Below are 72,089 nucleotides of genomic sequence, written 5' to 3'. Positions count from 1 at the left end.
GAAGGAATATTTATGAAGGTGGCACGGTAGTATTTGCATTCCAGAATTTAGGTTGCTCTTTTGTGTACCCTACTTAGGTTAATGTATCTAAACAGTGTGATTGGACAAAAAATACAGTATCAACTGAACATACTTTCCCAAACTGAGGGATGAATCAGGTGTAGAAAAATATGAAATAATTTTACATACAGATGAAAATGAATTTTTGAGAATTTTTGAGAGTTTTTTATTCACTGCACCATAAAAGACCTAAAAGTACTAGTGGCCTTAGGTTTTCAAAAATAGCAAAAAAAGTAAACGGTCATGATACATATTCAAATTCATTTCTGAATAGTAAAATGAAAGTACTTCAGTTAACTGTGAATGTAGAATTTTTTGCAGTGTTAGAAAATGTTGAAAATGCTAAAAGGCTATCATTATCCCTATGGGCCAGGAAATACTACCGTGTCACCTGAAGAGCCTGTCAAAAATGGGGAACGAAGCAACGTTAAAAATGATGTTGATAACCCATGATATAAAAATAATGTTCCTATCGTGGATAACCTCTTTATACGGCTTCTACTTAAAACAAAATCATTTCTTTTAATTTATGATAGCTGCAAGTGATAACAAGTGTCCAATCTTATAGCCATTGTTCACTATAAATAAGAATATGAAAAAATGAAATAATTACTTTAATAAACACATTAAAAACAAATCGTATTCTTATCTATAATATATATATAGTCTACCGGGTATAGTAATTTGCTACTCTGGAAAAATATTAATTAAGCCTGATTATTATTATTGTTTATGTTTACAATCCGAAAAAATAAAATAAAAAGAACTTCGATTTCCACCAATGAAATGTCGTACACCATTCATTCACACCATTCCTGATTGCACGTTACACGATCACACCATTCCTCATACACCATTACACCATTCCTCTTACACCATACACCATAGCACCATACACCTTACACCATTGCACCATACACCTTACACCATTACACCATACACGTTTTTTTTGGAAGTTTACACCATCCAAGGGCTGTACACAATGTTGACTTGTGTACCCCTATATTTGACATTTTTACCTGTTGTCTGTTTTTGTTCACACATTGTTGTCAATATAATGGAATTGTATGCGACTCTTATACAAGTGAGGGGTTGATCTTGGTATTAATTCAGGTTATATCCACATTTTCTACATATGAAAATGCCTGTACAAAGTCAGGAATATTACAGTTGTTATCCATTTTTTTTTTATGTGTTTTAGCTTTTGAATTTGCAATTTGCTTAGGGACCTTAGAATTTTCATCAGAGTTAGGTATTTTTATTATTTTACTTTTTGTTAATTTATATTGGTCATTGTCATGCTTAGATTATTTTGTTACCTAGTTCTAACATTTGACTTGGACTTCTTTTTAACTGATTTTTACTGTACGTATTACTGTGTGTACTATTCCACATTGGCTAGAAGTATTAGGGGAACCGTTGAGATCTATCAAATGAAAGGTAAGCAAGTCCTGCTTCACTAGTGACATCTGTCATGTTACTCATGCAATAACTGTTTAACAATAACTGAACCATGAAAATGAGGTCAAGGACAATTGAAATATTAAAGACAAAAACATCATAACATAAGGCCTCTATATACAAAATATGACGGTCTTCTACCTTATAAAATGTCAAGCTTTTTAAGTATTTAGTTATCACTGCCTCTGGATCACTATTCCTTTTTTCAGCTTAGTGTGACAAAAGTTGCAGGCTTGACAAAAACTACTGACTAGAATGAGGTATCTTTTTTATTTGCAGGGTAAAATGCAGTTTCATAAATACATATTAAACTATAAATATCAATACAGCTTGAAATACCAGACATGAGTAATAAATGTATGCTTTCAAAATTTGAGTAGGTAAGAAGGTGAAAGTTTGAAAAAATGTATGGCATTTATAAAAAAAATATCAGACAAAAAGACGTAATTGTGAGGTAATGCCAACTTAGTAGTTTTAACAGTCATAGTTCAGATATTTTCACACTAAGAGAGTATTGTCAGAAGTTTTCTGATATATGTACATTTACGATAAAAATATGCATGGCAAATTTTAGTAAAAATATCTGTTAAAAATGTCCATGAAATTTACATTATTATAGCATTTTCAAAGCAACTTGAGAAATCTATATATAGATTTGAAAAATTCAAAACAAAATGAAACCAGTGGGCCAAAACAAAAATGTATGTTTGGTTGACATTGATGGTAAACTGTTTAAAAAGACCAACTGGAAATATTTACTCATAGGATAGTTATTGATTCAGATTTGGGTATTTTTGTTACTTTACTTTTACTCATTATTTTACAAACCCTGCCCGAACAATTTTGATCTTAAAAATTATTCTAGTCTAAACTTCTTATTAAAGTTCTGCGGCAGTCTGAAAAGACCATTTTATCAGTCATAAGCTTAAAAAAACTGAGAAAAACCATGTCAAGTTTTCCATTAACAGAAGAACTGAGAAATAACATGCATAGTTCACCATTAGCATGATTACCACAACAGGTTAATATAGGCACTTATAATGGCGATCAGATGTGAGAAATGAAAATATATAAAGATTTGTTAACAGATATACATTTAATTTGGTCCTACAAAGGATATTGCACATTAAAATATATATGGTTTTAATGGTGTAAACTATTATCATATAATAAGATTTTTTATAACCAAAGAAGTATATGTATTAACCAATATCTGTGCAACTGGTAAACTTAATTGTATATAGAGCTATACTGTTGTTGATTGTCAAAAGTAATATTGCCCAGATGAAAAAACTGCCTCCAGGTGATCTCAAATAAAACTTATCCTAGTTCCACATATTAAATCTCTTTTTAAATGTTTGACATTTACTTTTTTAAACAACTTCTTGATGACCAGTTGCAAAAAAATTGGTAACACATTTAAAGTATAATAAGAAATGATATTAATTACAATCATAAAAACTATTAGACTTTTTAAAAATTTACAAGTATACATTATTAAATAGAAAGATAAATTTTCAACCTTTTAAATGTAAAAAATAAATACAGCATGTACAAAATCTAAAATTCAGAAAAGACCATTCGATAAAATGTTTATTTCATATACACAATAATTTTGTTCATATCTACACAACTTTAAATTCAATTTGTCATAAGTGGTTCATCTGCAATGTTAAGATTGTTTACAAAACAAAATATACAAAAACATGAATAAAATGTCATGATAAATCAATAATTTCTGATGTATAAAATCCACACCAAAATACATTTTCAATGGAAAAAAATAGTAAATTTATATCTTAAAACTCAATGTCTTAATGATTTATCTCTCAATTATTAGTATTACAAATGCATAACAATCCTACCTTTAAGAAGTACTTAAACTTTTATAAATATTTTAAATGCCTATGTAAAATATGATACAAAGGCCGAATGACATTTGGTTACATCTACACCTGTTTTGAACACTTCATCCTATGAGTAGAAATATGAGTATCTTCATGGTCATATGCAAAAATTATTTGACATATTAATTCATCCAATATGTTGTAGAATGTAGAAGTCCCAGCATTAGGGTAATTTTTGTTTCTTGTTTTACAACAGAAACTTTGCATGTGCTACCCAATTTCTTTCAACAATAAAGTTTAAAATAATCTAAAATCAAGATCTGCAGAAATGAGCTGAAAAGACTTAAAGACATAAAAAAAAAATATGAATGGATATATATACTGGAAAAGTTATGGTATTTTATAAATGCTATTTTGTACCAAGGGGAAATAATCCAGCACACTCAATGACTGTCTAATACCTAATAGTCCTTTGCCTGGAAACAGATATAAATAACATGTAATATGAAAAGACACTCAGTGTGAGGCTCCAAGGCAATTATTCAAGTTATATGTCAAGAATGAAGACTTTCAAAAAGGTTTAAAAATTGGGGCATTTATGCATTTAATCTAAATAAAAATCAAATATGAACAACAAATTGCATTGCATACTAAGGAACAATTCTATAAGAGTTGCGTACATAAAACTGAATCAATTTCAAGAACAACCAAAAAAATGCACTAATTTTATGTATTTTTTCTCATTTTTAAAAGTATCAGTTCTAGAGGCTACCCATTTCTAATTGCAATGAAAATGGTCATTATCTAAACTAAAAGCAAAATAGCAAATAAAGTTTCTCTAATATGACAAAAAGACAAGGACAAATTTATACATAAAAAGAAATAAGAGAAATACAAACTAGTACTTAACTTATAAACAAATACTACATTGCTAAAGCTATATTTATAAACAAACACATTAACTAGTTCAGATGCAACATGGTCCAGTATACAAGTCTTTTTATCCGTACAAGTTGCTTTTGCTAGAGTATTTATGCTTACATTATAAAAATGACAAAATTTAAATGAGTCAAGAATTTGAAAAAAAATGACAACCTCTGCTGTATGAAATTTTTTAAATGATTTGCCTTGAAAATTGCATATATACAGGTATTAGCAGCTTTCAGGATGAACCCTAATCCCTAAGGCCCAGACCAAAACTGTTTTCTGGGCGTTAACATTTTGCACAAGCTAATATTTAAAAATTCACTAAAAACTATGTTAGCATGCTTTCTATGTCAATATTTTTGTATAGACTATTTAATCTAAAATATTAACGGAGAAACCTACACTGTAAATAATCATATCTTAAAAAAATATATATTATTAGAAATAAATACTCTATGAAAACATAAACAAAAAATCTGGCAACATTTCCACTTATACAACCTTTAAATCAATTCATTTTTTTTTTCAAATTAAATGTTCAACCTTTATCATGATGTCTACCTTAAATGCAGGATTGATTGATTGATTGTTGGTTGCTTAACCTCCAGTGTTACAACCTTTATCATGATGTCAACCTTAAATGCAGGATTGATTGATTGATTGTTGGTTGCTTAACCTCCAGTGTTACAACCTTTATCATGATGTCTACCTTAAATGCAGGATTGATTGATTGATTGATTGTTGGTTGCTTAACCTCCAGTGTTACAACCTTTATCATTATGTCAACCTAAAATGCAGGATTGATTGATTGATTGTTGGTTGCTTAACCTCCAGTGTTACAACCTTTATCATGATGTCAACCTTAAATGCAGGATTGATTGATTGATTGTTGGTTGCTTAACCTCCAGTGTTACAACCTTTATCATTATGTCAACCTTAAATGCAGGATTGATTGATTGATTGTTGGTTGCTTAACCTCCAGTGTTACAACCTTTATCATTATGTCAACCTTAAATGCAGGATTGATTGATTGATTGTTGGTTGCTTAACCTCCAGTGTTACAACCTTTATCATTATGTCAACCTTAAATGCAGGATTGATTGATTGATTGTTGGTTGCTTAACCTCCAGTGTTACAACCTTTATCATTATGTCTACCTTAAATGCAGGATTGATTGATTGATTGTTGGTTGCTTAACCTCCAGTGTTACAACCTTTATCATTATGTCAACCTTAAATGCAGGATTGATTGATTGATTGTTGGTTGCTTAACCTCCAGTGTTACAACCTTTATCATGATGTCAACCTTAAATGCAGGATTGATTGATTGATTGTTGGTTGCTTAACCTCCAGTGTTACAACCTTTATCATTATGTCAACCTTAAATGCAGGATTGATTGATTGATTGTTGTTTGCTTAACCTCCAGTGTTACAACCTTTATCATTATGTCAACCTTAAATGCAGGATTGATTGATTGATTGTTGGTTGCTTAACCTCCAGTGTTACAACCTTTATCATGATGTCAACCTTAAATGCAGGAAAAAATTATTCTAACAAAGGAGGATCACACCCCGAAAGTCTGAATAATAACCTTTTTATTTGGATATCTCCTGTATCAATGCCCCGACAAATGTTAACAATTCACTATACAATGTTAACCATGCATGTGTAAACCAATTTGATGGTCAAATTTATTTTAATTGCATTATTTCTGTTGACCCTCTTGCTGTCTAGATTTTTATAAACCAAAGTATTTCTTATTATAACATAAGAAATTTGAAAGAACTGTTCCATTGTGAAACTTCTATGTTACAGCATCATTAAGAGGCTGAGAAACTTTCAATACAAAAATAACAAAGCACATATGTAATGCCCATTTCAATTGTGGTACATTTTCTGTACCAAGATATCAATAATTATGTTAGATGCAGAAATCGAAACTGCTCGGGTGAAACTTTGGAGATCCAATATGACACTTAGATCTATTCCATTAAAATTTAGGGTAGAAAGGAACTTAATGAATCCCCTTATAACCAACATACTTGACTTGAGCAATTTTGTAAACAACAAATGATCCATGACCAATTTTCTCTTCCTTCCCTCCCCCATTCACTTTAATAGAATAGTCCTTAACTGACTCAATCTGTATATTTTCAAAGTAATCTGAATATCAACATTTTTCAATGAAAAGAAAAATAACAATTTCTGAAATAAGTTATAACAAGAATGTGTCCATAGTACACGGATGCCCCACTCGCACTATCATTTTCTATGTTCAGTGGACCGTGAAATTGGGGTCAAAATTATAATTTGGAATTATAATTAGAAAGATCATATCATAGGGAACATGTGTACTAAGTTTCAAGTTGATGTAACTTTAACTTCATCAAAAACTACCTTGACCAAAAACTTTAACCTGAACTTCACACTATCATTTTTTATGTTCAGTGGACCATGAAATTGGGGTCACAACTATAATTTGGAATTACAATTAGAAAGATCATATCATGGGGAACATGTGTACTAAGTTTCAAGTTGATTGGACTTCAACTTCTTCAAAAACTACCTTGACCAAAAACTTTAACCTGAAGCGAAAGGACGGACGGACGGACGCACAAACGGACGCACGGACGAACGGAGCCACATACCAGAAAACATAATGCCCCTCTACTATCGTAGGTGGGGCACAAAAAGAAATTTATATTTTGTCAAAATATTACTACATAACTTATACGAAGCACATGAATGCTCACTTAAAAAATCAGCATTATGGCTAAGAATTTTGGGTAGCTTAAAGCACCTATACTTCAAGAAACAAGTACATTTTTTTATATATGAATTATTAAAACAATCAGAATATATCACAAAAACTAGGAATGGAAAGAAAGAAACTGCTACATCACTAGCTATTATAAAATGAGAATTTCAACAGATCTGTGCCTTGTATTTCATTATTCATGACAAAAATAGAAATAACAAAATATTACAAAAAGCATAGCTAAATTTTTCACAAATAAGTAAAAAATAATATTTATGAACCTATACTCTGTTCATATAGTAGATCTTTAAAGACTTTTAGTACTAAAAATAACTCTTTCTGTCATATTTTATCAAACTTTTGCAAGTAAATATCAGGTAATCTCATTAGTAAATATATATGGGTTCACGACTCAACAATCCAGATCTTTTGTGAGCTATTTTTTAAGATCTGCTTTTGGAAAAAATTTCAGAAACAAATCTTATACAATATTTTCTTCCTCCCTTTCAGGAGAGTTCCCAGGAGACTTCCTGTCCATTAATTTAGCACTTCCTGTATCATCAAGCTGATACTGAGGTCCAACATCAGATATTGCTTCAATGGCTGCTTCTCCTTCCTCGGGAGACTTTCCTTGAGCGCGGAGTAGTTCTGTCTTTATAATAATCTCATTGCTAATATAAGCCTCTCTTCTGATTTGAACTTTCAACTGTGCAGGGACATCTGGGATTAACCAAGCAATCAAACCAGTGATGAAAACGATTACATTCTAAAAAAAATATACAAGTTTAGATTATATTTAACCTGATCACTGTACAATCATCTAAAATCAAGATTGTAAGCACTGACTGGTAAAGATTGCTTTAATTTTTCAGTGGGTAATACAATTAATAAATATTGCATTGAATAAAGCATTGGTTATAGTTCATTCAACTACAATTCTGGACAATGAGAGATAATTCTAATATTTAAAGATTGCTTTAATAATGACATCATTTTTTTATAATTTTAGAACAGATATTAGATTTTTGCTTCTTGCAAAAGTTATGTAAATTTCTTGCTAGGCGTAGCATTATTTTGTGACAGGAATATCTGACCATATATTTATACAGTGATAAGTTTCTGAAAATGTTCATGGATAGGATGTATAGAATGTTATGATCAATGCACTATATTTTGTGTAAAAAGGTAGTGATAAGCCTTGGAAGATTCAGATATCAAGTCAGTAACATAGGGTTTTGATTGCATTTCATGCAATCTTTACCCAAAAATATTTGAAATTTAAAGATTGTTTGCTTGTTAGAGCTTAGGAATGGCAGTTGGTCCTTGACAGTTTTATTGGCTATAAAAAGTCGACTGGTATTAACATTTTGTTCTTAGTTTGTACTGTCACACACCTGTCCATAGCTAGGTTCTGATGTAGTGCTCACAAACATGTTTAAACTACATTCCCCTGTTCCCAAGTCAGGATCATTGGGTGTGGTTTTATTACAAATCAGGCAATTGTTTTTGTCATTTCACATTTTGTCAAGTTTAGGCCTTTTCTAATGGACTATACAGTATGGATAGGGACTTAGAAGACAAATGTGGTCCTAAATTTTTTTAAGTTGTAATTTCTGTCCTGCCTTTTTATTTATCCCTCTATTCTGTCCTGCTTTTTTATTTATCCCTCTATTCTGTCCTGCTTTTTTATTTATCCCTCTATTCTGTCCTACTTTTTTTTGCCAAGTTGCTCATCCTCCTTTCTTTTTTCTTTTTTGCTAAGTTACTCATCCAGCCTTTTTATTTTAATCAAAACTCCTACCCTGCCTTTTTTCAAATTAAATGGTAGCCCCCCCCCCCCCCTAAAATCAAATGGTAGCTCCCTTAAAATAAAAGATATAAGAAGATGTGGTATATAAACTTTTTTGTAACCTTACCTGAAATACTACAACAAATAAAAATCTAGCAGCCAGTATATGCCAGTATAATTGTGAAAATTCATAGGCATTCTCTGACCATGTTGGGTTTCTAAAATTTCGGTATCTGTAAATAGAAGAAAATATTAAATATTGAGGAAAAAAATCATTTTACAATATTCATGTCCACTCATTTAAGGGCATATGATAGTTACATGAAAGTTAATGATTTGCCTATAATCCTGAAACTTTGTTAAAAATTAATAATTTTCAAAGAAATACTATGCATATCACAAGCATATTTATGTAAAGAAGATTTGCATATTATTTTTACAGAAATCTGCTTGTATCACAAGTATCTATTTGTTGAAATAAACAAAAGTTAGGTGTGGGTATCCAAAGGACAGAAATGTAAAAAAAAAGCACGAAATTTCAACCAACTTTTCTCTTAAAGTAGCACATGAAGGTATATTTCTTTGTTATATTTTTTAATTGCATAGGTGAAAAATAGCTTGTTTGCAAATTTTTGTAAAAACATCATTATGGGATTGAAACTGTATGGTATGCTCTTAATATAAAATGTATCATCAAAAATGTCAAGGCATTCAAATGTGTACTCAGGGTGTCGACTTTAGTAAGATGAAAAACAGGGGGAAAGCATCAACAAGATATCAATATAACAAATATGAAGCAGACAAAAATGAACAACTATTTTGGGGTAAATGCAGTCCTTAATATTCATTGAATCATAAGCTAATGCATTCTGGGTTTTAATACACTCAAAGCTTACAACAAAATGCATCGATTGTGTAGGTAAGTTGATATATTTGGCTAGCTTGCTTGTTAGCTGAACTGTGAAGTCATTATGAGGTTAACTATACTACCCTCCTTTCCGAGTAGTCTAGTCCTACAGACAGAAAATTGGTTGTATGTCGGACTAGTCTCCTCTAAAAGTAGGGTAGTATACCTAACCTGATAATGATGATAATGTGTTCCTTTCCAACTTGTCATAGTATCTAGAGAAAGTGTATCATTTCATGAGATGCTAAATCATTTATGAAAAAAAAAGCTTTTCATTAACCAGAATTCTTTTGGAACAGTTTCAGTCTTCAATATCAGATACAATAGTTGCATGAAAATTAGGATATACCTCTGCAGGTTGGTATTTTCAGAAATTCTAATTTTATTTAGCTCTATTTAATGTTTTTTTTTAGTATTAATATGTCATAGTATAAGATTTGTTATTTTAAAAATTTTATTACTTCTAAAATGTAAAGTATTAGTGAAGAAAATATCAAAAGACAGAAAGATTAGTCCTACACTGAAGGGCGACCTGCAACTGATGAGAAAAAAATATTTTTATATAACAATTATCAGTAAACTGTTAGTTTAGTATGACCTCCATAATCACTGAACTGGTACACATTTTTGTTTAGGGGCCAGCTGAAGCACGCCTTTGGATGCAGGAGTTTCTCGCTGCATTGAAGAACAATTGGTGGTCTTTGGCTGTTTTCTGCTCTTTGGTCGAGTTGTTGTCTCTTTGACACATTCCCCATTTCCATTTTCAGTAAACTTTTTCTTTTATTGGATAAATTCAAGACAATACCTGCAAATCTGTATGTCTTCACTTCCAGCATACGTAGGCCTATGGTCTCCCTCAAAATCAGATGTGTTGAAATATGACATTGTATGATTGAGGTATCCCTTCAGGCTATCATCTTTACTGTAGGAATTCAGATATACCATTCTATGTATATAATCTGATGTCAGAGCAATTATAAAGGCCTGGAAAATACATATGGCATATCATTAGAGACACTAAACCTGCCTTTCACTATATTAACAATTTAATCAGATTTTTAACAAATTGGTACACAAGCTTACAATCTGCAGGATTGATTGATTGTTGGTGTTTTAACACCACTTTTGATGGAGATTTATTTCCCCGAGGGTATCACAAGCCCAGTAGTCAGCACTTTTTGTGCTGACATGAGTTGTCATTGATTTGGTTATATTTATAAATTTACTGTTTACAAATTTTTGAAATTTTTGAAATACTAAGGCTTTTCTACCTCAGGCATAGATCACCTTAGCTGTATATGGCAAAACTTTTAGGAATTTTGGTTCTCAATGCTCTTCAACTTCGTACTTTATTTGGCCTTTTTAACTTTTTTGGATTCGAGCGTCACTGATGTCTTTTGTAAAGGAAACGCGCGTCTGGCGTATATACTAAAGGAGTAGGTTCACTAAGACCCCTTTTTTGGCCCCAAAATATAGCAGTTTTAGAAAATTGTGAAAATGTAATCTTTAAGCTATATTTTGGAAAGTAAAATGCTTCTGCTACATAAATATGAGCTGTTCTTGACGATACATTGCACAAATATCGCGTGTTAGCATCATTAAGTCATGCTAAATTACTGAAATCTTCAAAATTTTACCATTTTGGTCATTTTTTAGACGGTTTCTGTCTAAAATGAAAGTGGCCGCATTCGTGTTCATTCATAATATTGAAATATAAGTTGTATTTGATGATAATACAAAACATATATAAAGGTTGAGGATGAACACGGATGCGGCCACATTCATTTTTGACAAAAACCATCTGAAAAATGACGTTTTTTGGCATATTTGATAGATTTTTCATATTTAAGCTTGAATCAGAGCGTTTTTAATGACTAAATTAGTTAAAATCTTTCACATAAACTAATCGAATCAATTGAAATAAACACTTAAGTGTTTAAAAAAAACTTTAAAATCAAAATGTATTAACCCATAGGGTCTTTGCATCGGAAATACACATAATTACACACTGCATATAGTGTTACACTACTGATTTTGGAATAATTATGTGTATTTTTTTTTTTTTTACACATAATTATTCCAAAATCAGTAGTGTAACACTATATGCAGTGATTATAATATAACTTTACAGTTCAATATAATGTTCATATACAAATGGACAGTAATTTTAAAATAACAAATGTCTCTGGTTTAACTCAACGAAAAATCTATTGTTATTCTAGAAAGTGATTATGTGCGTACATATTTTTGCTGAAGGGAAGCTCATACTTTTGACAGATGGTCATCGTGTATAGTGGTCAGTTAATTTGCTTTTAAAGTTCTGTATTAAATCAACTTTGACCACTGTTTGTGACATATGTATATACCGCTTTTGGCTTTCTAGAAGTAAGTATCCTCAAAGATTGAATCAAACAACATGCTTTCTAAATTAAAGTCACGTTTGTGGAACAGCTTACCCTTCCGGAGCACCTGAGATCACCCCTAGTTTTTGATGGGGTTCATGTTGCTTATTCTCTAGTTGTCTATGTTGTGTCATGTGTCCTATTGTTTGTCTGTTTGTCTTTTTTCATTTTTAACCATGACGTTGTCAGTTTATTTTCGATTAATGAGTTTGACTGTCGCTCTGGTATCTTGTGTCCCCCTTTTAAAGAGATATCTCGGACGGACTGTTCAGATTATAATTTGGTCAGCTTGTTCAGCCATTGATTATCTTGTACCTGTGCATTTGGGGCAATATGCGCAATTGTTTCTCCATAGGCCGTAATGGTAACGTTTTCTTCTGTTGCTCAGTCCATATCGTAAACTTGTATATGTATGATGGCGTGTTTCGAAGCTGAGACATTTTTACATATGTGGTTAAATTTTCGGGGTACGAAGTGTGATTCATTTTTCCGTAATTTAGCAAACCCCGAGTTTCCTTTTGCGATGTGGCTCCTCATGGTAAAAAATCCCATTTTTAACACAATAAGTTCTTTGAAATTTTAATACTTTGAACACATTTAATAGCTCCATTGTTTTTACACATTTATTCTGTGTTCCCTTACTTTCTAAATTAACACTAATGGTTCAGCTCAGTCATTTGTTTATCATAGAAATGTGTCAGATATCACTACACAGAGATTTTTTGTTTACACGTGACTTTTGTGTTCCTCATTTCAAGGCGCATTAGGGGTATTGTCCCATTTGGTTTATTGTTGATGTTCTGTCTTACTAGACGTATCTAAAGTCTTGTAGTATGTCTGCATGATACGAGCATGTTCTTCTCGTATAATTTATGATAGCACGATATTAAACCCCTAAAGGGAGGGATTGTTCTTGATTTCAGATGATGAACTCATAATCTTTGGATCCGTTTGATTTAGGTCTGCATTCACTGCAGTAACTGCAAACTTTTCTGAAAAGTTCATCGAAAAATACCAAGACCAGTTAGTAAATATTCCAAATTAACATCACAAATAATACACGATGGTCTTGATGTTTAGATTCTAGGTACTGACGTTGTTTATCATCTGAATAACGTGTTATAGCATTCTTTCATTTAGTCTTCGTAAATTTTTACTTTTATTGTTTATTTTTTGTAATATCCATTAGAGGTGGCTAGGGACTTATACATCCATAATTGTGCTATGGTAAATTTGAATTCTTGTATTTTTTTTTCTAATGTGTTTTTTCTAATGTGCTTTTTCTTTGTGCATTTTTTTAATAGTGATTAAGATTATTACACAATGTTGACTTGTGTACCCCTATATTTGACATTTCTACCTGTTGTCTGTTTTTGTTCACACATTGTTGTCAATATAATGGAATTGTATGCGACTCTTATACAAGTGAGTGGTTGATCTAGCTATTAATTCAGGTTATATCAACATTTTCTACATATGAAAATGCCTGTACAAAGTCAGGAATATTACAGTTGTTATCCATTTTTTTTATGTGTTTTAGCTTTTGAATTTGAAATTTGCTTAGGGACCTTAGAATTTTCATCAGAGTTAGGTATTTTTATTATTTTACTTTTTGTTAATTTATATTGGTCATTGTCATGCTTAGATTATTTTGTTACCTAGTTCTAACATTTGACTTGGACTTCTTTTTAACTGATTTTTACTGTACGTATTACTGTGTGTACTATTCCACATTGGCTAGAAGTATTAGGGGAACCGTTGAGATCTATCAAATGAAAGGTAAGCAAGTCCTGCTTCACTAGTGACATCTGTCATGTTACTCATGCAATAACTGTTTAACAATAACTGAACCATGAAAATGAGGTCAAGGACAGTTGAAATATTAAAGACAAAAACATCATAACATAAGGCCTCTATATACAAAATATGACGGTCTTCTACCTTATAAAATGTCAAGCTTTTTAAGTATTTAGTTATCACTGCCTCTGGATCACTATTCCTTTTTTCAGCTTAGTGTGACAAAAGTTGCAGGCTTGACAAAAACTACTGACTAGAATGAGGTATCTTTTTTATTTGCAGGGTAAAATGCAGTTTCATAAATACATAACTATACATATCAATACAGCTTGAAATAACAGACATGAGTAATAAATGTATGCTGTCAAAATTTGAGTAGGTAAGAAGGTGAAAGTTTGAAAAAATGTATGGCATTTATAAAAAAATATCAGACAAAAAGACGTAATTGTGAGGTAATGCCAACTTAGTAGTTTTAACAGTCATAGTTCAGATATTTTCACACTAAGAGAGTATTGTCAGAAGTTTTCTGATATATGTACATTTACGATAAAAATATGCATGGTAAATTTTAGTAAAAATATCTGTTAAAAATTTCCATGAAATTTACATTATTATAGCATTTTCAAAGCAACTTGAGAAATCTATATATAGATTTGAAAAATTCAAAACAAAATGAAACCAGTGGGCCAAAACAAAAATGTATGTTTGGTTGACATTGATGGTAAACTGTTTAAAAAGACCAACTGGAAATATTTACTCATAGGATAGTTATTGATTCAGATTTGGGTATTTTTGTTACTTTACTTTTACTCATTATTTTACAAACCCTGCCCGAACAATTTTGATCTTAAAAATTATTCTAGTCTAAACTTCTTATTAAAGTTCTGCGGCAGTCTGAAAAGACCATTTTATCAGTCATAAGCTTAAGAAAACTGAGAAAAACCATGCCAATTTTACCATTAACAAAAGAACTGAGAAATAACATGCATAGTTCACCATTAGCATGATTATCACAACAGCATAATATAGGCACTTATAATGGCGATCAGATATGAGAAATAAAATATAAAGATTTTTTAACAGATATACATTTAATTTGGTCCTACAAAGGATATTGCACATTAAAATATATATGGTTTTAATGGTGTAAACTATTATCATATAATAAGATTTTTTATAACCAAACAAGTATATGTATTAACCAATATCTGTGCAACTGGTAAGCTTAATTGTATATAGGGCTATACTGTTGTTGATTGTCAAAAGTAATATTGCCCAGATGAAAAAACTGCCTCCAGGTGATCTCAAATAAAACTTATCCTAGTTCCACATATTAAATCTCTTTTTAAATGTTTGACATTTTTTTTTTAAACAACTTCTTGATGACCAGTTGCAAAAAAATTGGTAACACATTTAAAGTATAATAAGAAATGATATTAATTACAATCATAAAAACTATTAGACTTTTTAAAAATTTACAAGTATACATTATTAAATAGAAAGATAAATTTTCAACCTTTTAAATGTAAAAAATAAATACAGCATGTACAAAATCTAAAATTCAGAAAAGACCATTCGATAAAATGTTTATTTCATATACACAATAATTTTGTTCATATCTACACAACTTTAAATTCAATTTGTCATAAGTGGTTCATCTGCAATGTTAAGATTGTTTTCAAAACAAAATATACAAAAACATGAATAAAATGTCATGATAAATCAATAATTTCTGATGTATAAAATCCACACCAAAATACATTTTCAATGGAAAAAATTAGTAAATTTATATCTTAAAACGCAATGTCTTAATGATTTATCTCTCAATTATTAGTATTACAAATGCATAACAATCCTACCTTTAAGAAGTACTTAAACTTTTATAAATATTTTAAATGCCTATGTAAAATGTGATACAAAGGCCGAATGACATTTGGTTACATCTACACTTGTTTTGAACACTTCATCCTATGAGTAGAAATATGAGTATCTTCATGGTCATATGCAAAAATTATTTGACATATTAATTCATCCAATATGTTGTAGAATGTGCTAAGTCCCAGCATTAGGGTAATTTTTGTTTCTTGTTTTACAACAGAAACTTTGCATGTGCTACCCAATTTCTTTCAACAATAAAGTTTAAAATAATCTAAAATCAAGATCTGCAACAGAAATGAGCTGAAAAGACTTAAAGACATAAAAAAAATATGAATGGATATATATACTGGAAAAGTTATGGTATTTTATAAATGCTATTTTGTACCAAGGGGAAATAATCCAGCACACTCAATGACTGTCTAATACCTAATAGTCCTTTGCCTGGAAACAGATATAAATAACATGTAATATGAAAAGACACTCAGCATGAGGCTCCAAGGCAATTATTCAAGTTATATGTCAAGAATGAAGACTTTCAAAAAGGTTTAATAATTGGGGCACTTATGCATTTAATCTAAATAAAAATCAAATATATACAACAAATTGCATTGCATACTAAGGAACAATTCTATAAGAGTTGCGTACATAAAACTGAATCAATTTCAAGAACAACCAAAAAAATGCACTAATTTTATGTATTTTTTCTCATTTTTAAAAGTATCAGTTCTAGAGGCTACCCATTTTCTAATTGCAATGAAAATGGTCATTATCTAAACTAAAAGCAAAATAGCAAATAAAATTTCTCTAATACTGACAAAAAGACAAGGACAAATTTATACATGAAAAGAAATAAGAGAAATACAAACTAGTACTTCACTTATAAACAAATACTACATTGCTAAAGCTATATATTCATAAACAAACAAATACACCAATTCAGATGTGCAACATGGTTTGAGTATACACGTCTTTAACAGTAAAAATCGCTTTTGCTAGAGTATTTTTGCTTATATTATTAAAACGACAAAATTTAAATGAGTCAATAATTTGAAAACAAATGACAACCTTTGCTGTATGAAATTTTTAAAATGATTTGCCTTGAAAATTGCATATATACAGGTATAAGCAGCTTTCAGGATGAACCCTAATCCCTAAGGCCCAGACCAAAACTCTTTTCTGGACGTTAACATTTTCCACAAGCTATTAATTGAAAATTCACTAAAAAATTATGTTAGCCTGATTTCTATGTCAATGTTTTCGAGTAGACTATTTAATCTAAAATATAAAAAGAGAAACCTACTCTATAAATAATATCTTAAAAAAATATATATAAATAGAAATAAATTCTCTATAAAAACATGAACAAAAATCTGACCACATTTCCACTTATACAACCTTTAAATCAATTCAATTTGTTCAAATTAAATGTTCAACCTTTATCATGATGTTAACCTTAAATTCAGGAAAAAATTATCCTAACAAAGATGGATCACACTCCGAAAGTCTGAATAATAATAATACCTGCCAACTGTCACTATTTGCAGGGAATTTCCCACATGGAGGTTCACAAATGGAAATTTTGAAAGAGCAATTTTTTCCATAATTTTAAACAAAACAATTAATTTTACAATGGCTATAGGCTTGTAAAAGTATAAAGAAGCCCCAAAACAACATCAAAATGTATTTGAAGGCCCCCTTGCAGGTTTTGTGGGAATATAAGAGCCATCTTGCAAGTAAAACCCCCATGGACATTTTGAAAAGTTGACAGGTATGATTTATAACCTTTTCATTTGGATATCTCCATTATCAATGCCCCACAAATGTTAACAAGTCACTATACAATGTTCACCATGCATGTATAAACCTATTTGATGGTCAAATACCGAACGTACAAGGGCTGTATGGCCAGTCAAGGTCATTAAAAACTTCCATTTGTTGATGGTCAAATCTATTTTAATTGCATAATTTCTGTTGACTCTCTTGCTGTCTAGATTTTATAAACCAAATCATTTCTTATTATAGCATAAGAAATTTGAAAGAACTGTTCCATTGTGAAACTCCTATGTTACAGCATCATTAAGAGGCTGAGAAACTTTCAACACAAAAATAACAAAGCACATATGTAATGCCCATTTCAATTGTGGTACATTTTCTGTACCAAGATATCAATAATTATGTTAGATGCAGAAATTGAAACTGCTCAGGTGGAACTTTGGCGATCCAATATAACACTTAAGCCTATTCCATTAAAATTGAGGGTAGAAAGAAACTTAATGAATCCCCTTATAACCAACATACTTGACTTGAGCAATTTTGTAAACAACAAATGGTCCATGATCCATGACCCATTTTCCCTTCCTTCCCTCCCCCATTCACTTTAATAGAATAGTCCTTAACTGACTCAATCTGTATCTTTTCAAAGTAATCTGAATATCAACATTTTTCAATTAAAAAAATAACAATTTCTGAAATAAGTTATAATAAGACTTAAAAATTGCATTAAAATTGGTTAAATTACCAATAGTTAATGGTGTACAACAACCATACATTACGACAAGATATTTCAAATATTCTTGCCAATCAGATTATATGGCGTTAATAAGAACCCAAGTCTACAACAAACAAACAATTTTTGTGACCCTGAGTGTACAAAAAAAAATTATACTTAAAGGCAAGAAATTTATATTTTGTCAAAATATTACTACATAACTTATACGAAGCACATGAATGCTCACTTAAAAATTCAGCATTATGGCTAAGAATTTTGGGTAGCTTAAAGCACCTATACTTCAAGAAACAAGTACATTTTATTATATATGAATTATTAAAACAATCATAATATATCACAAAAACTAGGAATAGAAAGAAAGAAAACTGCTACATCACTAGCTATTATAAAATGAGAATTTCAACAGATCTGTGCCTTGTATTTCATTATTCATGACAAAAATAGAAATAACAAAATATTACAAAAAGCATAGCTAAATTTTTCACAAATAAGTAAAAAATAATATTTATGAACCTCTACTCTGTTCATATAGTAGATCTGTAAAGACTTTTAGTACTAAAAATAACTCTTTCTGTCATATTTTATCAAACTTTTGCAACTAAATATCAAGTAATCTCATTAGTAAATATATATGGGTTCACGACGCAACAATCCAGATCTTTTGTGAGCTATTTTTAAGATCTGCTTTTGGAAAAAATTTCAGAAACAAATCTTATACAATATTTTCTTCCTCCCTTTCAGGAGAGTTCCCAGGAGACTTCCTGAACTTTAATTTAGCACTTCCTGTATCATCAAGCTGATACTGAGGTCCAACATCAGATATTGCTTCAATGGCTGCTTCTCCTTCCTCGGGAGACTTTCCTTGAGCTCGAAGTAGTTCTGTCTTTATAATAATCTCATTGCTAATATAAGCCTCTCTTCTGATTTGAACTTTCAACTGTGCAGGGACATCTGGGATTAACCAAGCAATCAAACCAGTGATGAAAACGATTACATTCTAAAAAATATATACAAGTTTAGATTATATTTTACCTGATTACTGTACAATCATCTAAAATCTAAAGTTTGTAAGCACTGACTGGTAAAGATTGCTTTAATCTATCAGTGGGTAATACAATTAATAAATATTGCATTGAATAAAGCATTGGTTATAGTTCATTCAACTACAATTCTGGACAATGGGAGATAATTCTAATTTTTAAAGATTGCTTTATAATGACATCATTTATAATTTTAGAACAGATATTAAATTCTTGCTTCTGGCAAAAGTTATGTAAATTTCTTGCTAGGCGTAGCATTATTTTGTGACAGGAATATCTGAGCATATATTTATACAGTGATAAGTTTCTGAAAATGTTCATGGATAGGATGTATAGAATGTTATATTCAATGCAATATATTTTGTGTATCTAAAAGATAGTGATAAGCCTTGGAAGATTCAGATATCAAGTCAGTAACATAGGGTTTTGATTGCATTTTATGCAATATTTACTCAAAAATATTTGAAATTTAAAGAGACTGTTTACTTGTTAGAGCTAAGGAATGACAGTTGGTCCTTGACAGTTTTATTGGCTGTAAAAGTCAACTGGTATTAACATTTTGTTATTAGTTTGTGCTGTTACACACCTGTCCATGGCTACGTCATGGTGTAGTGCTCACAAACATGTTTAAACCCACTACATTCAGCATGTGCCTGTTCCCAAGTCAGGATCATTGGGTGTGGTTTTATTACAAATCAGGCAATTGTTTTTCTCATTTTCACAAGTTTAGGCCTTTTCTAGCGCACTATACAGTCTCAATAGGGACTTAGATGACAAATGTGGTCCTAAATTTTTTCAAGTTGTAATTTCTATCCCCTCTTTTTATTTATCTCTATTCTGTCCTGCTTTTTTTTCCAAGTTGCTCATCCTCCTTCCCTTTTTTTTTTGTCAAAAGCCCTACCCTGCCTTTTTTCAAATTAAATGGTAGCCCACCTAAAAATCAAATGGTAGCTCCCTTAAAATAAAAGATATAAGAAGATGTGGTATATAAACTTTTTTGTAACCTTACCTGAAATACTACAACAAATACAAATCTAGCAGCCAGTATATGCCAGTATAATTGTGAAAATTCATAGGCATTCTCTGACCATGGTGGGTTTCTAAAATCTCGGTATCTGTAAATAGAAGAAAATATCAAATATTGAGGAAAAAAATCTTTTCACAATATTTATGTCCACTCATTTAAGGGCATATGATACAGTTACAGGGAAGTTAATGATTTGCCAGCGTCAAATTTTATTTTCCCCGACGTCAAACTGTGAAATATCGAGAAAAGATGCATTTCTTTTACTTTGACAAATATACCACAAAACATGCTGTTTTTTCCTAAAATCCTGAAACTTTGTTAAAAATTAATAATTTTCAAAGAAATGCTTTACATATTACAAGCATATTTATGTAACGAAGATTTGCATAATATTTTTACAGAAATCTGCTTGTATCATGTGTATCTATTTGTTGAAATAAACAAAAGTTAGGTGTGTCTATCCAAAGGACAGAAATGTTAAAAAAAAAAGCAATTAAGAGTAATTATCAAAAATTTCAACCAACTTATCTCTTAAAGTAGCACATGAAGGTATATTTCTTTATTATATTTTTAAATTGCATAGGTGAAAAATAGCATATTTGCAAATTTTTGTAAAAACATCATTATGGGATTGAAACTGTATGGTATGCTCTTAATATAAAATGTATCATCAAAAATGCCAAGGCATTCAAATGTGCACTCAAGGGTGTCGACTTTAGTAAGACGACAAACAGGGGAAAACATCAACAAGATATCAATATAACAAATATGAAGCAGACAAAAATGAACAACTTTTTTGGGGTAAATGCAGTCCTAAATATTCATTGAATCATAAGCTAATACATTATGGGTTCTAATACACTCAAAGCTTACAACAAAATGCATCAAGTGTGTAGGTAAGGTAATATCTTTGGCTAGCTTGCTTGTTAGCTGAACCGTTAAGTCATTATGAGGTTAACTATACTACCCTACTTCCCGAGTAGTCTAGTCCTACAGATAGAAAAATTGGTTATATGTCGGACTAGTCTCCTCTAAAAGTTGAGTAGAATACCTAACCTGATAATGATGATAATGTATTCCTTTCCAACTTGTCATAGTATCTAGAGAAAGTGTATCATTTCATGTGATGCTAAAATCATTTAGGAAAAATAAAAAAGCTTTATATTAACCAGAATTCTTTTGGAACAGTTTCAGTCTTCAATATCAGATATAATAGTTGCACAAAAATTAGGATATGCCTCTGCAGGTTGGTATTTTCAGAAATTCTTATTTTAATTAGCTCCATTTAATGTTTTTTTTTAGTATTTACATGCCTTAGTGTATAATTTGTTACTTTATAAATTTGATATCTTTTGAAATTGAAAAAAAATATTGAAAAAAAAGATTAGTCCTACACTGAAGGGCGACTGATGAGAAAAATGAATTTTTATATAACAATAATCAGTTAACTGTTAGTTTAGTAAGACATCCATAATCACTGAACTAGTACACATTTTTTTTTAGGGGCCAGTTGAAGCACGCTTTTTGGTGTGGGATTTTTCTGCTGTGTTGATGACCCATTGGTGCCCTTTCGGCTGTTTTCTGCTCTTTGGTCGTGTTTTTGTCTCTTTGACACATTCCTTGTTTCCATTCTCAGTAAACTTCTTCTTTTATTAGATAAATTCACAACCATACCTGCAAATCTGTATGTGTTCACTTCCAGCATACGTAGGCCTATGATCTGCCTCAAAATCAGATGTGTTAAAATATGACATTGTATGATTGAGGTATCCCTTCAGGCTATCATCTTTACTGTAGGAATTCAAGTATACCATTCTAGGTATATAATCTGATGTCAGAGCAATTATAAAGGCCTGGAAAATATAAATGGCATAACATTAGAGACACTTACCCTGCCTTTTACTATACCAACAATAGACCATTTTATAATATCAAATTTTGACTATGTAATTTATATTTTTCAACAGATTACTTTCTCTGTGGTTGGACATCCTGGTACTTGGTCAAGCAAGAGCAATGTAAATAAGTAAGTTCAAGATTTAAATCAGTACAGTTTGGAGAGAAAGTTTGCTGTTAAATGCTTTCTATACATGACTAAATCATCAGAAAGCAGTAAAAGTGGGGATGTCTCCAAATTGTGACATGGAAGAAGATTTTACAAAAAAATAATTTTTCTTCCCATTGTTTCTGTTAAAATAACAATTAAGGTGGTACCTAACACTACAGGGAGATAACTCTGTAAAGTCAGCTTAATGTTTTAATTACGTTGTGTTGTAAAAGGAATATTAAGCTTCTCAATGATCAAAATTGGTGTTTGTCAAATTGCTATATAACTAGTGTAATTTTTCTGACAGAACGGTTGGTTCAATTTTTTTTAAATTTTTATATTTTTGTTAAAGTGTCAAAGTAAATACTTTGACAAAATTTTATGAAAATTAAACGAGCCAAATTAATTTTAGTGAAAGTGTTGGGTACCACCTTAAATATAATATGCCATTTACTTAAATGATTGCTTAGAACCAATTGTATGTTATCAAGGGTTTATCATAATTAAATTATACAGAAATAAGAAATTTAGAGATAACATTACAATTACAGTGGAAAATGAGTAAATGCTCGACACTGAATGCCATTGTTACTCCTCATTTATATATATTATTGTAACGATATAAAGAAAGTTATGCCCTTTTTTTATAGGACTTACATTAGAGATTATAGCTATTCTTGAGATTCCATACAAAACACTGTACCAGATGCCTGAAATTAAAAATCAAAGCACTGTAAGCGATATAGGCAGTTAATCAAAAACCAAGACAAAAGTGTTGATGCTTGAAATTCAAAAAAAAAATAAATATTGTAAAATTAAAAAAATATTTATGGACACTCTATATCAAAGTCTGACAAACAAAGCACATTTGGTAAAGACAAAATTAACAGACAAAATTGAATTTTAAAAACATTGCACAGAAAATGATGAATCAAGTATGTTTGAGGCTGCAAATCAAAGCAAAACATTTTACATGCTCATTAATGTTTTACAATTGATTATTCCTTGTATCAATCTTAATTAAAATTCAAACAATATGTTAACAGCCATACTAGGTATAAAGTAATTCTTTTAATTTTACTTCTATGAAAACTGTTTTCAAATTTTGCAATGTCAAACTTCTATGATACTCAAAAAGAAATATAAATCATTTGTTGTCTACGCAACAGGTAAAGCTGTCATTTTCATATATCTAGAAAAGCTATGAATAAACAGACTTTGAAGTATGACACACTGGTAAACAGAATTCAGATTTGCTTATTGTTAAAGGCTGTACAGTGACCTACAGTGGTTAATTTCTGTGTCATTTGGTCTCTTGTGAATGGTTGTCTCATTTGCAACCATACCACATAGATCTCCTTTTTTTTATAAACACCCTTTCAAAAAATAAAGTTATTTTTATTTCAATAATAAACTTTTGTCCTCATATATTGTGTGATGTCATAGTCCTCAAAATGATGTTTGGGCTAATCACAATATCCAAAACAGTGAATTACCCATAATGCAACACTATTTCTGAATTGTTCTAATTTCTGACCCTTACCTATATCAGGACTTCTATCAGCCAGTGGTCTCCTCAGATGTGTGATCATTTTGGATGAGTCCATCCTGATCTCTATGATGTTGTTTATGAGAGAAAAGAGAGGTCCCAGTGGGAAAGCTGCCACAAATATTGTCAAAAAGCCAAACTGTAGCACTATAAAAAAAAAAATACATCAATATATTTCAATCCACAAAGTAGCAAAAGTTAATTTACAAAATAATAATGAAATAGAATGATAAAAATTTTTGAAATACAACAGATATGTAATTTTCATCAAGTTTTCAAAGTTTAGCTACTACAGTTTACTCTGTTTGAAATTGAAAAATTATTCAAGTTATTTTTAAACATCAATACAGAGTTCAAAAATATATTTTCACACTGAAATCAGATACAAAAAAAAATATTTCCAAAATTTCTGATCTAATGCAATTAATTATGATTATCATAAAAAAACTAAATAAAAATAAGAAGCCTTTGCAATGAAACCTTTAATATGAAGCTAATACATTTTTGTAATATTTCTCACAAAAAACTCTAAATACTAACCCATTTCTAAATACTCATAAAACAAAGAGGTTGTCTGAGCAGCCTCTAACTTGTAATCTTTCTCATAGGAGGCTCTAGAAGCTTTTTCTGCCTTTGTCTCCTTGGAAAGACATCTTTTTATCATCTTTATTAGTTTTCTGTTGAATAAACGAACATGAAAAATAAATAATAAGAGTTACTTTATGTATAAAAGCCAGCTTTCCCAAAATAATATAGAAAAATAGCAGAGTCAAGAGTTTTGGCATAGGAACCCTGAAAATCACTTAAAAATTTGTAAGTTTGAGACCAATTAACAGGGACTGATCCTGTGTTGCTGCATGCCATATTGGAGCCTTAAACTGATCATTTCCTTCTATTTAAGCTAAGAATACTTTGACCTAATTTTCAATTTCTGATGAGTATTGTAAAATCTCAAAATAAAAGTACCTGGAAATTGCTGTAAGATGGATGTAGGATTGCTTACTCACTTCAAACCACCATGACCAAGTGTCATCCGGAGAATAAAATCAATCCCTTACTCGCTTCAAACCACCATGACCAAGTGTCATCCGAAGAATAAAATCAATCCCTTACTCGCTTCAAACCACCATGACCAAGTGTCATCCTAAGAATAAAATCAATCCCTTCAATAGGAGCCATGAAAAGTTTGACCAAAATTTTCTTTGTAAAATGAGTGCATTATTAGCAAACAAGAAGTGAATTTACTGTGGATGTTCAGTTAACTCTGGTAATGAAAGTCTTTAGAGAGATGGTTTTAATATTACTCACGGCAGAACAAGTTCTGTGAAGTTATTAACAAATAACTGTTTTCCTGTCATGATAATGGCAAGCTGTATACACAATTCTATCAAGCACCCTCCTGCAGCACACTACAAACAAAAACAGAAAATAAAAATGCATTAAAACTTAAATTCTATGTAAACAATGTATGTTCAACACAAACTAAAATAAAAAGCACATCATTTAACAAGTTAGGGTACTGTAGATTCATTTATTTTCGTGAGGAAAACGTGTGTTTTTTTGTGGATATTTCATTTCATGGTTTTTGCCAATCACATCAAACAAAGCCTAATGAAATTTTTTATTATTTGAATGTTTGAATTTGTGGTTCATCTGTTCCCACGAAACCCAGGAAAATTGGTATCCAGCGAATAATAATGAATCAAAAGTAAAATAATTTTCATGGAAGGCTTACCAGCAAAAGTAATCTTTAAATACAAAATAAAATGTCCCTTGGAGGTATAGAATGTAAAATGGGTTATAATTTGGTTATGATGACCTGGAAAGCCTCCATTTTACTTTCTGCTTCTTTACACTTTTTCTAGATTCAGATCCTTAGGGTTGCAATTATTATCAATGAATAAAGTAAAACAGTTCTTTCTTAGGGGGTAGGGACACATGATCTGTTTTTTGCAATACGATTGAAAGAAGAGGTTCTTCTACGATAAATTTGGCACATGACAACATAAGTTTGTTGTTAATAGATATGAAAATACAGTAAAATCTGTATAAACCGGCCAGCTACGGGACTATGAAAGAGGGCCTGTTTGGACAGTGAGCCGGTTTATTCAGGTTTTCCCTCTCCGACTTGTCAATTGAACTTTCACTTCGTTTTTCATTGTTTTCATTTGCATCAAAATACTCGTGTTGTTTCGATTGTGAGACGAAAGTTTTAATTTAATTTAAAACATTGGTATGACCGATTAAAAAGCAAGAATATTATCAAACAAAATTTCGTCACTATTGAAACATGGTCGTACAGTGCACAATACCCATTGATTGTTGTCATCTGGGTGTTCTTCATTATCAGGGTCATTGGTTTAATGGTACACAACAGGGAACCCAGGATTTCGAAAATACGATGTAAATATCAAACTCTTTTTTTTTTTTTTTATCCAAGTTTCAATGTACTAAGTTCAATTCGAAATATATTCTGTGTGTCTTTTCGTTTAATTTACACATGTATAATGTGTCAATAAACAGCTCACTACTGTACGATTGTAAGTTCACAGATTAACACCTGGCTAATTGTTTACCTTGAAAAGCCATATTGTATAAACAAATTTGTTTTGATTGCATATCGATCATTAGAAATTAATTATACAAACCGGTTTTGACAGGTCGAGTCCGGTTTACAAAGGGTATTTTAACAAAGACTTTGAAGGAAAAAAAATGGACTTTAATTTTCGGACGAAATGGACAGGAAACTGGTTTATTCAGGGTCCGGTTGAGTCAGGTTTGATTGTATAATTTTAAGTTGGAAATTATCAATAGCTTCAAGTAACAATCATAGAAATATAAAATAGTCTGTTTACTTCTTCCTGTCTGGCTCCAAACATAGTGGTGTATTTTCCAGGCCTTCCTATTATTCTGAAAAAGAAAAGGTAATATGTTAAAAGATCATAGGAAACCCATTGCAACGTGATTTGTTGTGTCAAAAAAAAAAAAAAAAAAAAAAAAAAAAATAATAATTTTAGGAAATATAGTGTTATAATATTCTAATAATTTTTAGATATTTCATGGAGATTGATTGATTGATTGTTGCTGTTTTAATGCCACTTTTAAGTGTCTTTTTTGGGATATTTCATGGAAGTAAGTTTTTATGGGTGAAGGAAGCCGGAGTGCTCTGAGAAAACCACCAACCTTTTATATAAAAGATGTAGTCGTGAAATTTGGAAAGGCAATTATAATCAAGACCAAAACTTAGAATAACAAATTTACATCAAATATCAAATGTAAAATTACAAACATTATGATCTCAACTAACCTTCCTTTGAAGAAAGCTATGTATATAATGGAGGAGTAGTAGTTGACGAACTGTAAGGCAAACAATTTCAATGTGATACTGTCGTCATATTCCTTCTGTGTCCTCAAACATTCTAAGTCTGTTAACCAGAAAGCAAGACGACTGTAGATCTGTAAATATATATTGAATAAAGAATCATTATTGTTAGAAAAGACAAGCTTCCAATTTGCAATTTTTAGTTTTGATTTTATGATTTTATGGAGGTACATTTGGTTTAATTGGTGGAAAATGTTTCTTTGGACATTATGTTCTGAACATGTCTGTGTAAAGAAATTACTAACACATATAGTGGTTTGTGTAGCTCACAAAAAAGCCAGATGGACTATAAAATATTCAGTAAAATTTAATTGCACATTTCAATTACTAGAGACAAACAACTATTACAGAATATGTTATGACTAATATAACAAATTTACCATGTTAAGTGTAATAAAACAAATTTACCATGTTAAGTGTAATATAACAAATTTACCATGTTAAGTGTAATAAAACAAATTTACCATGTTAAGTGTAATATAACAAATTTACCATGTTAAGAATAATAATTATCAACAGATTGATACAAGCAGCAGTTACAGTTGTCACCAGACTGGCATTCTCATAGATTGTCGCTGTTGTCGTGGCAACCAATGTAGAATTAGTTGATGTTGGTCGGTCTTTCGTTAAAACTTGCAGAGCAGCCAACACCGATACACGATAGGCTATCACACCAAATACAGCAGCTATGGCTAGGAAACCCTAAAGATAAATAAATATACTTAAGTAATGTAAGATGCATGTAGTGAACCAACACTTTCTAACGGTACAAGCTGGTAGAGTAATCAGGATGGATACCAGGAAGTATGCTGTGGTTGTCTTAAATCTTGGGAAATAATTAAATTGTCCTGAAGACGCCACTGTAAGTGTCGAAAGATGTAGACCAGAATAAAGAATGTCCTTGCAATAATCTAAGATATTGTTGTCTTTGTGTATAATTCAGTAAGGTAAATTCAGAAATTATTGTGTGTATCTAATTTAATATGCAAGATTAGTTATAGCGATTTCAGGAAAATCTACAGACAGATATATGTATTAGATGTCAGACTGGGAGTCCTTATTATATACACTCACACAGTCCCATAATTCGCAGTAATAAAAACAGCACAAAAGTTTGTAAAATTTACAGTCTTTGATTCCCTACTTTTGATTCAAATAATTTTATATGCCAAATATTGCGACAGGATAGGTATCGCAAAAATTACATTTTCAATTCTTATAGCAAATTTTGTTTGCAGCATTTTCTGAAATTGTATCAAAAAGAACAAGTGGTAACATTGACTTGTAACTTGTGCATTTGTTGGCATTGAATCAAATAAATTCATTCTTTTCATTTTCTCTTTAATGTTAGCTGATTTCATTTGCCATATTTTCAGAGTATTGCTATGTGAATGATGGCAACTGGTGCCATTGGTCAGTAAAATTTCAATTTTAGCTACTACACAGCTAATTAAACAATTGTAATACATACTGCAATCAATAACACTTAAGTGAAAGAGCATGCATATCCATTTAGATATTGTATCTAAAATATATAGCTTATTTTACATAAACAGTGTAAAACATTATTATTACAGTTGTACAAAAGGCTCATACAAGCTCTAAACTATAAATTTTTCTATTTAATTAACATTTAAGGGATTTTTATGGTGTATTATAAACAATATAAGCTTCTCTAAAAGGCTTGAAACATCCTCCAAGCATACCTGGAGGAAGCTCAATAGAATAACTATATGTTACCTAAATAGCTTCATCACTGTCTTTTTTCTTTGGACATTTCTATTAAGATTTGTTTACAACTGTATGATATAGGTTGTTATACTTACCAGAAAAAACATGATTGAATAAGACATCAAGAAAATCGGTACTCTCTTTGTCCAAAACGGCAGATGAGGTTCTTTTAACTGTAAAGAGAAAAGGTAACTTTGAGACAATTATTTTCTAACTAACGGAAAAAGTTATCAAGATATTCAAATAAACTACAGCATTTAAGGAATAGCTGATTCGAGGAAATTTCCTAAAGTCTTCATGGTTTCGAAATTTGTCATAAATATTCATTTCTCCCCTTTATAGGACTTTCTTTAAAATCAAATCCCAAAAGCCTGAATCTGATCTTAAAACTACTATAAAAACATTTTATCCACCTTAATTAAAAAGTATGCTATTATACAACTGGCTGGCTGCAGTGGATAGAAATGGTGTAAAGTAAATAGAAAACAATATATTACTTTAATCACAACAATTTCTAGCTTTATAATCGAGGGCGTGTTTGATTAACAGGAATTCTTTTGTGAGTAAATATTTTACAAACCCCAGTATTAAGAGCAGTTTTTTTTAGGTAGAATGTTGGTATATATTTCCTCAGCTAGAATTTTCTAATACTTTGCCAGAATGCAGATCTTTCAATGCTTTTTTTTCAAAACTAAAATTTAAAGTAAGGGTCACCATGCATTTTTTTTAAGCTACAAATAATTTGCATAGATTGATCATAAAAAAAAAACTTTTTGTGAATAAAATGAAATCTATGAGAATTTTAAAATAAAATATGAGAAGATAGGTGATTAAATATGCTTTAAGAAAATAGAATTGAAAAAAGGAGTCACCCACCTCGTTTTTTGCTACAAGTAAAAATTGGAATTTCTCTATCAATTGTTTATAAAAAAAAATATTATTTAGGTTTTCTCCTCTTAAACTGGTAACCTCACAATTTGATTTGAACAAACACAATTGTTTGGTATTAACACTGATTAGATAAATCAGTCTAAAAATTCAATGAATGACTTATTTTCTGTAATCTAATAAACATTCTGATCCATTTATAGCCAATCTGCCTCAAAATTTTAAGTAAAAAACTAGGACCTATTGTGAATCTCTATTTTTACGATCCAAGATGGCAGTATATAATTAATCTACCTTATTGTGAGTATAGGTTTCACTTACCCCTGTAATAGGATGTATTTTTTAATGAGTAGTTTTCTTTGTTGAGTATAAATTTCTCTTACCCACACATATAGTTGGATGTATTCTATGATGAGTACAGTTTTCTATGGAAAGTATAGGTTTCACTTACCCCAGTAAATGGATGAATTCTATAAGGAGTACAGTTTTCTATGGTGAGTATATGTTTCACTTACCCCATTAATTTAATGTGCCCTATAGTGAGTACAGTTTTCTATGGTGAGTATAGGTTTCACTTACCCCAGTAAATGGATGAATTCTATAATGAGTACAGTTTTCTATGGTGAGTATATGTTTCACTTACCCCATTAATTTAATGTGCCCTATAGTGAGTACAGTTTTCTAGAGTGAGTATAGATTTCACTTACCCCATTAATTTAATGTGCCCTATAGTGAGTACAGTTTTCTATGGTGAGTATAGGGTTTCACTTACTCCATTAATTTAATGTGCCTTATAGTGAGTACAGTTTTGTAGGGTGAGTATAGGTTTCACTTACCCCATTAATTTAATGTGCTCTATAGCGAGTACAGTTTTTTATGGTGAGTATAGGTTTCACTTACCCCATTAATTTAATGTGCCCTATAATGAGTACAGTTTTTTTATGGAGAGTATAGGTTTCACTTACCCCATTAATTTAATGTGCCCTATAGTGAGTACAGTTTTCTAGGGTGAGTATAGGTTTCACTTACCCCATTAATTTAATGTGCCCTATAGTGAGTACAGTTTTTTATGGTGAGTATAGGTTTCACTTACCCCATTAATTTAATGTACCCTATAGTGAGTATAGTTTTCTAGGGTGAGTATAGGTTTCACTTACCCCAGTAATTGGATGTATTCTATAATGAGTAGTTTTCTTCCGTGAGTATATTTTTCTATAATGATTACAGTTTTTAATGTTGAGTATAGTTTTCTATAATGAGTACAGTTTTCTATGGTGAGTATAGGTTTCACTTACCCCAGTAATTGGATGTAGTCTATAATGAGTACAGTTTTCAAGTCTTGCCAAGTATTCAGGTCTAGGTGGTTGCTGGAATATAAAACAGGCAAAAGTATGATTTGACCACCTATTGCTACTTTAATTCCAAAATCATTAAAGCATCCCATTTACTATATTATGTCAATCTAATGTTCACAAGATGATTCCCCTCAATTTTTTTAATGATTGTTAGGCCAGATATGTTTTCAAACAGTTCTTAATAAGTTTCAAGTCAATTTGACAATAAGTTCAGGGGTGGATCCAGCCATTTTAAATAGGGGGGTTCCCAACCCAGGACAAATGGGAGAAGGGGGGGGGTTCAACCTACATGTCTCCATTCAAATGCATTAATCGCCCAAAAAAAAGGGGGGGTTCCAACAATTTCCACAATTACTTAGGGTTCAATTGCAATGTTTAGTTGCTACATCATTGACTGATTACCAGATCCCTTTTCATTATTTTCATATCTAATATTTTCAATCCTTAATGAATTAGCATGAACACCATAAATAGTGAACACATATTTACCTCTTCTCTAACATAATCCAACAAGTCCCATTTATACTGCATGGAAGCCTGCCTTCTCTTCCAAAATTCTAAGAATAATGTACCTGTCCAAAATATATACTTTTTGTTTAAATATACTTTTTCACTATTTTGGTCTTTGGGAAAATGTTGTTTGTGTTGTATTTAGACCTCTCTACCAAGAAATTTGTTTTTTCCAGCACACCTATATAAATTGTGGTTTTTATCCAACGCAATCATAGGTTTGAATTCTGTTTTTAATTCAGACTTGTTAACCCTCATATTTCAACTGCATAAAAGGACTAAAAGTCACAATTTTATCAGAATTACATGACAGATATAAATCATAAGTATACTTTTTCAACATTTAAAAATTTCATGAAAACTCATTCTCATAAAGGGTAAAGAATGTTCTTGCTGCAGGGGTCGACTTAAGAAAAAAAAATTTTTTTGATCAACTGGCCCACTCAAAATCTTACTGGCCCGAGAAATGTCGGTCCACGAAGTGGGCCGACGCGGTAGGGGGGAGGGGGGGTGGGTTTGAGAAAATTTTTTTGGGAAAAAAAAGTTTGAAAATTTTATTATTATTGGCACAAAATCCTGCAATCTGAGAGCTTTTGATGCAATATTTGTTGCGGTCCATGAAGGAATAAACTCCCTTTTTCTTTTTGATTTTTCATATTCTTTTCCTTTTTGGTTGCTATCGGTTTCAGCTTTTCTTTTTTGGGGGTAGTTCTTTAGGAAACGTTCCATATCATCAATTTATTTAATTTTACTGGGGGCTGCCATTTTTAACTCGAAAAATCCCGAATAACGAATCTCGCGCGTTTCCGGGGAACCTCGGAATTGTCGATTTTTACCGAGTAATTTGATTGGCCGGCTATTATTACCAGTCGATTTCAATAACACGGAAGTATGTGCAATCTTCCGCGTGGTAGAAAATGAAAGTTGCTGGCCCAAGTGGCCAGAGAATATTGACTGGCCCGTCGGGACGTTCTTTGTTAAGTTTGACTGGCCCGACAGTAAATTTACTAGCCACGGGCCAGCGGGCCAGCGGTTACGTCGACTCCTGTGCTGTGTTGAAGATTCAATGGTGGCATTCAGCTGTTATCTGCTCTTTGGTTGGTTTGTCATCTCTTTGACATATTCTCCATTTCCATTCTCGATTTTACTTATTTAATACCAACTTACCCCAGAATGACATAAATATTGCAAAGAAGACTGTCCCACCATTATCAAACATCCGACTAGCTATGGCATTAGAACATGACTCATACAGGTTCCAATATGGACATTGAAAATCACATAATGGACACATGGTAAAGTTATTTTTGGGATCACAAATCTCCTTCCTATAATAAAATAAAAAGATTAAAAAGATTAAAGGAAATTCATTACTATTAATTCAATATCAATTTTCATTAATTTCCTGGGTGAATGAAACCCATGAATTCAAATGTTCAATAAAATCAAAATTGCAGACTTTGGAAAAGACATTAAACAAGAATGTGTCCATAGTACACGGATGCCCCACTCGCACTATCATTTTCTATGTTCAGTGGACCGTGAAATTGGGGTAAAAACTTTAATTTGGAATTAAAATTAGAAAGATCATATCATAGGGAACATGTGTACTAAGTTTCAAGTTGATTGGACTTCACCTTCTTCAAAAACTACCTTGACCAAAAACTTTAACCTGAAGCGAACGGACGCACGGACAAACGGAGAGAACAGACGAACGGAGGCACAGACCAGAAAACATAATGACCCTCTACTATCGTAGGTGGGGCATAAAAATGGGTGAGATATCATTGTATGAGGAAATAGATTTAAAAAACTTACGCTGGGTAGCTGTCAGGTGCCACTGCTATTCCATATATGAAAACCACTAAGCCAACAATAGAGGCTGGTATCAACATCATTGTGTAGAATCCTAACCAAGTAAAGTATATTCCTATCTTAGCTCCAAAGTAATTCCTGAAAATAGGGGAAAAAAATGAAAAGTCCTGTGTGTATCTTTAAAACTTCCATTTTTAGTCATTAAAGTCATTTTCAATTCTTAAATAGGAACAAAATGTTCATGTTTGTAAATTTCTGTTGATACTGATGCCTTAATGTTGTTTATACATCAGAAATGGAGATTTTATCAAATAGTTTGCCTGTACCTCAGGAATAGATTACCTGAGCTGTATTTGGCAAAACTTTCAGGAATTTGTGGTCCTCAATGCTTTTCAACTTCGTACTTTATTTGGCCTTTTTAACATTTTTGAATTTGAGTGTCATTAATGTGCCTTTTAAAGATGAAACGCTCGTCTAGTACAAATATAAATTTTCTGGTATCTATGATGTTTTTTGCATGTTTTTGTGTTTTAAGGTGGTACCCAACACTTTCACTAGAATCAATGTGGCTTGTTTAATTTTCATAAAATTTTGTCAAAGTATTTACTTTGACACTTTAACAAAAATATAAAAATTAAAAAAATTTTGAACCAACTGTTTTGTCAGAAAAATTACACTGGTTATATAGCAATTTGACAAACACCAATTTTGATCATTGAGAGGTTTAATATTCCTTTTACAACACAACGTTATTAAAATGTTAAGCTGACTTTACAGAGTTATCTCCCTGTAGTGTTAGGTACCACCTTAATTTGATCATATCCTTTGATTTCATTGATTCTATGGTCATTTAATATCAAAATAAAAAGAAGAAATTCTAACATGGAGCCTTGACTAACCTCACATGTTCCAATGGCTGAACTTTAAACATATTCCTCCAGTTTCCCCAGTGGTCAAACAGCAGTTTTCTTTCATTGGGTGCTGAGCCTGGCTTCCAATGACCCTATAATGTGGTAATAAAAATAAAACATGTATGAATTTTCAATTCTTAAAAAAACATGTCCCTCTTAGTCTGTGTTATAGGAAGAACTAAGAGACTTTAAACTGCATGGAACATTTAGTTGAAGAATCTAGTGGGTTGTGTTTGGAGACTTTCATGTTCCAATAATATGAAAGTTCCTCATACAAATGTCTGAACAGAATGGTCATATTGTGCATGCAACAAAAAGTCAACTGTATGGATGCTCCTATAATCTCTCCATATTATTCCAAACAACTTCCAAATGTATCTGTTCATTTACCCCCACCCCTTCCCTATTTTAACAGGTTTTTAACCTCAACTTCTACAATTTTTGTATAACACATGTATGATTTTCTTACCAATTTGTGTTTTATGTCATTTTTATGGATGTCTCTAATTATTACTTTCAAGTTCAGTCCCTTCATAAAAATTCTTTCTTTCAGAAGTACAATCTACATTTAATTAAATTATGCGAGTAATTATGTGGATGTCCTTTCAAGTCTTCATAATTTCCAACATTGAAAAGACTGTGAATGTCTATTTAAAAAGATAACAAAAGGATAATGCAATGACATCTGAGTTTATTATCTTTACTCACCTCGTGTAATGAATAGGCTGCAGTGTAAATATTGTCATTTATCATCTTGTTGATACCTGCAAAAGAAAGAGGATTATCGGTAATTCGTATATTTTCCCTTTGATCTTACTGCCTAATATTGCCAACGTACTGGCTGTATTGTGACGTCATAATTACCCATAAACAGAATAATAGGTAGTTTCGTTTTTGATACTGACTATATCATGTGGAATATCTTAACTCGACCTAACAATCTCGTCTAGATATTCCACATGATATAGTCAGTATCAAAAACGAAACTACCTATTATTCTATATATATTATATGTACACATGCTTCTGCTTTAAATTTTATTTGCTATTAACGTTTGCAATTTTTATGATTATGTAATAAGTCCCAGGCTTTATTAACAAGGCATTAACATGCAAAAACCTAACTAACTTGTACTTACCAAAAGAATAAGCATCATTTTTATCAGTACTGAAAGGTTTTCTCCTCAGAATAAAATTCACAATACGACTTCTTGTAGCATTATCAAAGAAGGTGTCCCTATCCTCTGGTATGTCAAACCTGAAACACAGAATAGAAATTAACAAGAGGCTCTCAAGAGCCTGAATCGCTCACCTGGTAAACAATGCCTTATTGAACATATTGAACCATGCCAGGCAAACATGTACAGCTAACAATTCTTCAATATTACAAATATATATGACTTACTGTTTATAAATAAAGAAAATGAGACCAAAACACAAACACTTAAAACTTAGCAATGGACTGTGAAAATGAGGTCAAGTTCAAATAAAACCTGCGTAACCGACATATAGATCATAAAATATTTTCATACACCAAATATAGTTGACCTAATGCATAAAGTATTAAAAAAATAGACCAAAATAGAAAATAAAACACAAACTTTATTTTATACACCCTACTGATCATTCAGTTGAAGTTTGGTTGAATTTGGTTGAGTAGTTTTAGAGGAGAAGATTTTTTAAAGTTAGCAAATATGATGAACAAATTGTGAAAAAATTGTCATTAAAGGACAATAACCCCTTAAGGGGTCAATTGACAATTTTGGTCATATTTAACTTATTTGTAGATCTTACTTTGCTGATCATTTTTGCTGTTTACAGTTTATCTTTATCTATAATGATATTCAAGATAATGACCAAAAACTGCAAAATTTCCTTAAAATTACCAATTAAGTGGCAGCAACCCAACAATGGTTTGTTTGATTCGTCTGAAAATTTCAGGGCTGATAGATCTTGACCTAATGAACATTTTTACCCCTGTCAGATTTGCTCTAAATGCTTTCGTTTTTGAGATATAAGCCAAAAACTGCATTTGACCCCTATGTTCTATTTAAAGTAAGGGCAGCCATGTTTTTTGACGGATCAAAAATCGAAGCACACACTTTGTGCAGGATAATCTAAGGAACTATCATGCTAAGTTTCATCCAAATCCATTCAGTAGTTTCAGAGGAGAAGATTTTTTAAAGTTAGCAAATATGATGAACAAATTGTGAAAAATTGTCATTAAAGGACATTTACCCCTTAAGGGGTCAATTGACAATTTTGGTCATATTAACCTATTTGTAGATCTTACTTTGCTGATCATTTTTGCTGTTTACAGTTTATCTTTATCTATAATGATATTCAAGATAATGACCAAAAACTGCAAAATTTCCTTAAAATTACCAATTAAGTGGCAGCAACCCAACAATGGTTTGTTTGATTCGTCTGAAAATTTCAGGGCTGATAGATCTTGACCTAATGAACATTTTTACCCCATGTCAGATTTGCTCTAAATGCTTTCGTTTTTGAGATATAAGCCAAAAACTGCATTTGACCCCTATGTTCTATTTAAAGTAAGGGCGGCCATGTTTTTTGACGGATCAAAAATCGAAGCACACACTTTGTGCAGGATAATCTAAGGAACTATCATGCTAAGTTTCATCCAAATCCATTCAGTAGTTTCAGAGGAGAAGATTTTTTAAAGTTAGCAAATATGATGAACAAATTGTGAAAAATTGTCATTAAAGGACATTTACACCTTAAGGGGTCAATTGACAATTTTGGTCATATTAACCTATTTGTAGATCTTACTTTGCTGATCATTTTTGCTGTTTACAGTATATCTTCATCTATAATAATATTCAAGATAATGACCAAAAACTGCAAAATATCCTTAAAATTACCAATTAAGTGGCAGCAACCCAACAATGGTTTGTTTGATTCATCTGAAAATTTCTGGGCTGATAGATCTTGACCTAATGAACATTTTTACCCCATGTCAGATTTGCTCTAAATGCTTCCGTTTTTGAGATATAAGCCAAAAACTGCATTTGACCCCTATGTTCTATTTTAAGTAAGGGCGGCCATGTTTTTTGACGGATCAAAAATCGAAGCACACACTTTGTGCAGGATAATCTAAGGAACAATCATTTTAAGTTTCATTCAAATCTATTCAGTAGTTTCAGAGGAGAAGATGTTTGAACAAGAGGCTGTCACAACGACAGCAAACCGGATTTATTTACATTTATTTGTGTCCTGGCAATATCACAAGAACCATTACTGAAGAATGGTGAAAGTGAAAATCATCAATATCAAATTTGACCTCCATTTTGTCATCAGTATCAACATTTTGAAATAATAATATTTGAAAAGCTTAGATTGAATGGTTCATGAGTAAATGCAACAACGTGAATGGAAACGCCATTTTACGATCTTTCAAGAACCATAACTCCTGAACAGTAAAAGTCAAAATCGTCATTATGGAACTTGACCTCTATTTTGTCATCAGTAACAACATATTAAAATTTCAAAAGCTTTGGTTGAATGTTCATTAGAAAATGCACGGACACGACGGGAAACACCATTTTTCAATCTTTCAAGAACCATTACTCCTGAACGGTAAAAGTCAAAATCGTCATTATTGAACTTGACCTCCATTTTGTCATCAGTAACAGCATATTAAAATTTGGGAAGCTTTGGTAGAACAGTTCATGCGTAAATGCACGGACACAACTGGAAACTCCATTTTTCAATCTTTCAAGAACCATAACTCCTGAACGGTAAAAGTCAAAATCGTCATTATTGAACTTGACCTCCATTCTGTCATCAGTAACAACATATTAAAATTTGGGAAGCTTTGGTAGAACAGTTCATGAGTAAATGCACGGACACGACTGAAAACTCCATTTTTCAATCTTTCAAGAACCATAACTCCTGAACGGTAAAAGTCAAAATCGCCATTATTGAACTTGACCTTCGTATAGTTGTCAGTAATAACATATTAAAATTTTAAAAGCTTTGGTTGAACGGTTCATGAGTTAATGCACGGACAACATTTGATTGCCGCCCGCCCGCCCGCCCGGCCGCCCGACCGCCCGGCGTACATCCCCAAATCAATAACCGACATTTTTGTCACAAAAATCCGGTTAAAAATTGTTAACGACGACAGACGACAACGACGACGACGACGGACGCCAAGTGATGAGAAAAGCTCACATGGCCTTTTAGGCCAGGTGAGCTAAAAAGGGTATTTCAAAATTCATAGGGTGGGGTGGGTAACAGAAGGCACCCAATTCAATTAAATATGATTTGATTGTTTTTCAAGTTTTGCTTACAACAAAAGGTTCATTGAATGAATATTTTTTATGACTTTTGTATAATATTAAAGTTATCCTTTGGACTTGCATTAAATTAAGCAGTTTGAAGCTTATATATAAGGTCTTAAAATATACAAATATATACTCAGAACAATATTCACCATTTCTCATGCAATAACTGTATAATATTTATCTTAACTATAAAGGTCTTATTTAATGGAATTTGATGCGACTGTCATACAAGTGAGGGGTTCAGCTAGCTTTAAAACTAGGTTTAATCCACCATTTTCTGTGCCAAGTTAGGAATATGACAGTTGTTATCCATTCGTTTGATGTGTTTGAGCTTTTGATTTTGCCATTTGATAAGGGACTTTCTGTTTGAATTTTCCTCAAGTTCAGTATTTTCATGATTTTACTTTTAATTGACAGGTTGAAGTTTTTTCCAGTTAATTCATTTGTTGTCAGGTTGTTGCAAATCAAAATCCTTGAAGCAAGGCATGTTTTTTTCATATGAAGTGTTCAGGCCGTGGCAAGTGGTAGAGTCAATCATGGGAAGAATTCAATTATTCAGAATCTTTAGTTTTCTGTGTAGTTTTTATTGACTGTTGCTTGTCTTTTTTCTTTTGGCAATAGCTATTTAAGTCCCCTTGGTATCTCAATATTTTTTCATACTCACAAATATTCCTTGTCTCTGCTGTACACCAATGTAAACCTCCTTTTGATATGTGGTACCTGGTCTTCATTCAGTTGGAATGGTGTATAAATTCTCTTAGCTATACCTGTTACTTTAGTCCATAACTTGGTGGACACTGATTTCATTGGGTTCTGGAATAGTAAATATTGTTGTAATGTATTATCTTGTAGAGTTTTGTTACCATTATCATAAATAGGTAAATATAGCTATTAAAGTTGAATTTATAAAATATTCATTTCATATTGAAAATTAGTTGATGCTTCTTTTATTCTTAAATATTTAGTACTTAAAGATGATAAAAAGAAAAGAAAATACTTCAAACAGTACACCCTAGTGAAAATTCTGTAAAATAAATTGTAGATAGCATGCACAAGATATTTTTATACAATATAACGATGTCAAAATGTTATCAATAAATAAGAAAGTCTTCTGTACTAATCCACTGCAAGACAAAATGACCTGAAATATTTTACAGTTGAATAATTTAACAATTGCAGTACTTACATAATAAGGTAAGAAGTATATTTTGATTATGATTAATTACCTGACAATAACTACACAAATTTAAAGGGATCACCTACCTTTTAAAGCTGTTATCCTAATGCTAGTAAGTTAAAGGTTTGGTTGACATGCTTGCTTTGTTTGTAAAAATGTTCGCACAAGCATTGTAATTAAGATTGACATCTGCTATCAATAGCTAATTGGGGCTTCAACTTGTATACATTGCCTACCTCCAAAAAACATTTATAAGTATAATGTATACAAGCTGAAGCCCCGCCTATATATTGATAGCAGATGCCGATCCTAATAACAATGCTTGAACATTTTTACAAACAAAGCAAAGAAAGTCAACTAACCCTTTTACTTGCTAGCATTAGGAAAACAGCTTTAAAACATTATTTTATTTCTATTTGATTGAAACTTTAAGAAAACTCCATGCAAAACTTTAATTTGAATTCACATTGAACAAGTGACATTATTTACCAAAGCAATATTTGGTTAAACACTTAAGGGTAAAAGACTCAAACAGCAAAACACTAAAAGCTGCCATTGCATTATGGCGGGCCTGAGATAAACCAATAAGAAAGAAAGCCTGATCTCCCTTGGTCTCTCCTGATTTACATACTTTTTCAACATATATTGCTTGACTTTCAATCAGACTTGTAAAAATGTTTAAAAAGTTGCAGTAGGAAATACAATGTACTACGGTAGTTACAAATTTTCATGTTTGTCAGGTATAAAATATCTAACTCAGACATTCCGACTAAATTAAACACACACCAGGCACAGGGATTTTCTGAAGCTCCATCAAGAGATATTGAGTCCCTTAAGGCCCCACAACCCCTAAATACACCTCAGAGGTCTATAATATTAAAGCAAAAACAAATTCCGGAATTGAAAAAAGAAATCAAATATTCACCACTGCAATAACTTGACATATAATCTAAAATTAAACTGCATACCTTAATGGAAGTCCCATGGACAACTTTAATCTTATACTAAAGTAATATTTTACATTAAGATGTAAAGAACTGATAAGTGTACAGTATTCAGCAGTATCAAACAATGCAATAAGGCTTCAAAATAGCAACAGTAAAGACAGTTAAAGACAATTTGGCAAAATCATTACCGCTAAGGAAAAATGCATTTTGCAATTAATCAATTTTCAATTTGATCCAAGCCTGTAAAATAGAACTTTTTGCCATTGAAATAAAGATCCTTTGTTCAAGTTTGCTTACAAAGATCTGACAACATTTGTTCTACTTTCTTTTTCTCATTATCATAACAATAAAACCAGTAGATCTGAAATGGTCTTTAAGGGGGATCGCGGGTCTAAATCAATTTTTTTATCTAATATAGGATTTCGCTATATTTTTCTATAAATGATCTTTATCTTATACTTAATAGAAAAATGAAAAAAAAATGGGGTCACCGTTCATTTACGCTCACAATCTGCCTTCGAAAGAAGCATACATTTTTGTTAATGTCCTTTTTTTCTGTTGAACTAATAGGAGAAATAGCGATAATAATGAAATAAAAAAAGAACTAAATTACAGAAATCGCTTAAATTTTACAATTATTTAGTTTATGTACAGCTTATTCGAAAACAACAATAAAAAATATAAATCACTGATGAGTTAAAAAAGATATCTCAATTTTAAAGCCAAAGAATGGCATTTTTGCACCAAAGGGAGATAATTTGGAGCTTTTTCAATGATATCTACATTTTAAAGTCACCTGGGGCCAAAACGAATTGATTTTTTGGAATGATTTTTGTACCATATGATAAAGTAACAACTACTAAAGGTAATAAATAAAACTTGTAATGAAAAATAAATGTTAATTTTTTTTTCTGAAAATCTTATACCCGCGAGCCTCCTTAAATCAGAAAGTAGAGCTGACTTTCTTTTCTCATGATTATCACATTAACCAATGATCTTCCAGTGTACTCAATTTTAGGGTGCAAATCATAACAATTAAACCAGAGGATCCTGAATGGTCTTTAAAACAGAAAGTAGAACTGAACATATCAAATGCTTGTAAGCTCAGCATGGGCACAGGAACTGTATGTTATTCAAATTGAACTTTTTAACTCAACATTAACTTACAAATTAATACACCAAGCCTGAAATGCAGACAAGTTTCATGCATTCACATTGAAAAACAACCCAACGAAAACTTAAAATCTGAATAAGATAAGACGGGGAAACACACAGACATTCTGATTTAATTTACCAAACACCAGGCACATGGATTTTCTGTCATCTCAACAATGCGATTCTATAGAAAATACAAAATTTCATCCACATATTAATTACCACTGACATTTGTCATAAAAATGTCAGGTTTAGTAGCTTTTTAAAAACCAGGTTTAACTTATTTTTAAAAATTGTTTATACATAACTTTTCAAAGACATCAAAGCTATTATTTTACTTGTGTTTTCTCAGGTGTTTGCATGGTTACTTTCAAAATTGCAATCAAGATAAATCAATCCTTTATTGCTATAATTAAATATCGTATTTATATTCTTTGTTTATTTTTTTCATATTTCTTGTCATTAAAAGTTCATCTTACATGGGCATTAGAATTGTAGATTAAACAAAACAAAATGAATTTGAATTTATCATTTATTGTATTTATATTTTTGTCTCTATTTCTTTCATATTTCTTGTTATATTTGTAAAATGTTTATCTGACATTCGGCATTATAATTCTGGATTAAACAAAATGAAGTATAAACTAAATATTCTATGTTTGATTTCATTAAAACTATAGTGAAATCCTTTCATAAATTCCTAAAAAACAACTGTAAATTTTCTTTAACTTTAAAGCTATGTGTTAGTAGTTTAATAGATAGAAACACACATACATTAGAAATATTTCATTTGTGAAGTCACTCTTAAATATATTTATAAACAGCTCATACATTATTTCACTCACTAAAGTTTCAGAACTACAGAACAAGAAATCTGAAAATATTATAAATTTAAAAGGGAGGTTACTTGTACATTATGTAAGATTATCATGAAATTAATTTCAAAGTATAAATTATAAACAACCTTTAGTATGCTTATTATTGATAGCCTTTGATATTACTTTTTTTAACACTTTTTCTATATCTTTAACACATAAAATTAACCATAAAAAAATGAAGTGAATTAACCATAAAAAAAATTGAAGTGAATTAACCATAAAATAAAATATAGATGTTGACTTAGAAACCAAAATTTTAGTTGAAAAGACAAATCCCTTTTTTGGCCTGTGCATGAAATGTTTTGGGTACTACTTATGGAAGTACACCACAGAAACGTTTGAAAAGTCAGAAAATACAAAATATTAAAATGTGCGTTTTAACTATAGACCAACACATTACAGAGAGTGCTTTTACAACAGTATTTATGATATCAAACAAAGAAACTGTATCACAATAAAGGGAAAATGTGGAAGGATGTATAGAACTCCAGTAATTTTTGTCAATTTAGATATTTTTACCTACATGTCAGGAATTTTCATTTATCAAATGAATATTCATGACAAATAGATTTATAAATTAAACTAGAGGCTCTCAAGAGCCTGTGTCACTCACCTTGGTCTATGTGCATATTAAACAATGGACACAGATAAATTCATGACATAATTGTGTTTTGGTGATGGTGATGTGTTTGTAGATCTTACTTTACTGAACATTCTTGTTGCTACAATTATCTCTATCTATAATGAACTTGGCCCAGTAATTACAGTGGAAAATATTTTCTAAAAATTTACAAAAATTTATGAAAAATGCTAAAAATTAACTATAAAGGGCAATAACTCCTTAAGGGGTCAATTGACAATTTTGGTCATTTGACTTATTTGTAGATCTTACTTTGCTGAACATTATTGCTGTTTACAGTTTATCTCTATCTATTATAATATTCAAGATAATAACCAAAAACTGCAAAATTTCCTTAAAATTACTAATTCTGGGGCAGCACCCCAACAACAGGGTGTCTGTTTTGTCTGAAAATATCAGGGCAGATAGATCTTGACCTGATAGACAATTTAACCCTGTCAAATTTTCTCTAAATGCTTCGGTTTTTGAGTTATAAGCCAAAAACTGCATTTTACCCCTATGTTCTATTTTTAGCCGTGGCAGCCATTTTGGTTGGATGGCCGGGTCACTGGACACATTTTTTTCAATTAGATACCCCAAAGATAATTGTGGCCAAGTTTGGATTAATTTGGCCCATTAGTTTCATAGGAGAAGATTTTTGTAAAAGATTTCTAAGATTTACGAAAAATGGTTAAAAATTGACTATAAAGGTCAGTAACTCCTAAAGAGGTCAACTGACCATTTTGGTCATGTTGACTTATTTGTAAATCTAACTTTGCTGAACATTATTGCTGTTTACAGTTTATCTCTATCTATAATAATATTCAAGATAATAACCAAAAACAGCAAAAATTCCCTAAAATTACCAATTCAGGGGCAGCAACCGAACAACAGGTTGTCAGATTCATCTGAAAATTCGAGGGCAGAAAGATCTTGACCTGATAAACAATTTTACCCCGTGTCAAATTTGCTCTAAATGCTTTGGTTTTTGAGTTATAAGCCAAAAACTGCATTTTACCCCTATGTTCTACTTTTAGCCATGGCGGCCATCTTGGTTGGTTGGCCGGGTCACGCCACACATTTTTGAAACTAGATACCCCAATGATGATTGTGGCCAAGTTTGGTTTAATTTGGCCCAGTAGTTTCAGAGGAGAAGATTTTTGTAAAAGATTTCTAAGATTTACGAAAAATGGTTAAAAATTGACTATACAGGCAATAACTCCTAAAGGGGTCAACTGACCATTTTGGTCCTGTTGACTTATTTGTAAATCTAACTTTGCTGAACATTATTGCTGTTTACAGTTTATCTCTATCTATAATAATATTCAAGATAATAACCAAAAACAGCAAAAAATCCCTAAAATTACCAATTCAGGGGCAGCAACCCAACAACAGGTTGTCGGATTCATCTGAAAATTTGTAGGCAGAAAGATCTTGACCTGATAAACAATTTTACCCCGTCAGATTTGCTCTAAATGCTTTGGTTTTTGAGTTATAAGCCAAAAACTGCATTTTACCCCTATGTTCTATTTTTAGCCATGGCGGCCATCTTGGTTGGTTGGCCGGGTCACGCCACACATTTTTGAAACTAGATACCCCAATGATGATTGTGGCCAAGTTTGGTTTAATTTGGCCCAGTAGTTTCAGAGGAGAAGATTTTTGTAAAAGTTAACGACGACGGACGACGACGGATGACAGACGCCGGACGCCGGACGCCAAGTGATGGGAAAAGCTCACTTGGCCCTTTGGGCCAGGTGAGCTAAAAATGAAAAACTATAGTATAAAATCTACTGGTTAGAGAATAGTTTTAATCAAGCACAAATTCTTGCCTTGAACAACACTTATTTAAGTGTAAGGATAACTAATAAGTATGTGAAAAGTTTAACCATATCTTACAAATATAATGAATATTCATGGACACTTTCTTCTTGGGAATGAATATTCATAAACACTCTCTTGTTGAGAGACAGCACAAATGCGGTCAAGTGATACCTCAACCCTAATTCTTCCGGTATTTCAGGATGACAGGCAAGAATTAAAGGTGATGGGCAAGAATTCATTCTGGGCAAAAAATACTCTCTCGCCAGTATGTTAAAATCAATAGGACAACTATCTATACAATGTATACCAACATAAGATAAAAGTTTGTGAAATGTTAAAATAAATATTACACATAACTGGAAACGGAGGGATAAGACTCAGAAATCACGGGGAATCTCACCTGCATTCGGAGAGACTAAAAGTAAACATAATTAATTGTTATATTATTAAAAAAATGTTTAAGGATGTACTTCTGCGATGATATAATTTTCAGGATTATGTGACACTTATTTCTGAAAAAAAACTAAATTATGCTTTTTCAATAAATGTCATGACACACTATTAGATTATTTTGATAGTCACTGCAATGTTTGTGATAAAGTGTATTGTGGGTTAAAAGTATTTGAAAATACCATTAGGACAGGAGTGATGCTTGATTAAATTAATGTGCCATGGAAACTAATTTACCAAACTTATCATTAAATGAATTTCAGATACAAAGACTGTTGGGAGATTAAAAGATTAATTGACAAGGGTTTAGTGGTTCAGTGATTGGTTAATTTTCTTGATGTAAACCACTTCAGTTTCAGTGTAGTACTCACTATACTCCAATACGTAGAAGGACCAAATATCGCCTGACATTAGAAACATCACAGGCAAATATTAGCTATTATTTTCACACACTTTTACATGATTTGTAAGGAGATATAACTATTAGACAATTAACGTAGAAATCACTATCACTTACATTTTGACCTTCCTGAATAAAACATCCATAAAGATGCATACATTAAAGCTACTCCATATCTGGTAATATTCATTTGTTTTTATAATTGTATAAACACAAAGCAAGACTTTTAAGTCTTCACCTTAAAGAATCTTAAATTTCAAATTTTAAAACAGAATTGCAATGCTTGCGTTTTCTACTTTTTAATGTTTGTCTTCTACAAGTGTTATCATGTCTTTCAATTCGTTAACTGGTGAACTTCTGGTAAATACCAAATCTTGTATCTCCATATTCAACCATCAAAGCTAAGTGAGGCTGGATATCCAATGTTCTAAAATTAATCTTCTTTATATACTTTTTTCTTTATTTTAATAATCCAATGCCAAATTTAAAAGAATGTATCAAATTTAATTCCTTAATTTGATAAATGATTAACAGTTCACCATGCTACAATCTGTACCATTGTTGTGAGAACTTGTTTAAAAAAACAATCTATTATTAAATCCCTATATGATACTTTAAGAGACTTTTAATGCTACTACTCCTATTTTCATGCCACTTTTTCCACCTTGCCCCGACATTTAACACATCAACTATACTCTATACCTCCAACTGTGAATACTTCATCTGTATTTTGTCGAGTACCAAGTTCTGTTGATAAATTAGTTAAAACATAAAAAAATATATCCATAATCCGTTGAATAGTTTAATATGAATAATACAACAAAAATGTTCAGCACTGCTTTTTGCTCAAGTACAAGTTACAACTCAGAATAATAATTTTTTTAATATTTTCCAAATCTTGCCTTTATTATGTTCAAACAAATCAAAGCAGACTAAACAATCAAAATTTATAACTTCACCTGTTAAAAGTGCATTTCTTTTTCAAACTTGAGGTAAATTTAATATACATGTAGTTGAGGCACTGGGAAAGAGCAATGCTGACCAACTTAAATGAGCATTTGTTTGCTTGCCAAAAATTATGAAAACAATTTGTTTCATTTTAATTCTATTTTTAGAACATCTTTGTACACCTTCCAAGTCTTCCATTGCATAAACAACCAACTTTGAAGGTTTGGCAGTGTAATGTAAAAGCTATCAATACGCCAGTTTGAACATTCAAAATAAATATAAAAGGCAAAGTTTTCATTGGAAAACAAACATTTGTTTGTTATATACCATAGACAGTGTAATATATTGTTCCAAAATTAGGACAATTTGCATTGTTTAATTTTTTTGTTTATTACTTCCTGCTTTCTTTTGAAGTTATCAAACACAGCAAACAAACTAATACTTCCTTAAACCTAATACTGCCATCTATATATAGAGTGATAATGTGAAAATAATCAGCTTATTTGAAAGAGAAAGTACATGTCATATGACAGAACAAAAATTTCAAATGATTTTACAACAATCATGGTTTTTATTTTTGTTAAATTTGGTATCTTTCAAATAAGCTGATTATTTGTGATGATTATAATGATTTTAATTAAAATCTGAAGACATCAAAAATCTTACAACCAACCTCGAAATTTCCCAACTTTCCATGTTAGATTAAAATGAAAATTGTTAGTTGTGAATATAAAAATTTCTGTAGTTAGTTACGCATTGGCAGATACATGTATGCATTAATGTTGTTATATGTGAATAATTGATTCATTCTTTTTATAGTACTTTATTTCATTACTTAATATAAACTGTGGTTTCATTTTGTTTCATGAAGGTAATTTTTTAAGGTTTAAAAAAAAAACACTTTACAGCAAACTGCCTTGAGTGTGTAGGTAAAGGTAATAAATTTGGCTAGCTTGCTTGTTAGCTGAACCTTCAAGTCATTATTAGGTTAGGAATATTACCCTCTTTTAAGAGTAGATTAGTCTGACAGATAACCAATCTATCTGTCTGAAGGACTAGTTTATTCTGAAAGGATGGTAAGTATACCTAACCTACCGGTAGTAATGACTTCACCGTTCAGGTAGCAGAAAGCTAACCAAAGATTTTACCTGCATTTTGCTGTAAGTTTTTCAAAGTTTAAAAAAAAAATAACACTTCCAAGTCTCATGGTTTTTAAAAACAAACTTTAAGTTTAAGGATACATTATCATTACAGAATAAATAAAACATTGCTTTCATTGTTAAGTACTTCAATTTCCTGGTAGATAGTCCATGAAAATTAAAATCCATGAAGAAAAAAAAATCCACAGAATGTAAAAAAAAAAGCTATTGCGCAATACATCATTAAAATGCTTTAAAAGCGACTCCTATATTTATATTGAATCATAATTGTACTTTCTATAAAATCTAGTGTAAAAGCCAATACATGTATGTGACAAAAATATATATCTATATCAGTCTTTTGCATTAATCTGTTTCTGGACTGATACGTATGTGTGTGACAAACCTGATAAGACTGCATATTCTTGAAAGACTGTTGGTAAATCATACAAATTTTGTTAAGTAAAGTAAAATCACAAGAAAACTGAATTCAGGGGAAAATTCTGAGGAAATTCTGAGGAAATTCAGAACTGAAAGTCCCTAATCAAATGGCAAAATCAAAAAGCTCAAACACATCAAACAAATGGATATAAAGTGCCATATTCGTGACTAGGCATCTCCTAATGTAGAAAATGGTGGATTAAACATGGTTTTATAGCTAGCTAAACCTCTCACTTGTAATATACTATATGCAAAGAAGCAAAACTTTCAACTAACTGTACGATGAAATCAAGAACAAAAATCTCTCATATCAGATTGAATTTTCTTCCAAATGCCATTCGATGACCCTGAATGGTTTCGTCTGCAGTGAATACATCCCCTTCTGTATGTGCTCGTCACAAGTTAGGAGCCTATTGTTCTGTGAAAGTCGTTTGTAGCTGTATATCATATTTGTCTTTCGTTTATTTTTTTGTACATAAGCATGAAAAGGTTGTTAGTATTTTGGTTTTAATTATTTTATTTTTGTTGTTTTGGTGTCATTTATGGCTTGCTATGTGGTATGGGTTTTGCTCATTGTTAAAGGTTGTAATGCGACTTATTATTGCTAGCTTTTACATCATTTTATCTCTAATTGTGAGTTGTCTCATTGGCAATCAAAGAAAATCATCTAGTTTTCATATTGTTCGGTTTATACGGTAATGTTAAATTGTCTCACTTCAATGCCATGCATTAAAATTTTATAACTTTTTTTAATTGTCATTCATATTATTTATTTAAAGTTCATACTCTTTAAAAAAAAAAATATACATGTAAATACCTTCTTAACAGGCATTTTCAGTTTTAGAATCTCAGCATATCTTGTTAGGACTTCATATGGAGCATGGACTTTCATAAAATCTGCTTCTTCATCTTTAGAAACAGTCTGAAAAAACATATGTAATAATATTGAGATAGTTCGTAAATAAGAAACAAGATTAACTAATAAACTGATTTACTGTACTTCGTAATAGTTGATATGTTTGTTAATATCGTATATAAACAGGGATAGATCTAAGATTTTTGTTCAGCTGGGGGGTGGGGCTTTAGATTTCAAATGTGAATACTAGGCAAATATTTAGCCTGAAGTAGGTTTCTGAAAAAGGGGATGTTTTCTGTATGTTCACATCGTTTTCTGTCATTTTTCAGATCCAAAATTGTACGAAGAAAAAAACATATAGAAAGTCAGGAGAATATTCCTGATTGTTCTATGGTAACAGCAGTTTGGGATACAGTTTGTCCTACGCAAGTGCAATTTCACATGGTAATTATTATTTAAACTGGAAGCAGTCAGTAATTGGCATATAAACTACCAGGATTGTAAAACATATTCTTTAAACTTTAAGACCAAGTCAATATGCATCTTAATGGCATCGATATATATATAATTAACAAATGATTAAAGCAAGTAACTGGTACACACTTAAGAGAAAAAATAGCAGAGTAATGTTAATCTATACAAACCAGGTCTTCTTCTAACTGTAGACCTTCCTCTCTCAGATTATTCTCAAATATTTCCCTAGCCTTGATGTTTCTATTCTTATGTTTATCATCATCGTCATCTAATTCCCAAGCCAAGACATAGTCTATCCTTCTTTTTCCATCCTTGAAGTACATATTTCTGCCCTGAAATTAGTTCAAAATATTATCATTTTCAAGAACAACTAGATAAACTAATTTGGAAAAAAATTGCTTGTTCTTAATATATATATATTGACAAGTATACATATGTGTATATAGGTCAGCAAAGCATTAAGATATAGAAGCTGAAAACTGCCCTAAATTATTGTAGGAGTAACAATACAACACTGTTGACTAATGTGGACCTATCTATTTTTTGTGGGTACCCATTTTTCAGGGATTGAGAAACAATTGTATTGTTATGGACATTTGATTACAGGGTTTTGTCCAAATATGTATTATCATGTTTGTGTTTTAGGTCTTTGTAAAATAGTTAGCTACATGGAAATCATACCATAAAATGATAACTATCTTTTTTCAGTCCCTTCAAATAACCTTTCATACCAAAATTACAATATAATCTTTTATTTAACCCACTTCTTCTTCTATATTATTTCTTGGTACATTGTTTTCTATCAAATATATACCAGCATACAGGCAATGATGCAAGCAGAGCAATTCCATCATGGATTTTAAAGATGGCATGCTAAGTTTTAGTAAATATGACATCAAAACACATGATGCTTATAAGCTTAAGACATTACTGGTCCTACACAAAAATCTTCCAAGAAAATTATATTACACCCTGCATGCAATCCAGATCATCATATTCAATATACATGTAATATCATAAATAAATTTCTATTTTATGCAAACTGGATTATCAAATTTAATCTTACATCTAAAATAAACATGCAAAATAGATTCATTAAAATTCAGATATCAAAATTTAATTATTACTATCACTTTACACCATTAGCATATTAATTTAGCTGCTAATAATAAATTCCTGTATGAAAATTTTATAAAGAACTGAACATTTTTAATTAATTTTAAAATTATAGAGATAATAGTTGTCCATTTATCACAAATACAACCAAAATCTTAGAATCAATTTTCTAGCAAGTTTTTAGCAATTTATTACAATCCAAAGAAACTTTTCCACAGAGACATCTCCTATTGGTCAATCTATTTAAACTTTTGCCAGTTCTATTGGCCCATTGAGTAACATCAATATCTATTGTTCTCTGTGTAGTTTATATACCATGTTCACCAAGGCCATTAAATTTCTTCTAAGAGAAATCAATTGCTTATAGAGTAATCTAGCTGAGTAATAAAATAATTATCTAAATAAATGGAAAAATATGTGTTTCAACTCACAAAACTACATGTCATGTTGTATTTTTTTCAATATCAACAATAAATTTCCAATCTGTTCAATATAAACACTGATTTAATCATAAAAAAGTTGATTCTGGCAAAATTTTCAACATTCCTATTGAACTTTTTTTAGTGTGTTTGACAATGATAAATGACAATGTGTAATAATTTAAGGCATTTTTAAATATGTTCTTTAACTAACAAACACAAAAAAATACAAAGTTTCAATAGGAACAATGCTAAAAATGAATAAACTGAACACAGAACAATCATGACAAAAGCTATTGTATTTATTCAATAGGACAATAGAGCTGACAATAGTTAAAAAATGTGTCGAGTTAATAAATCAACACCTTTCAATGGTACATTAGCTGGTAGAGTAATTATGATGGATAGCTGTTAGTATGCTGCAGTTGTCTTAAAACCTCGGGAAAATAATGATACACAAAGACAACAACCTAGATTACTGCCGTGGTCTTGTTTGGATCTTCAGTGGTTAAGTAACCCCATATGCACTGCATTTTATGTACTTCAGTATTTGTTTCCTATCATTAAGTTGTCCTGAAAAGGCCACCGTAAGTGGCAAAGCATGTAGACCAGAATAATGAATTTCCTTGCAGTAATCTAGGATGTTGTTGTTTTTGTGTATCAATAGTTTAAAAAGATTGACCAATAGATGACTCTGTGGGAAACTTTCATTTGGTTCACATTATTTTTAATAACCAGCAGTACAATCTACAGATTTGCATTCCCTTTTCACTCAAGCACACACTTTTTGGGCCATGTCTGTTAATACATAGCTAGACATAACAGATGCAGGAGTTTGTTTAATTTACAGACCTGTTCCCAACCCACAGTGACCATTCCTTTTCACTTAAGCACAACCTTTCTCGAACATGTGTGTTAGTATACAGATAGACTGTAAGACATAAAAGATGCAGGGTCTCGTCTACTTTACAGACCTGTTTCCAAACCCACTGTAACCATCCTTTCTCACTTAAGCACAATCTTTTTAGGACATGTGTACACAGATAGACATAATAGGTACAGGGGTTCATTAAATTTACAGAACTGATCCCAACCCACAGTGACCATTCTCTTTTCTTGATATATGATAGTGCAGATCTAACCAAGATGTCTTATTAGTATACAGTTAAAACAAGAAACACTATCAATCATACAAGTTTCACAATGCACTGATCTATGCCACACATTTTTTACCTGTTCCCCTTTTTCTTTTTTCCTCTGCCAGAGATAAAATAAAGGCATTTAAAACACAATTTTCTCTTTCCTATGAAAATATGACACCTGATACTTCTAACTAAAAAGTATTCATTGTCTTAAACATTTTAAAATGGTAAACAAACTGACAACTTAAAAACTGGTAAATAACAGAATACAAATACAAAACAAAACAGGCAAATTAGCTGTCAACAAGACACAAACAAACAAACAAATTACAGCCAGTTGCATTGAGTGTGTAGGTAAAGGTAATATCTTTGGTTAGCCTGCTTGCTAGCTGAACAGTGAAGTCATTACTAGGTGAGGTAAACAACTGTTCTACTCTATGGTCGGATTGTTGTCTCTTTGATACATTCCGAATTTCCATTTTCAATTTTACCCTCCTTTAAGCGTAGACTTACCCGAAAGATAACCAATATATCTGTTTGTAGGACTAGGCTACTTCGAAAGGAGGGTAGTATTTCTTACCTAATAGTTACTTCATGGTTCAGCTTGCAAGCATGCTTACCAAAAATATTACAAATAATATGAAATTGGTTGTAATGCCCTACAAATTATCAGGGTTGTAGTTTTATCATTGTCCTTTAAACCATAAATACCCTGTTTAAAAACATAGTCATACAATAAATAAAATAAATATGGTAGGCAACACATTTTTTTTAATTTGAAAGAAAGGATAAAGAACGAAAAATAATATACAGGAAACTAATGTGACTGAAAAGAATTCACAATGAAACGTTTAATCAACAAACTTTTTTTTCTCCATAAATCAATGACATATATGCATGCTATTTTTAAATACAGCAGCCATGTTGTTTATTTCTGCAGCTTCAATCAAAGCATCAAAACATTCAGACACATTTGAGTGATGATTCATGTAAATTCCAAATCTTATGAATTTTGTAGATATTGAGATTTAGTCAGTTTTCTTTCATGTTGTTAGGGTTGTCATCGTAATGACCTTCATCCCCAATCTCATTTTATAAGTACATGTTATTGTATATGTATCTAGTAAATTCAGGTTGTCTCTAATTATGTTGATGCTTTATTTTACTCATTTATGTGTGTAACATTTTTGTCAGAAGCCTCTGGCCTTTGTTAGTCTTGTATGTTTTTTTAATTTTAGTTCATCTAAATGGTATGGGGTTTAGTGTAACATCCATTTTCACTGAACTTAGTAAGAACGCAATTTTATTTAGGGGCAATCCCCTGGTGCAGGATTTTCTCACTGCATTGAAGACCAATTGGTGGCCTTCAGCTCCTTGACATATTCCCCATTTCCATTCTCAATTTCACTTTTGCATTCTAGAGATTATTTCAGATTAAGTTTAATTGTACTAACAATATAAGTGTAACCAACCTGAGCACTTTTATCTTGTACATCAGCATTGCCTCCTGAAACTTTGACCGCTGTGTCTGCTGTTGGTTTAACTTCATCTTCAAAACCATTTGGTGCTGTTTCATCTAAATGTATATCTATAAAAGAACAGAGAGATCAAATGTATGGAAAGCCAACGGGGTCAAAATTCTTAATTCTAAAATTGTCAATTTGTAACTTGTAACTGTGTAATTTCAAAATTCTTAACTTGAAAATTGTCAAGTTGTAACTTGTATCTTTGTAATTTCTCAATTCCTGATGAAATTTCCAAGAGCAACCTTTCATTTAAATATTATTTACTGGTACATTAAATTAAGCATCATTTCATTAATTTCAGAATGTATTCATATTGTCCAAGACAAACATGAATTGAATAAATTTCAAGTTGGAAATTAACAGATTCAGATTTCTTAGCTCTTTTGCAGTTGAAAGTTTCATAAACCTCTAAGAGTAGACTTCAATAAAACCGGCTGTAGTCCTAAAGCAAAACATTTGTTTTAGCAAAAAAAGCATCAAGAGCTCAGCATTAGATTAAATGTTTGGATCATACAGACAGACAGGACAAGGTGATTGCAATATATAGCAAAAGGGCCAGAGCCAGAGGGCATATAATATTGTTTTTGTAGGATTTGGTATGAAATAAAGCAGCTTTCCTTTTCTGCTTTACTCAAAGAATAATCAAAGAATTATAATCATGTAATACCAGAAAACTATTTTAATAATCGTAAAAGTTAGTGAACATTAGTAATGTTAGTATAATATGGTAATGTTTAATGTTAATAAATACTTAAAAATAGATCACTTCAAAATTAATAATGTAATCAATGTCATTATAGGCTATAAGCAATTCATGTTTTAACCCAACTTCTTGAAAATGGCAATTATTATTGTCGGAAAAATGTATGGTGTTGAAATAAAAATTTCTTGAAGTTATAGTAATGTGAACAGATGTTTTACCTTAGATGTACTGATTTCAGTACTTACAACCAACCAAATCTCATAATTTTTATATGTATCACTATTGTTAATTAAAAATGGCCCTTTATCAAATTCAGATTAACTGACCAGTTGAAAGAAAACTGTTAACGGTCATGCATTGTTTACAGTATAATAAACAGAAAAAAATACTTGTATGTACCTTACAAACAAATGTATAAATGATATAGAAAATGTTATTGAAGAACACTGAATAGTTTGTAGTTTCCATGACCTAAATATGACGGTTTACATAAATACAATATATATACCATGTATCACTGTATACAGCATTTCAATTATAATATCATATAAGTATATATATATTGTATATTGTATATTTGTTTTTGGAAGGGAAATTGCATGAATTGAAAATATATACTACACATCCATATGATTCTTCTATTGACAAGTAAATAATATACATATATTACACCTGACAACAGGAAATGAAACTGAACTGTTTTTAATACATAGGTTTGATATTAAACATTTCAGTAGATCATCGATTAAAGGTAAATCTCAAGTGAACACTTTAAAGAGTCTCCAAGCAGATCAACTTGTAGCTGGCATCTGAAAATCCCAAGCAATAAGTTAATTGAGACCATCAACATCTGAATCTACTCAGTGGCAGATACAGGGGAGAAATCACCCTTTTTTGGACCATCAATGCATTTGAATGGGGACATATGGTTGGAAACCCTCACCCCCCCCCCCCCCCCCTTATTTCTGGGGCGGGAACCCATCCTTTTGAAAATGGCTGGATCCACCCCTGCCACCTAGCTTTGTGGTCTTGTCAATTTTGCAATAGACCATGTAATGAGAAAGGAAAAGCCTTATGAATTCTGATAGCGTTTAGTTGATGTTGTTAAAGCATTAAAAAGTAAGCCACACAAGAATTAAATTAAATTTCCAGAAAGATAGAAAAATACTACATAAATATCCCACTCTAAAACAAATCAGTTTTGAGCTGTTCAGAAGGTACCAGTGTTAAAATAAAATACTAATCACACAATGCATTAAATCAAAGCACTGTGAGCACATGTGTCCCTTTTCTAAGCTTTTATCAGTTCATAAAAGTATCAACTTTTAAAAACAACTGAAAAATTCAAAAACAACAAGCTTCAAAACACCCTATTTTCAAAGCATTACATTAAGAGTTTTCAATAATTTGTCTCTTACTTTTACTTCCCACCTTTTGCTGACAGAAAATATTAAGAAATTTGTAAGTACTTAGTATGAAGCTTTCAAACTCCATCTTAACACAGGAGAGAAGTTTGCTATATTATACACCAATAAACACATTTTGTCAACAGAAAAATATTAAAAAGTTTGTAAGTATTTAGTAGCTGAAGCTTTCAAACCCTTAACTTAACACAGGAGCAATGCTTGCAAGAATAAAGTTGGCTATATTATATACACCAATACTACAAAGTACTACACAAAAACCACTTTACAGCAAAGCACCTTGCATATGTACCTGATATAGTAGGATTGTACGATTCAACATAATCTGGAAATCGTGACATCTGAGCGTAGGAGAACCGACTTGACGGAGGCCTCTCAACGAGTCGGTCAGTACCGCTGTCCATGTTTTATAATTAGCCTATTTTGTCCAGTTATAAAGTGTGTTTATCTGATAAAATATAAAAGATATGGATATCTGACAAATCTAATATTTACAAAAGGTGATATATATAAAGAAGATATTTATGATGCAATTTGCATACAGTGAATTACATTGAAAGTTAAGCCTTGCGTTGGAATTGTGTTTATGTAGTATACAATGATGTGGGGATTAGGTTAAAATCAAGCAGAGGGCTGAAGACAGATTATGCAATTTTTCTGAAAATTCTTTAAAATTTATCAGCAAAATAAAAACTATTAATAATTGCATATTTGAAAATGAAATTATTTATCCCACACTGGATAGTTTCAAGAGCAGGATTTAAACTGCATTTGATATATATTCAATCAAAAAATCAATATTTTCATAAGCTTTTTATCTGGTTTTACTAATTCATTCATTGCATGGTCCTCGGAAAAGCAAATCTCAATATATGCAATTGAGGAAGGAGCTAACGTAACATTATTCATTCTATCAAACTTTCATTATATCTGAAACCTGATAATCTTACTTAAATCAATTTAAATCTAGGTGTGGGATGTCTGGAAGGCCTTGATTTGTAAAAATCTTTTATATCAATTTACAGTGTGAATTTAAATTTTATTCTTGATACATGGATGAGTGCTCTTACTATCCAAACTTCCATTCAGATTGTTATTTTTTTCCACAAGACTTAATTTAAGGTATTTTACAGTTAGCTAATGTCATGTATATATGTTGTTAATGGATAATGTAAATCATTAAAGTTCTGTCCTTAGGCTGTCGTATTTCACATAAAAAATTATAATTGTCTCATCGCAAGAATATTGATATTTTCAACAACCAATACATGTTAGATTGTGGAATCTTGTGAAGCTAATATATATATGTCCTTGATGACCTACTAGCTAATTAAAATTTCAAACATTCTGGGACACAATTGTGGTCATTTTTCAACTGATAACATTAACCTAATATTTCATGACACTGGACACCAGCTACATTATGACAGTTTGTGGAAATTTAAGGAAGATACATTTAGGGTGTGTTTTTATGTGAATGAAATATAAAACTTACTTTAAAAACTGACATGAAAATGATATTTCACAAACATATTTTCACCTTAAATAAAGTCACCTAGAAAAATATCCCTTGCATAAAAATGTAAAATTTACTATTATTTCCTACATATTTGTGTGAGAGTACAAGGTCAGAGGTCAAGATCCAGGTAAACATGGTAAACATGTATTGATACCTGGATGATAAAATAAGAAATTTGACAAGGTGTGCATGGGGAAGCTTCAGGTGTAATTGGCTTAACATTATAATGTATACAAACCTGAAGAGATCACAAAATAAAAGCAATATTGATATATTGAAATATCATAGTCAAAACTACTTAAATTTTTACTTAAATCTCACTCAATCTATTTAACATTTACAGATGTTGAATTTTTGTAATAAAAACACATTAAAAATGCAGTGTGTGCTAAATGCTTAGTTCTTAACCAAAACTTACAAATAAAAGTTCTAATGGTATAGCCTCATGACTGATTTATAATGACTACAATTAATGCAGTATATGTTTTTTCAATAACTGATAATGTTCTGCAAGTTTATTGCATTTCATTAGAATGTCCAACAAAATGACCAACTCAAATACTATGGAAAGACTAAAGAGTCTTAATGTGGGCTTCAAAAAGTTTAAATTTTAATTACGTAACAATACGGTTAGAGAATTGAGGTGGATTCCATTTTAATTCAAATGACCCTTTTATCGAAACACTTACACTATGTTAGGATCCGCCCCGGTCAGATCCTATAGATACATGTACAAGATAAGAATTTTGCTTTACTCCTTTACTGCTTTTACACACTGTCTTCAAAAGACTGGGAAAAAATCTTAACTTTTATGCATGTATTTTAAAAAAAATACCATAACAACAGACTGCATGGTGCTATGGTACTACCTTTGTGTTAGGGTGGGGATTGTATTTGTAAATATTATTGTTAATATATGTTAGTGACATAACTCCATTAATACTGATTGGGAGTGTACACAGATTCCACTGTACCCTCGCAACTCTTGAGGGGTGCTTCAAATAACAGAGGAATCTACGTATATACATACAGTAACACATATCGTGCAAGATTTTCAAAATGATAAAGATTGATAGGAAAGCAAAATTGTCTAAAGCAGATCAATTCATACTAATTATAGACCTACATGCTATTTAGTCCAATCCAGAGTAAATGATGATAAGCTAGGCCAATAGAAACGTAACATTTGTACATCCATTAAATGAAGAAGTCTAATTTTTTCACTTTAGTTTGAAAAGTTCATCTAATTTTAAATTAACATGAACAGTCCAAAATGTATCTAATGCCTCGTTCACACTGGCATTTCCTTCGAATTCAATTTGAATTGAATTCGCTTATCGCATTCACACACTCTCCTTTTTTAATTCGAATTATCCAATTCGCATTAAAAATACACTTTTGTGAATTCGAATTAAAATTAACGTTGTTTGGACAGTTAAACGAATTTGACGCGCATTGTAATTCGAATTATAAAATTTTGACCTTAGGACATTAAACGTTTCGAATGCGAAATAAACTAATTCGAATTAGTTAATGCGAATCGAATTCCATTTACGTGAGAACTCAGCATAAATATAACATTATATGCTCAACAACAATCAACTTCAAGAACTACAAGGTCGTGTAACGCTTGAATATGCATGGCATTAAATACATTGCAGTTACAGCAATTAAAGCTCTTCTACTACACTGTGAAAACTACTTATTTGTAAAGGCAGCTGGATTATCATGGTTTCTAGAAAAGGAGATATGGTCACTTACTTGAGTCGTTTTTAGATTTGGAAATTATAGTACATGTATTATAAATCTATCCGCATAAACAAATTCTTCAGATCTTATCAAGACATCAATTGTCAGTATTTACACACATTTCTAAATTTCTATTTTGTCTTTTAGGTTCCAAACATTTAATGCAATACAATGTATTGCAAACAAAAACTGTCAAAATTTTCCTGGTTAAGAGATTTTGCCATTAATATTTGGTTACTAAACAAAGACTTACACTGAAAGATATGTTACTACAAGTTGTATTATGCAAAGATATTAATACATAATACAGACAAATTTCATTCAAAGGATTATAAGGGTTTTTGCTCCATCTTATTTTGAAATTTACAAATCACTATATATACAAATATTTGTTTGTTTGTATATTTCAGGTCAAATATGTCAATTGACTGACTTTTCTACACTTTACTGTCTAGATTACATTTCCATAGGCGGATCCCCTCCCCACCCCCCCCCCCCTTTTCGTGGGAAAAATTTGGTTGATTAGGGAATCATTGAAGCATGACTAGAGTGGGCCCCCCATAGGAAAAGTTCTGGATCCGCCACTGATTTCCTATCAATTCATCACTAAAATCAGCTTTATTTTGAAAAGGGTTGAACAATTCTATATTTTCTGTTATTTCAGAGGCTAAAAAAGGGCTCTCATATCATGTGACATATCATACAAAATGTACCTCCTCCCATTTAAAAAAGCTTGAACATAAATGATATCAAACTTTCAATTCCACTTAATCTTAATTTGACCTTTCTACACTAAGGATTCATTTAAAATTCACAGTATAGTACCTAGAACTTTTGCATCAGTGAAGAAAAAAAAAATCAATAGAATTCACCTACCTTTTTCCATCCCAATAGATTCCTAGATTATAAAAAATTATGAATCACAAAAGCTGGTATTCCTGGTATAAAAATAAAATCTTTGTGTATCTAGAAGTCCAGCTTCATTTATTTAACTATTCCTACCAAAAATTATAACACATAATAAATGCCTTTCAGCTTCATTTACTGTACAAATTGTTAATTAATAGATGTACAATGATGTAGGTCTTGTGACATTTACCATATATAAAATACCATATTTATTGCCCTATAAACAAATACTTATATTTTATAGACAAATGATACAGTGTACATTTTATGTATGTTTACTATTTCACTACAATAAAGATAAAAGCATGTAGCATACATAATTTTAACACTTCAAAATAAAGTTAGGTCAATGGGCACTAGAGCCTTTTTCAAAATGTAAAGGACGGAACAGAATACAAGTGAGTTAAGTAATCTTAAAAAACATCTATGCTCAAAGTCTGTAAAATAATGATTAAACGTCAAACTCCACAACATTAAATATATACATGTATATGTGTTGGTCTATGTTTAATTTTATTTGTCTTTTAATGTATACTTCATTAAGTTTTTTTTATTTTTAATTATATATATAAATATCTTTATTTACAGATCTTGAATACTTTGGACAAGTACCATATTTATAATTAATGCTTATTATTGGAAGTATATCCCACAAAAAAATACTTTCTGATTTTATATCTACTTTTTCTCAGACTGACAGACCAACTGACAGACAGAGATAAAAGAAGAGGAACTGGATATGTTAGCTGACAGACAGACTCAAATATATCCCACCAAAACTGTTTGGGAATACTTTCTGATTGTATACCTACTTTTTTTCAGACTGACAAACCAAACCACCAACCGACCTTCTGACAGACAGACAGGACCGAACAGACAGACAGACAATACCAACAACAAATGGAAGTTTTTAACCACCTTGACAGACCATACACAGTCAGCTACAATACCAAGTGAATGTATCCCTCCTTTTAAATGCAATATAATATATATATATGTATATACATCATGTTACATGTATCTCAATTTGAATTTGACATGTATTAGCCTGAGGGTAAATGACACCTTGTCTCATTAAATATACATGTATTTGATTAAACACTTGACAGATTTAACTAACAATGACATACTCTCCTTTTGTTGAACTTGGAGCTTTTCAAAAGATTAATATAATTTATCTGGGATGCATGATTACAAACTTTTATAATTATCTGTTCTTAACCAGCTCAGAATAGTAAAGTCACAAAAACATAGTGATTGAATGGTATTCTTTGATAAATTTGGGCCTTGAGAGGTCTTATTTCTGACTACTTCATTTACAGCATCACTATTCTGTCACCATTTAGGTTGTGAGTTCAAACTCTGAATGTGGCAGGGACTTTAATTAATATTAATTACTTAAAATTTAAAGAAAACACCAGACTCTTTGGCATGTACCATACATCTTTAACATCATGGAGTTTTTTTAAGGAGGTCTTCATATTTTCTGGTACCAGAACGATAAAAAATTGGAAAGTGAAAAAACCTTCACAAAACATAACACCATATATATTTTTTTACTAAAATTATGTTTGTTTGTTTGTAATCTGATGCAATCATTTTATGAAAGAAAATCGGTACAAATCCCACCAATATCTGCCATTTAAATTAGAAGACAATAAGTGTGGAAAGAGTCTATTCTTTTATTAAGTACTATGTCTTTCATCTTTAGTCACCTTGCTTTTAAGGTCAAGGATCAGTAAATGAACTAGTCCATAGATTTTTTTAAAATTTACAACTCAATTAGATATTGAAAATATACATCGGAAAATGTAAAAAAAAGTATAGGTCACCGACTTCGTTTTCGAGAAAAAGCCATTTTTTAAATGGTCCGAGAGTGTACCAAATTACATTGAATATATAGGGAAAATCCTTTATTTTCTTCTACAATTTTCGGTTTCCGGTATAAATCACGTGAACCACTCCATAGAATTTTTTAAAAAAATAGTATTTTGTTCCTTATTTTCTTACGAATTAGATGATGTAAAAAAAAAGATATGGTCACCGACTTCGTTTTCCCTGTAGAAACGACCCAACCTCAACATTTTGTAAAAAAACCCCATCAAAAATCGTGACGTCGTCATTTTATTACTTGTAACGTCAAGTTATGCTATGAATTTCCAACGTTTTATTTGCATGATGATTATGTGTTAGTATTGATAGTTTCTTTTGATCATAAGCGTCTAGATAGAGGGTCCATCATTTATAAATTTTTATTTTGTATTACCAGTATTCTTTATTATTTATATTTTAGCACCACATTAATATTCTCTATAATTTTTTTTGCCTTTCGTTCCGCAATTTTTGCCTATTATTCTATATTCCTCAAACCACAATCAGACTCTCTGACAAGTATTTAAAATGAAATTAGAAGTTGTAAAAAATACGATATGTTCATTATCAATATACATGTTCAAAACAATTCTGACGAAAATACTTTGTAAATACATGAACGCAAAAATGATAACATCAAAATAGAAATCGACCTAATTTCTTGGCTCAATATAAGATGTAAATGAATCTTTAATTTTTCTCTCTTTTGTGACTGGGTTTTCTAAAACATTTGTAAAAGAAATGTTCCAATAGAAGATTGGCAAACCCATCCGACCCCTCACGGCCATATGCTATATAACTCTCGAACCAAAAAGCTTAGCTTTATGCGCATGTAATATACAGTTGTCAGGTAATCAATTTTTAAACTCTCTTAGACTAACTTGCAGGTCATCTGTTTGCATTATTTCTCCATTCCGATATAAGATTTGGCCACTTTTTGAAAAACCGGTAACTTTAGCAGGAGAAAATGTAAAAGCTTCACCTTGTGTTGGTACTATATAACGACATAACGTATTCTGTCAATATGCTGTTGCAATTTAGATATAAAAAAACTAAAAAAACAATAACAATTTGTCCATATTAAACGGACGCCCAACTATGTTCCGCGGACCGTGAAATTGGGGCATTGAGCGCAAAAGTATCTAACATTTCAGAGCCGATATTAAGGAAATTTGAGCGAAAATAGAAATGAGCTGACTATGCGGTATGGGTTTTGCTAATTGTTGACGGTCTTACGGTTACCTTTAGTTGTTTATATCTGTATCATTTGGTCTCTTGTATATATCTAATTGTCTATCATATCACATCTTCTGTTTTGTAATAAAAAAAACGAAGTCATAAAATTAAAATTGGGCAATTATTTACATATCAGTCCCTTGCAAATTCCTACTGTTACCGATTCGTGTGTTTCCCTTTTTGATTTTCCAAGTGAAGGGTGAGATTTATGTCTTTTTCTATACATAGGCATTAAAACGCTGCTAATGCCTTTATTTTTTATGTTTGCCACATCAATTTCTGTACGGAATAATTTTCGAAGGACGTTGAACTATTCAATCATTGGCTTTACGTTTTTCGCTTACTCAGATTAATCGATACGAAGAGATCAACCCAGGACTACATTACCATTACTAATATATTCAGAACAAGTCAAATTTCTCGCCAAAATGTCCTACTAACTAGTATTTGAAAATCTAGGTGCGGCTAATATGGCTGTGCTCAAATTTCCAGTGATGGAGGCGCTCAAGTTACCCTATTTGCATCCCCCGCTCAAATGCCCTACGCAAGTGTTCACCCCATCCATTCTGTTAGAGTACGTATTTTGTAAATCATGTAATCATTATCAGTGGCGGAAGGGTTCCGGGGATTGTAACCCCTATTTTTGGACGATAAATGCATTTTGAACGGGGACATGTAGTTGGAACACCCCCTTTTTATCCTGGTTCGGGACCTGTACTTTTAGAAATGGCTGGATATGCATCTGACCACTTTACTTTGTAAAAGGTTATATTTGAAAATATGCTGTGAGATTACAACTATTATCCCTTATGTGTGAGCGATTGCTGTTTATTAGCATCAGTGTTATATTTGGTTTTGTAAATTTTGTAACATTAATTCATAATGATATATTTTACGTTCTTGCTCATTGCCACTTCTTTTTCTCAAAACGTTTTAGAGCTATTAGTTATCATACGGAGGTTGAGACATGACATAAACTAGATGTACATAGATATGTTTAATATGCCTACTAGAGATAATCCCCCATCCAAAAAAAAAAACAACAACAACAAAAAAGAAGAAGAAAAAAAAAACCACAAACAAACGCACACAGGCTGAGACATGACTGGAAATTTTGACTTTTGTCGAAGTCCATCTGCACAAATGCTTATCATCAGATTTTGTTTCGTTTTCCACTTTGTGTGGCCTTCTGTTGTTGTCTGGTTGCTGTCTTATTGAAGTACTGACTACTTACGGGATTTTCATTCTACTTGATGCACTGAAAGTGTGTGTACATATTTTATTTTAGTAGATATATAGTAATAGTATGATTGACAGAATCGCGTTCTCAACCTTCAAGTGTTATGAGTAAAATATAATTGAGAACAGTTCTATTCTATTTTTGATATGCAACTGCCAGTTAACACATTTTCTCTTTAAATCAGTTAATGTTTTAACCGTATGTATAGCGATTTCCTTTGAGGCGAAAACCATACTAATTAATATTAAGAAAAAATATTTTAAGGATCCACTGAATGTTCTTGTATTAGGAGATTATACTATACTCTTCAAACCAAAGGCCTATACTATTTATACATGCATCTATATAAAGATTTTTTTCTATTTTTAGCTTCTAAATTTTCCACAAAATTGCGGACGTGAAAGAAAGCATTATTACAAAAACGTTAGATAACAAATTGTAGCGAGCGATAGATCTGAATGATTGTAAACATCAATTTTGTTAATGATTTATTTGTTTTAGTCTAAAACTTATGATGTATACATTTTAAATGGTTGGTGCAACCGTGAAGAATGTAAATATAAAACCATTACATGTCATCTGTTTCAAGACTGACGCAGCTAAGAATTTTATGTGAGTCCATTTCTTAAGTTGGAAAATATTTTTTCTTGTTTCGACTGGTGTGGTAATTTTTAAAATAGGGGATATTTTAACAAGACTAAGTTTAGTAGTATTAATTTTTATTTTCTGCTGGACGATGACTTTTCCCAGAGAATATAGCCGGATCAATATAGGCCAGGTTTTTGTAGGGACAGTTTGGACATACTACATAGAGAATACTTCCAAGATAGCATTGTTTTTCCTCGTCAAAATTATGTAGAAAATCAAATAGTGGTTAGCTACAGTTTTTACACTCTTTTAACTGGTCGCCGAGATATCTAAGCTCTACCACCCCACGTTCTTGATGCCAGTCAAGTTTTCGATTTTCTTATATAAATCGTCTTCATGACTTTTTTCATATTCGTTTTAAAAAATCTTGTAAATTCTTCAATTTTAGCAAACAATTTAATTCTCCTAGAAGTTGCACACTCTCAACAAATGCCGTTGTCCCGTCGGAAAGTCGCCGGTTCAGTGCAACATTGCTAAATCTTGTCAAAGGGACGTAACTCGTACAAAACGTCGCAACATTTCGCGGAATCCGCTAGACGGCGTTCATTTACTGTTACTTGACCTTAAATGTTCCAACCCACTACCCATCATAAAACACAGAATATATTTACATACAAGACGTCCACTTGAATTTAAATTAATACTTAATGTAAACAAAGAAATCTTTATATTGTTACAGATATACCTACATTGATATAAGTAACTACTTTCAAAAACCCCATTACCATAAATAAATCATTCATTAAATTCATCAAATACAAGTTTCTTACACTGATTAATCAATATTTTAAGATAAACTGATTTGGATTAAATTAAGATGGACTTATATTAGTGTTCACAATATAACTATATAATATCTATATATGCTTAGTATCAATTCATTTTCTGTTGAAGGTATCTCGAAGGAAGAGGACTTAAATAGGAAGCAGTGAAATCTAAATTTGACGCAAGAATCAATTTTAAACCTCATTTATGTTTGATGGGAACAACTAAACAAGTACAGATACATTTTTTTCAAATAAGAGTAAAAATTTACTAGCCTATTGGAAGAGAAGTATATCCGAGGGTCTGTCAGACATGTGGCAATGTCCAGTACAAATTGGTTTGGTCCAGTTATGTCTTCAGCTACTGGACCAAATGACCAGTGAAGATGCAAGAATTTTTTAATACTCATAATGTAAAAGACTGCTAAAACAATGACTGGACCTGTAATGGTTGAGTAATTACTGGACTAAACTACCATTAGGGTCCAAGAAACCTTTGGAACCTCTGAATTTATAAAAAAAAACCTGGATTTTTGCCTTTAGAAACCATAAGCATGATAAGCACTTTTTTCCTAAATATATTGAATTACAATTTAAACATATTATAAACGCATAGAAAGCAGGGTTCTCATTAAGGATTTTTTAAGGAAAGTCCAGGGACTCGTCATTTTTGGCCATGGTGAGTCCAACAGCAAGGAGAAGATATTGTATTGCAATATAATGTAATATTTAAGTCTCCATGGCCTAACAGAGCAATGAAATGACATTAAATTCAGATTACTTTTAAACTTTTTTTTTATTTGTATTTAACTGTGTTTAGTTTATACATGTTATACAAAATATTTCTATCTTTATGCATCTGTGGACTCACTAGTTTTGAAAATGATGAGTTCAGACAGATTTTGATGAGTCCAGGACTCATGGACTCGCCTTAGTGAGAACCCTGGAAAGGGTGCTGTATTTATTTCTAATTGTAAACAGTTTTATTTTATTGTTAAAATTTCAACATTAATCAACATCTATAAACCAATAAAAGACTCATAATCAAAATCATCAAAGTATTTCAAAAACAAGTACCTGTACATTTGACATTATCATGATTATAATGAATGATATTTATGCATGAAATGAATAAAATTACTGTTGTAACATTGACATAAAAAGCAATAAAATAATACATATAATGTCCATTTTATGAAGATTTTAGATAAAAATATACAATAGCAATAAGTTAGTACTGTTAGTATGCAGTATCAAATACATGTATATAAAAAGAGTCAACTATTGGAGTTAGAAGAAATCTCGATTTCAAAAGAAAACTTCTTCAATAATTTTTACCTTATTGTACATGTGACATGCATTGTACAGAACTTAGTTTTTTTAATGTTTACTGATGGCTAACTGTATGTGTTTATGAAATTAACTATCAAAGGTACAAGGCTTATAATTATTTCATACGCCAGGCATAAGACACATCAGTGATGCTCATAGTGGCATTATAACTGTAATAGTTATACTGGTAAAATGAATTAGTGATACTTATTTCTATCATTATTGCCATCAAAGGTCAGATGTGTCACACATATGAATATTCAGTGAATGCTAGAGCTGACTTGATTTCACTGTAATATTTGATCTGACCTTTCATCAACTTTAAAAATCAAGGACACAGATAAAATAACTGTTTGTCAGGAGATTTTTAGCTCGTGTACATCCACCCTAAACTCCCATTTCAGAATAAATACATCAACTATTCAGTTCATCAGATAGCTTATCAAAACAGATTGCCGTCCAAACACATCCTTTAAATTTGAGACTGACTTAAATAATTCCTTTTGTTTTTCATTTAAACAAATGGGAACAATTTGCATATATATGTAATACATGTGTGTCCCTCTGTCAGAAATTCCTAAAATTACAATGTCCTACGAGGTTATATAAAGTTAAATAATGGAATCTTCTATATAAGGAGCTACAAATTAGAGTTCATGTATAAAGATGTTAAAATTACATGCGTTAAAATGTAAAGAATTCTATTTGTTATACAGTTCTATAAGAATACATACTGTCCTGCTGATCTTCAGCCAACATATGTAGTTTTACATCATCTTTTTCTGTTGCTGCCATTGTTTATATACTTCAAATGCTCAAAAGAAGATATTTTTGGGGGTCTCTGTAATGTAAATGTACATGTAAATTAGTATAATAATAATAGTGCAATTCTGCATCCACAGACACACAAAAGAAACTCAGAATTTCAAATTCAATAAAAATCCACTGTTTAAAGTGAAACCTTCCAGTAAAAAGAAAGAAACAAGAATGTGTACCTTATACACTGATTCACCATCCTCACTATCATTTTTTATGTTCAGTGGACCATGAAAATGGGAGAAAATCTGTAATTTGGCATTAAAATTAGAAAGATCATATTATAGGGAACATGTGTAGTAAGTTTCAAGTCGATTGGACTTCAACTTCATCAAAAACTACCTCAACCAAAAACTTTAACCAAAACTTTAACCTGAAGCGGGACAGACGGACAGACGGAATGAAGGATGAATGCACGGACAGACCAGAAAACATAATGCCCATAATGGGCCATTAAAAGCTAGAAATCTCAAAGAAAAATTGCTTTTGGTTCGAAAAAAACTTGGGCCTGGCTGAGGATTAGAGTCATGGAAAATGTTATTACAATCTTTATTTTGATACTTTTTATGCATTTAAACACTTTAGTCAAACCTTTACTTTACTCATTTACTATATCAAATCGAAATATATATACATAATATTCAACATCCAAATAGTACCATGTAAGTGCAGTTGCATAATATTAACAATCAGAGGTACCACCCTTTCCTTACTATTACTTTAATCTTAGATTCTATCACGTGAATGACATTGAAACTGAAATGTCATCCTTTTAAATCTGTGCAATTTCAATTGTACCGATTTATTTATAATTCAGACAAATGGAATTGTTCATTTTTCATACCATTTCCAACCATAATTTGGGGTTTAAAATCTGGTCCCCAATCCCAAAGGCAAAGAGAAATATGCTATTTTTCCCTAATATGTACATGTATACAAGATATATCATGTATATAATTTCAGCTTTCAGCTATAAAATTTCTAAACCACATTGTGAACTCGCCTAACACTTTAGTCCATAAAATATATAATAATGTAGAAAAAATGTCACATAAATGCTATTCAACAGACTCTTTGACCAGGCTTATCTAGTTATGAATTTTTTCTATCAATAAATGTAGAAAAATAAAGTTCTTTTGTCATACTAAAAGAATTAGAAAAAGGCCCATATATATTGATACATGTATATGTAAACTCAAAACTGACCGATCAGTTTTCAGTAAATTTAAACTAAGTGCCCATTCCCTAGCAATTGAAAGAGGGCGTTATACCAACATTGAAAGAAGTAAACGCATTTGCTTATCCTGTAACAGACAAGAAATTGAGGATGAATACCATTTCTTCTCAATATGTCCATGCTACAATGTATACATCATTGAGGGATTCCTATATATATATACAAAATATTAATAAAAATCTTAATTTCAATTTTATTAAATTGCAGTCTGCTATAACACTGAAGCATTTGACTGCACTTTTAAATAGCAGTCTACCAGTCATTATAAAAATCACCATAAAGTATATTAATAATTGTTTTTTATTGAGAACATCTGTATAACTTGTATTTCTTTTAATATGCAACCTAAGTTTTGTTTGTGTTCTTTTTTCAATTGTTCATGAACATTAATAATGTGTTAACTATTGATATTTCTTGCTGTGAATACCACTGTCACTCTTATATAATTATAATCGATTTAACTATTGTCAGTTTATTGTCTTAATTTTGTATGCCATAACCATTTAATGTAAATGTGTTTGTGCTAATAAATATTGTCTATTCAATGTCTATATATATACTAAGATATTGTTGAGAGATTTTTTTTAAATTTTTTTATTTTAATGGGCATTTTTCCCCCCTCTCCTGCAGAAGATGTGAATTCAAACTAGGTTGGGATACAACTTTGAGATGCTCCCTCTCAGGTAACAACTGTTTTGTATTGTATTGATTGTCCTTGATTCATTGGCATGCAGGATAAATATCTACACAACTATAAGGCCAGTTGCAACACAGCAGGGTGTTATATATTAACTGAGTGGACAAATACAATTCAGATGTTTGTTTTAATATCTTTAAAATATCGAAAAAAAAATTAAAAGCCCATCAAATCAAATTTTAAAAAATAACATACAATGCATTTAAATCTTATATCTAGTGGATGCCAGACCTTAAAATGTCTGTAAACAGATTATTTTTGTAGGTGTTAATACGGTCATATTGTATATTTGTTATGATGAACAAAAATATTATAAATGTTTGCAACATGTGTGTTTTGATTTTCTGACAGAAAATGTCATGCCGGTTGAGTGAGTATTTGCAGAGCCAGAGAATTTACATTAAGACCTGAAAAGTTTCATTATCTGCAGATAAAAAAAATATATGGATTGATCTGATTTATTGAGAAAAAAATTACCTGATTCTAATACAATATGAATATAAACATAACCAAGCCCTTTCGCCTTGCGTCGGCGACAGTACCAAATTTTAATGAAAACAATAGAGAATATCCGAACGGAGGTATTCCGATTGACAAAAGAAAAATGTATGGAGCACAACTTTATCATTATTTTGACAGACAAATCAAATATAAGCAGGGACTTTCTACACTATACTAGTATAGAAAGTCCCTGTTGTAAGTTTCGTTTTACTTGATTTATAAAAGAAAGAAAAGGTGATATAAGGGGACGACCATTTGATATTCTGGGGGGTTGGGGGGGAATTTATTTTTCATAAATTCATCTTTTTTCCCCAAAAAAATCGGGAAACACTTCCCAAATTTTTTAATAACAAAAGTATAAATATTATTAAAATATACTTGAAATGTCTGAAAATTGGTTTTATTTTACTTGAGGTATATTGTCTCAGGAAACCTCACCTCACTTTTATTTTAACAGGGCCGTAACTACATGTAGGAAATTTCAAAACCAAATGCTTGTCTCCATATCAAATTGTGATCACGGCCTTGCAAGAAAAAAGTTCTGTTTTCCCTCAGACTTATAGCCCTGATTTTTCAGGATCAATGTTTCTTATTTATTTGTCTTTTGTTCATTGATTGCCCTTCTGTATTCTGTTAGTGTTGCATTCTTTTTGTAATCTAGTAATTTTGTTATAGCACACATTTTTATTATATTCGAAATTACAAAAAGACGAGACATATATCTGTTTCAACAGTGTATTGTTTAAATACATGACCAGAAACCTTTATCTTGGGATAAAACTAAGAGACCTTAGCCGGGCTTAACATTTAAAAACGGAAACCGACAAATTTGTCAAAAGTACCTCTATTTCAAATATAACAATACTGATTGTTCATACGGAAACTAACAAAATTGCTTGACTAAAATTTAAATAGAGTCAGATTTTATTATGAAATTTCCGGAAACGCCTGTTATAAATAAAGGAAAAGTAGTATACCGCTGTTCGAAACTCATAAATCGATAGAAAAAAAAAACAATCCGGGTTACAATCAAAC

General features: G+C 31.1%; 1 protein-coding gene across 8 annotated transcripts; it reads right to left on the bottom strand.

Annotated features, from left to right (window-relative positions):
• Positions 1–14,202: 14,202 nt before the first annotated feature.
• LOC139491374 (anoctamin-2-like) lies at positions 14,203–71,112 on the bottom strand. 8 transcript variants are annotated; one of them, XM_071279017.1, is made up of 26 exons: positions 71,031–71,112; positions 68,534–68,644; positions 56,827–57,009; positions 54,354–54,469; positions 50,375–50,536; positions 49,692–49,796; positions 47,049–47,093; positions 39,564–39,712; positions 35,729–35,847; positions 35,299–35,354; positions 34,579–34,682; positions 33,683–33,817; positions 33,032–33,192; positions 31,844–31,926; positions 31,295–31,366; positions 29,207–29,284; positions 27,873–28,082; positions 27,306–27,454; positions 26,854–26,908; positions 25,307–25,407; positions 24,539–24,675; positions 23,993–24,145; positions 23,107–23,159; positions 22,077–22,255; positions 20,385–20,490; positions 14,203–19,332 (listed from the first exon to the last, which is right to left on the bottom strand). In XM_071279017.1, the coding sequence occupies exons 3-26, from the start codon at positions 56,936–56,938 to the stop codon at positions 19,048–19,050; spliced, it is 2,925 nt and encodes a 974-aa protein (XP_071135118.1). In that variant the 5' UTR covers positions 56,939–57,009; positions 68,534–68,644; positions 71,031–71,112; the 3' UTR covers positions 14,203–19,047. The 8 variants fall into 8 exon arrangements, with proteins under 8 accessions (XP_071135118.1, XP_071135117.1, XP_071135121.1 ...); XM_071279016.1 differs by lacking the exon at positions 71,031–71,112 and adding an exon at positions 60,679–60,700 and having other exon boundaries at positions 56,827–56,982; positions 68,538–68,644; XM_071279020.1 differs by lacking the exon at positions 56,827–57,009 and having other exon boundaries at positions 68,538–68,644; positions 71,031–71,105.
• Between the last annotated feature and the right edge of the window lie 977 nt (positions 71,113–72,089).

The sequence above is a fragment of the Mytilus edulis genome, chromosome 10 (genome assembly GCF_963676685.1).
Source record: "Mytilus edulis chromosome 10, xbMytEdul2.2, whole genome shotgun sequence".
NCBI lineage: Eukaryota > Metazoa > Mollusca > Bivalvia > Mytilida > Mytilidae > Mytilus > Mytilus edulis.
Note: the sequence above shows the minus strand (reverse complement) of the source record. Positions and strands in the feature narration are given on the sequence as shown.

Excerpts from the sequence above, each read along its gene's own strand:
- LOC139491374 (XM_071279017.1), bottom strand. The coding sequence starts at position 56,938 with ATGGACAGCGGTACTGACCGACTCGTTGAGAGGCCTCCGTCAAGTCGG. Across the intron at positions 39,713-47,048 it reads TGAAGTATTCACAGTTGGAG|AACCCAATGAAATCAGTGTC; the intron begins GTATAGAGTATA and ends TTACTATTCCAG. Across the intron at positions 24,146-24,538 it reads TTATGAGTATTTAGAAATGG|TGCTACAGTTTGGCTTTTTG; the intron begins GTTAGTATTTAG and ends TTTTTTTTATAG.